The following is a 72,089-nucleotide window of genomic DNA, read 5'->3' on the forward strand; positions in this document are numbered from 1 at the left end:
CGGTCATAGTGTGTCAAACTGCGTTACCATTATAGCATGTATTAAAAAGTTAAACATTTTAAATTAAAATGTACATATAAAAACACATTTGAGCATCTTTAGAATGCACACCATGTGGTGTCGTGGTGTCATCCACATGGCTAGTAATGGCTGCCAAAAGGATATTTTGTCAAACCTGTTACTGTCAAACCTGTTACTATTAACCCTTTCCCCGCCATGACCCATGTTTATTGTGTGTCCAAACCAGAATAATTTATACAATACATGATTATAAATGTTATTTATATTAAGAATAGCATGTTTTGTCCCTAAATATAGTGTCACTTCATTACTTATTTAATACAAGTTGGTGTTGGTAACGCGATTGACAAAGCACATGTCCATGTTGATTATTTTAGGGAAATAAAAAATAAATAAAAATAGCCTGAGATGGCACCACATATTTTTCTTACAGGTAAGGGTCTACTTAAACAAAATTAGTCCTTAAACACAATAAAAATAATACTTTGAAAATCTGATTTTCAGAGAGGGAAATGGCAGGTTTTCGTAGAATGACCCTGAACATGATTTTTCTTAAAGTATATACTGTATAAAGGCTACCTCCTAAAGACTGTCAAAAGCATTTTCATTGCGAGCATTCTGACATCATCATTAAGCTCAAAGCATCTCTGTGCCTATATTACAGTTTTTCTCAGTTGCTTTGGTGCTTTTCTCAGATCAGAATGAAAATTCTCATAACTATTAGTTCAACCTCTGCAACATTTAGTCATTTGAGCACATCATAGTAGCAATTTCTCCTTCCTCTGAACAAATTGCAAATGCTTTTGGACATGTATCAGTTGCTTTCATACAATTCTCTGCTGTTTTATAACATTGTCATTTGCTTATGTCATGTCAGTCAAAATTAACTATACTTATGGATGCTGAATAGTCGTTCCCAATAAAACTAATAGTCTTCATTTCATTGCTTGAGTCATTACATACACAATTGTTGAACTAGTTATCAAATTCTGTCAAGGAAATTTTATACCTTTTCTTTATCATAGATACTTTCCTCGCTGCATTGCAAGGGATAATATCCGTTGTGATGTAGATGAAAATATGTGGCCAGACAGACAGGAACGTCTGGATGTGCCAGAATGATTTACCTGTATATGTTCAGTTACAACATGTCCTGTTATATTGTTCACATTTGTGCACAGCTCTACCAAAAGGGTGATTTTTTATGTTTGTTCTAAATAAGTGACTGAAGTGTATTTTTCTTTTGCACAATGCTGTAGAATTGCAAAGAGCATATACAGTACAGTAAAAATGTGAAACATACGTATTCAGTGTCTTGTACTCACTTACTCCCCTAACTCCAGCAATGTGTAACTTTACTGTAGTTTTCAAATGGCTGTACAAGTAGTGTAAAGTGCTGTCTTGAGCTTTTTCAGGTAGTGTCACCGAGTTCTGACCTTTTTTTTGCATTGGAAAACACTGAGAGAATAAACTGTCATAATGAAAACATGACAAATCCATTTGACTATCTTGTTCATAAACGATGGTGTCAAGACTTCTCATTTTGATGACACTGGCAGTTTCATTGACATGAATACTTGCTTTTGAGGAATAGACTATCCATTTTGAGCAAGTGACGTACTTTTGCAGGTTATCCACTAGGTTTTGCAGTTTGCACTAATTGTTTTGAGAAATGCACTAACTGCTGTGCAAATGTTAATAGTGATGTGAGAAAAGCACCAAAGCGACTGAGAAAAACTGTAATGAAGCTGGTATAGCATAGCTGCAGACTATAGATGGTACCAGAATTCAACCTTTAGAGAAAGATCTGTAGGAAAAATGTGTCGCTCTTCTCTTCACACATACAGTACTTCTTCCAGATTTATCCATATTTATGTGGACATGTTTTTTTTATAATGGATCCTGCCCCAAAGCCTCTCCACAGTGACCTAAGTGTTCTACCAGACAGTGTTTTAGTCAGACATCTCACAGTAGAACCATAACAAAGAGCATAACTGAGGGAGTGGAGACGGAGAATCATTGCTTTGTAGTTCAACAGTGCAAAATAAATGTTTCATTGGCTGCGTTTAAACATCTTGCCTGCAGTCGTAGGACCTTTGATCATCCCTGATTGCCTCTTTCTGTCTGTCCTCAGCTCCGCCCTGCAAGCTTAATAATAAAGACTCACTCCACTCCGCAAGTTGCATTCGAAGGCAGGGTGCGTAGTGAGTGTGTGTCAAATGTCAGTGGGCACAGTGGGTTTTCTGTATGTGTGTGTTCGGGTGGAGGGCATGCTCTGTCATCTTTGACCAGCTGGAGCGAAGAGAGGAGTGTTTCAGCATTGTGGTGTGAAGTGACCCATGTCATGCACACATACACATCCACAATCCGTCACGCTGCACAGTTCCCGTATGAACTATACCCACCAAAAACAAGCAGCAAGCAGACCCACAAAGTAAATACAGAGACTGATGAGGTGTATCATTTGGAACAGAAAGCATATTAAACCAAATCATCCAAACCACTGGGTCTCACACACTTTTGGCATTTTGGCAATTCAACCAAATTCCACAGCTGAAGGCACAAGTCAATGTTTATTTTGAACTAGAACTAGCACATTCTGTGTACTTTGCCTAGATTCTTTGACACTGGGTGAGAATGTTGTCACTTAATCCTGTTCCGGTGAGAGCGAATTTTTGTTGTATATATTTTGTTTTGGGTAAAAATCCCAAGGGCATGAACAACTGGCAAGCCAACAGTGAAAAGCGCATGTAGCTGTTTGTGTTCGGTCAGTCAGTGCAGCATTATTATACAACTTTGAGCTAAAGATAATAATTGGCATCTAGGTAAAGTGCTTCAGACAACAAACAGACTACCAACTAGATGGAGAGGAGTCATGAATAAGATAATAGTGGGAAAAACACAGCATAGGTAAATAACTGTCATACATATAGATACTATACCCATAATCACAGTTCAGATGAGCGTCATTGGATCATGTTTGAAGGGTTTCTTTCCTGACGATATGTCGTTTGAAATGATTTAATGTGACAGGAGATTTTGCAGCCAGAGCCCACAGCTATTCCTGAGAACTGATGCTGGCAAGCCACAGAGAGGAAAGTGGATTTGGACGACATGCAATGAGAATATGACCAGGAAGTGGAAGAAGGACAGGGAAAGAGGGTTTTTAGTGGAGAAAGTGAGCATGGAGAGGAGCTTGAGAAGAAAGATGAAAAAAAGAATGTCAATGGAATTCTTTAGAGGGATTACTGCTATCTTTTATACAGGGTTTTGGGCTTTTACCCAAGGTTCAGCACACATACACACACACAGACACACGCACACTCTTAAATAAGCCCAACATGAGCATGCACGCGCATAATAATCACATCACATCTGATGCTCTGTTCATGACTTCTGGCTACATGGCTGCCCGAGTGTGTGTGTGTGTGTGTGTGTGTGTGTGTGTGTGTGTGTGTGTGTGTGTGTGTGTGTGTGTGTGTGTGTGTGTGTGTGTGTGTGTGTGTGTGTGCAGGGCAGGGCAGGGCAGGGCAGTGCAGTATAGTGTCTGCTGCTAGATAAAGCAGGATAATCCTAAAGGAATGGAACATCTTCCCTCTTTCATCCTTCCACCCCTCTGTCTTACATTAAATATAAGGACAATGTAATGCTTCTCAAGTCTACTAAGAGGGAAGCGAGAAAATGTAGAAAAAAAGACCAAGGAGATTAAGGGTAACAGAGATAAAGGGATTATGAATGAAGCAAGGAAAAAAGGAAAAAAGGCTATACTTCCAAATCATATCTTGTCTCTCATTTAGTTTTTCTTCCTTGTCCACATATGTATCAAGATGTGAAAGGTTTGCTTTAGGATAAGAAATACTGTAAAAGAATACAAATGGTCACCACATTAACATACTACACAAGTTATACACTATACAAAATACACTACTGTACTATGTATCCTTATACAGAACCTGAAGAAAAAAGCTATTTCTACATGCATATATTCAAAGAACTACAAAATAATAGAATGAAGCATGCTGTAAGTTCAGGCAGGACACTGAAGTCATGCTTGCTGTCGCTGATTAGCATCCGATGTTTCATTCATTCGCCACACTTCCTGGTTCATTCAGAGCAGCTGTGGCTATTAACATTTAATCGTATGCATGCAGGTATACAAGCGCAGCCATTATAACCTGACACCACTGACAGGGTCACGTCAGCGCCATTTACTGCTTCACGGCAGCTGCCTCCCAGACCGCCTACTTATCTTGTATTCTTCGTGTTATTGATGAGACTAAGATTCAATTGTAATGCACATTGAGGTGGATTAGTTCTCTGAGTTGAATCCTTGTTGCAGCTCGACAAGTTCCCTCAGAGAACCAAGGAGAACCATTTGTATGCCAAATGAATGAATCAATGTCTTGATGTAAGTGTCTCTGACTGAAAATACATGATATATAGGGTGTACAGTAGTATTGAATATAAAAATGAGATTTTGAAAGAGCTGTATACATGTTATTTATTATGTTCCGTTGGTTTTCTGATAGGCTTTGACATGCTATGATGGTTTGCTGCTTGTTTTAGTCTAAGACTGGGATGAATTCCTTGTATTTGAGTTTTATTTTGTCAAAACGCTTGGTGTGTATGTATTTTATCATTGCAGTTTAGCAGGAGATGTTGCTCTGTCTTTACCTTGTGCTGTTGGCAGAACTGACACAGTCTGTTTATTTGGGTTGCTAGGTTTGTCTGTGTGCATCAATGTCAACACCCACAGTGTTTACCTCAGTTTCTGGTCGCCCAGATAGCATGCCACTTGGTATGCTCTGATCCTTTTGAATAGCACTAAAGTTTAACTTTTTGCAGTTGAAGTTGATGATAGATGATAGTTGTGCTGAGGCTATTACTACTCTCTCTACTGCTCGCTCTCCCATTCCCTACTAAAAAGTTGCAATAACATGTGTCTCCAGTTAGGCTTCTGCACAGACTTTACAATGGGAGAGAAACAGCTAAACACTGAACTGAAAAGCAGCGAAAACCAGAAACCTCAATAAAATACACACACGAGCGCTCATACAAACACGAGCACGCAAAGACACATACACATAAAAACAGTGTGCACATTCACGAGTACGAACACTAGCGTACGGTGTTGAGGACCCACTAAACGTACACAAAGGTCTTAACAAGACTGATGTGTTGGCAGTGCAAAGGGAACACCACAAACAGGAAATGTTCCTGGATTTCCCACGGATCCCCATGTCTCTTCATGTGGTGGTTAACCGGTAGCTCAGGCCTGACCACAAACATGCAAATAGACAGAGAGAAGTTGTTTTGTTGGAGGTACACAGGATCTGGAGCAGACGTGTGCTGACGATTATTTTTTAGTGCAGGAAACAAAATGCAAGAAAATGATTCTTTGTCCTAAGCTAAGCTAAGCTAAGCGACTGGTGGCTGTAGCTTGATATTTACAGATATGACAATATATTATATAAAAGCTAACTGACTCTTATCTCTGAGTAGTCAACCTGAGTACTACATTGTAATACATAGATATATTTCTTGGTTATGGTGAGTGTGCACTGTCTGCACACATTCACTATGGGTGGCAAGTCACGTTTGGACCATTAGCCTTATCCGTGTGTTTGTGCCAAATCTAAGATGTGACCCAAAGAGATTAATTCAACCTAATACATCAGAGTAATCTTCACCAGATTTTGCTCTTGTTTTTATGAGATCATCAAAGCTCTGCGTCCACTGACTCACAGTCTCCTGTCCCTCTGATAAAGAGCACACTTCCCTCCAATCTGTTCACCAAGAATGACCTTTGAGAAAGCAGCAGAAAAACTCCCCGTGGCGAAAGCATGTTTGGATCTCACTAATGCCTTTGATCGGAAGGTCCACTGCGACGTACAAGCAGCAGATTCTCGGCCAGATCGTCTAAAGCCCTGTGATTACTTTTACTGCAGACTTAGGAAAGGGTTTCTTTCAAAAATGTTTTCATGGCATTCATGACATTCTGCATTGCTCTTGTCCTCAGAAGCGGGTTTCACAAAGATTAGAAACCTCAACGGAAAAATGAACCCCGGTATATGAGGTTGATGTAGCTTTTTTTTAGACTAGAAACAGAAAGAAGAAGAGAAATGGGACAGGAAAGGAAATATGATAAACATAAATAAATATTAAGAGCTTCCTACTGATTAAATAAACATTGAAGACACATGAAACATCCATCAAAAAGTGAGCGGTGGAGACTGCCAGCTGTGCAGTGAGTTTAAGCTGATTCCCTCCTGTTGTCTGAAAGAAAACCAAGGGATCATCAATCCTCCTGACACACACACACACACACACACACACTTACGTCGAAGTCCCATGATGGTAAAATCATTTCAAAATGTGAGGGCTTGTCCCTGTCTAAATCCATGTTGCTATGCCAACCGCCAAGGAGAGAGTGTGTAAAAAAAACACTGGACTTTGGTGGAGGGTTACGTAACTCACATCAGTAGGACCGGCTTTCTTTAGGCACCATGAAAGGATCAGCTGATAAGATCAGATCTCCTGTTCCGTGTGTGATCAACTCAAAGTGCCACAGATCTGATAATCATTTGGCTCCTTGAATTGGAATCTAAACCACTTTGTGCCTGTTTAGATATGGCCATGGACCGATAACATCTGTGCTGCTGAAGTTCTACAATGGACACGAGGTACGCTGCTGTGGACGGGAAGTGAAATAATTAATGGATAGGCAGAATAAAAGAAAACTACGGAGAGTAGAAAATAGAACATAGTCAAGTGAAAACTAAACAATTAGTTGTAATGAGTAAAGTGTTTCATTACGGGAAGCACTTCAATAAAATACTTCACTGAAAATGGGATCTTTGAGACCAGATGTGATCAGACTTTACTTTATGGTGTGAAAATTGTTAACAGAATTTAATTTGCTTTATTGTATAATATTTTAATGCACAATACATGCTTTCTGGCTGTTGAACTTTGTCCCAGTAAACTTAAAGAACTCCAAAGTGTTTTGCTACAAGTTGTTGTTTAGCCTTGAAGAAGAAACTGCCTAATAAGATTTTGGCACATACAGAGGTATGACGCATTCATGTGCACAATAGTTGAGGAGAAAAGACTCCCTAAATTTCCCATATCCTGTTATCTGCCTAATTAAAAATGTTTCTGCTTTCGCCAGCAAAACGGGCTGGACACACAAACCGAGTGTATACGCCTACACATTTCTCGGACATATAATCTCTGTACACTGTTCATTTCTTTGTATTCAATCATGTAAGCCCACTTGTGATACATGTTGTTTGACCCTTGTATGCTGTTTGCAAGTAAATTTCACCTGCTTTCAAGAAGGCCTGATTCAGTTTCAATTATTCAAATACTTGGGTAAATAATTCTAGTAACAAATGGTCCTTCGAGTTGCCGGATCCAACATCCTCTTCTCTGGACAAGAAGAGCCTGCACGTGAAGACGGGGGAGTCTGGGACTCTCCACAGAAGACCTCCAGCCCGTTGCTACAGGGAGAGGCCGTCAGCAGACTCTACTTGGACGGAGAGGGGGTGACGGAATCCAGAGCCTGAGCGAATCGAGGCTTTCTTGAAATCAGGTGAATATTAACAGCTGATTTTGTTTTATATTTGTGCTTACATAGAGACGAGTAAGGTAACTACTGGCTTACATAGAGACGAGTAAGGTAACTACTGGCTTACATAGAGTGGTTTGAACAGGGTTCAAGTCCCTGTTCGGGCCCCACGTTGGGGTGCCAACCTGTAGTGTTTGGGAAGATGCACTAGACACAAACCTATCTCAACCTGTAGTGTTTGGGAAGATGCACTAGAGACAAACCTATCTCAACCTGTAGTGTTTGAGGAAATACACTCACAACAAATAAAGTCTCAAAGATGGCCATTAGTGTGGGATTCGGCGCATTCCCTTTTATTCAGATGTTGATGTCTGAAAAAACCACGTCTAGCAGTTATCTTTTGTTTCATGACACTAGGAAGTTAGAATAAAACTGAGAGTTTAACTTATGAAAACAATTGGTTGCGGTTGAAAAAACTACTGTTAGACATCATACGAGTGTTTATGAAGTTTCACTGTTTAGGAAGGACAAAAAGCTGTGATTAGTGTTAAAGGGGGGTCACTAAGAAAAAAAAAACTTTTCACATGATGTTTGCTAGGTGTTTAGTAAGTAAGTAAGTATATAAGTAAAGCTTATTCATTTAGTCTTACTACTAACAGTTTAGGAAGCATCAAATAGAGGGTTCTAGTTTTAAATTGGTGAATTTTGTTAATCAATTGGAGGGAAAAGGGGTGTTCGTTCACCCTGGTTAAATTGATTACTGGGTAATTTGATATTAGATTTTACATTTTAAAAATTAAATTACTTGTAAAAATGCCTATCAGAGAAAATGAATGTACTGCAAAGTCTTATCAAGACAAAGGGTTATAAAATGCTTGTCTCCTAAAGATGACCGGAGTTCTGACTAAATTGCTAAACGCTTTAAAGTTTAGAGCTAAATATCTTGCCAATCCAAGCCCCATAGTCAACCTTAAAGATTAAAGGTGCAGTCAATCATTTAAAGTCCCAGCATAAACTTAAAAAAAGCGTTCTTTTGTGTTCTTTTTATGAAAATGTTCACTAAAAAGAATTATTCAATGCTTTTGATTTGAACTACAAGTTAAAAGGGATTTGTGTGCTGAACAATGTGATCATAATGTGTTATGTGATAGATGAAATGCATATTTGAAAAGAGAGAAGGAGAGAGCACATGTAAAAAATGTGTGTGGGAGACGCAGTCTCTGTGAGGTGAAAAATGGGAGTATCTGAAGGAAAATGTGTGTGTGTGATTCAGTCCCATTCAGAAAAGGGAGGGCCTGCCTGCCTGTGTGTGCTTGAATGCTGCCCAAACACAGACAAAAAATGTGAACTGAAGAATGAAATCAAACCTATCCTAAAATGTTGTTGTGCGTTAATTGTGACATCTAGAGCAAGCAAAATGGATAGGATGATATTTTAGAAACAACCCTGGCAGAATGATGAGCATTTCTTTTGAGAACATGTTACTGCTCAAATTCATTCTGTTTCAGATGCAAGGAGAAGACGAAGCTGACCATGCTTCAATAAGGACACATTGGACACTGAGGAACAATCTGAATAGGTTATGGTAATGCCTAACCATTCCCCCAGTGACTGTGATATGAAGGACACTTTGCGTCAGAATGCCACAAAAGGACTTGTTGACCATCAAGACGATCTTGGTTCCTGTTCCCTGGCTTCTGCAAAAGACTGTCCTCTCTGAAACTGTACATAGACGATGTTGCACCAGTACACAAACTTGCATTTTCACAACTGTGATGTTGATGTACTTGATATTATTCTGCTTGACTGAAATATATTTACTCATATGCTTTGCCCTTTTGCTTTGAAGTGTTGCAAAAAGTTGCATTAAATATTATAAAAAGGGTGGAATGTTAACAGAATTTAATTTGCTTTATTGTATAATATTTTAATGCACAATACATGCTTTCTGGCTGTTGAACTTTGTCCCAGTAAACTTAAAGAACTCCAAAGTGTTTTGCTACAAGTTGTTGTTTAGCCTTGAAGAAGAAACTGCCTAATAAGATTTTGGCACATACAGAGGTATGACGCATTCATGTGCACAATAGTTGAGGAGAAAAGACTCCCTAAATTTCCCATATCCTGTTATCTGCCTAATTAAAAATGTTTCTGCTTTCGCCAGCAAAACGGGCTGGACACACAAACCGAGTGTATACGCCTACACATTTCTCGGACATATAATCTCTGTACACTGTTCATTTCTTTGTATTCAATCATGTAAGCCCACTTGTGATACATGTTGTTTGACCCTTGTATGCTGTTTGCAAGTAAATTTCACCTGCTTTCAAGAAGGCCTGATTCAGTTTCAATTATTCAAATACTTGGGTAAATAATTCTAGTAACAAAAATAGTGTTGGCACTGTTTGCATTATTGCTTGAGTATTCACAGTATGTATAATCACACCTCACCTACTTACGTACTCCGCTCTTGTTCAGTATGAATGAATCCAGTGTTTTGGGCTGTATATGTCCATACAGCCATATACCGTTATTGCTGATTGCTGATCCCCAGGTACCAATAGACCATGCCTTGGCCTCGAAACACACACACACACACACATACACACACACACACACACACAACCACAAACACACATTATACTGTATAAGCTAATATACAAACATGAAGGGAAAGTATTAATCAAGCACTCGCCAAAATCAAGAAACACACACATATACACACACACTCACACACACACTCTCTCACACACACATACATACACACACACACACACACACACACAGCCATACAGGTATTACTGTAAATATCCCCTCTGGCCTCTGGGTGACCACCTACAGAATACTAATTAGGGACACACGGAAACACTTTCACACAGAAAGAGCCGGGTAATATAAAGACACACACACACATTTGTAAATTCCGGGCAAGCACATACAAATGTACATATGCAAACACTTTTGTCTACAAAGAGACTCGTCACACATATTAATCTTTCTGCACACAAAATATGCACATTCCAACACACACTCAACTCTCCTGCTCAATCCAGTCTGCTTGCTTTCTCCTGGTGTGGCCTGTCTGGGTGTAAAAAAAAGGGAAAAAAGAAAACTTAGATATAGCTTCATCGTTTTGCGACTCACAATGAATGATATTGGACACACCTGGTGCCATGTTGTTGGTGAATAAGTTATACACACACATTTGTATGTATTTTTAACTCCACCTTGTTCTGGAGAGACGCCTAAGCTGCGGGGAGAGACGGAGCCAAGTATGTAATTCAAGTTAACACCCAGGCCCGCTGCAACACACATACATGCACGGGTGAGTCCACCAACTGATGCCAAATCCGAATTGAATTAATATTTCTTCTTCTTGCTCTGCCTCTCTGCTGCTTTTTAATTAGTGAAAGAGGTGAAAGGTTCCATGCAGTTTATGTGGAGTGGAAATAATTGTGGAAAAAACATCCCATGAGGGACTACAGTCTAAATCCAAAGTCTGATCCAAGACACACTTCCTTATCACACTGGACTAATGGCCAGAGCAAACTGGACAATTTATTTGTAGTTGTCAGTAACGCTCTCAACGTGATATGGGTAAACTTCGATACTATCTAAATAGCGTAAAATTAAATCGGTGGATCGTTCAATTTTCTGGAGGCCAGATTGTACAGTAACAACCCATGGTGCATGTCAACAACATACACTACGATAAACAGATAGAGGTCCAATCAGTTCGATGATAGTCGGATTGATTGACAGGTGAGGGATTCAGACATGATGGTGAGTCAGACAGAAAAACAAGAAGAGTTTTATTATTATTCTCTTTTTCTTGTCTTATTGGTGAAAAAAAAACATTACATTCCGTAGGTTATATTATGTATGATTTTTGTGTCTGAGCCTCTTGCTTTTTATTTGGTTCAACTTCAACTACATTTCTTGTTATAAGAAATCTTTGTTTGTTTGCTGCATTTGAAAAGCTAACACTAGAAAAATTAAAAATAAATATATTATACCACTAAAATTGAATAAAACCAATAATACGGATGGTTCCACAACATTAAATAAAGAATGAAGAAGGTAAAATTAATGTTGCATTAAAGATGATTGAATGAATTGCATCAAAAGTATTTCTGTAGTTCTGTTGGTACACTGATAAATTAAGCAAAATGTCCATTATGGCGAAAGCTAGTAGGACCAAAACTGAGCTACCTTCAAGATTTGGGTTGCAATTGTAAGAACCAGAAGTTGTGTTTGGCTGGGAGAAATTATGAAAAATATTCCCGCAATATGTAAGTGCAGGTCGCAAGGCATGATAAGAGGCATCAGCAGACTTGTTTTTGATAGCCTTTCTAGTGTGTCTACTTGAAAAGAAGGTAAATGGTTAAGAGGAATGATTCACCTTAAACATTTGACATTAAAAAAATCTCTATAGCAAAGGTTAAAATGTCCTAGTTTGTTAAATCTGCCACTTTTTAAATGTATTTTCTCTCATACAAAATGTACTTTCAATAACCGATTTCCAATGAAATGTGTCTATTGAACAATGTATTTTAAATGTAAAACAACAGTCATCAAACCTTGATCTACAGTCAGTGGCGTCTTGTTGATACCACTGTAATATCTTGCACAGACAGTAGTTGAAAGCTGACAGTAAACATGCTAGTGAACATGTCAGAGACCGTGCTAGCTCAGATCTCCCCATGTTGCTTGTCTGACGATCGCATAGAACGTTGTACAAATTCTAATTCCTAAATTGCACTTTAATTTCCTCTCAATTAGAGTTTTCTCTGTGCCTGAACGACCGGATGGTGGAGGAAGCCATCCAGAGGAAAGTTGATGTAGAATAAAGCAGGCCAAGGTTGTAGTCAAAGTGATTCCATAAATCATAAGTCAAAGAGTTGCCATGAGAATAAATATAAAGCTGGTTGTTCTGCAGTGCCAGAGAAGCAGTGCAACATGAGGCTTTTTCTTACATTTCACAAGGTATTCTGATGAGATTGTATGCAAGTATAGAGGCATCTTATCTATTTGAAATAACTTTATTTAAACCCATGATAGTTATGTTTACAGCCATAGATCTTTGATCTTTGACATTCCGAGTTGTGATCGCTTTTATAATTCAATTTTGTGGCGCTGACAACATTTAATGGAGGAGGCGAAGAAGCCTGTATACATACTATGACACTGAGTGCTATCATTTTGATCTATATAAGTAGTGTGTGTGTGTGTGTGTGTGTGTGTGTGTGTGTGTGTGTGTGTGTGTGTGTGTGTGTGTGTGTGTGTGTGTGTGTGTGTGTGTGTGTGTGTGTGTGTGTGTTTGTGTCTGTGTGTGTTTGTGTGTCTGTGTGTCTGTGCACATGTTTGTATGTGTGCGTGTTATGTCTCTTGGAGCTAAAATATTTCAGCTACAGATTGCAACTTGGGTTAACAGTGATTCTTGAGAAGCAGGACAAAAGACCGTCTTCCAATATTAACTGCTGTTATGTTTAAAAGTAAAAACATTTAAAATTGTATATGTTATTAGGGATTAAGAATAGAATGTCTGGAGCACAATTATCCCCTAAAATGTAATATTATCATTATTATGTCAAATATATGACCCTTGTTATCTTGTCACAACCTCCAAAACAGTGTGTCCAAAGAGAAGGGTTCAATCATTCATAGAATAAAACCTATTAAAAATGTACTTTAATGATTAAAAATAGCTTTTTTCATCAAAAGCAACACTAAATAATCACTCATATCAATAACAACAGTTTTTCTACAACACATTCATGTTTTATAAGGTTTCTAAATGGTGGGACACTTTTTGTCACCACCGTAACATAATCCATTACAATTTAATAAAATCAGGCAAAATAAGGGGCCGCTGTCACTATGAAGGACCTCTTGTCAAAGTATACCTCTGCAGAGTACATTAGAGTCAGACAGGCTCTGAAAAGTGTTGTAGTTTTAGAATATTTTACATTCCAAATCTTGAAAGTCCTGCTTCACAACTATGATATGTCAACACCGACTAACAATTTCTGAAGAAGTTATTTGAAATGGTTCGATCATTTTATTTTCCTGAAGCAGTTCATACTAGCACCTATCATCAACAGAAAAACCAAATGGCTACTAGATAAACTTCATTAGTTTTGTATAAGAAACGTTAAATATGTCAACACCGTCAGATGACAACTCCGTCATATTTCCTGTCTGGCGGTGGTGACAGGGCAATGACGGAGTTGACATTCAATGTGAAGGCATTATATTTGGGTGGTATTCAAGTTATTATAAGTATATTAAATATAGAAATAGGGTTTAGTTTTACTTGTACTGTATTTATGGAAACTCTCACAATCTTTTTTTGTCATGGATGTTTCTTTAAAAAGTACAGGATGATATACAAAATGAGGCGATTTGGTCTGAGTCTTTTAGAGCAAGTCTGATTGAAAGACTGTAATGTGAATCTTGAATTAACGCTTAACCAATAATATGCTGTTATAAAATCACTGTTGTTGATTATTGATGGCTAAAATGACTACATCTGTGGTTTTTTCACCACCGTCAGATATGTCAAATCCATAAGATATACTTGTCAACCCCGTCAGATATGTCAACTCCGTCAGATTTATATTATTTTGATAATATTGCATCATGATATTTCTTAGTTGTTGAGGAATGGCTGGTCATATGTGAAATTCTAACCCGTCACCTAACATGAGAATGTGTTTTGAAATTTTAAAAAAATCTTGATTGTTTATTTTTAAGTAAAAATTCTATTACACAGTTCAACTGAAGAACATAAGGAAAAATCGATATAAAAATGTATATTTATATACATTTTGAACATATTTTTTGTGGCCTCTGTCAGTCTTGGTGAATATTTGTGATCACTATACATCTCATGAGTCTAGCATAAATTGAGGGAAAATGAACTTGTGTTTTTGGAGTCTGACGGTGTTGACACAAAATAAGGAATGGCAAGGTAAGCCCATTTTGACAAAAAGGACAAAAGCTGGGAGGTTGTGTAAAAGCTTAGCTCAGTAGCTTAGTATATGTTGGATACATACATGTAATTTGATTTGCCTAAACATAGGGTTTGTATTTTTTTCAACATTGTCCCACTTCTCAAGAATCACTGTTACAATTCTGTAAAGCTGAAGAAGAAACTCATATGGTCATTCTAAACAGGCCACCATTGATTCGTGCAAGAGACTAAATCCTCCCTGCAGAGACTGTTGTTGGTCTAAGTGTTTCTCCAGCCAGCACATTATCAACCCACCGAATGCAGGGTTATACGCAAAAAGAGACAAAAACAGTTTTCTGTCTGAGATATAAAATACCAGAGTTACACCATGCTCTTTGGCTTAAGGAAGGGGCACATTCCCAGACTCATGGCTATTCCATTGCTGAATGACTGTATGCAGGCATACAAATAGAGATTATGTAAAAACGTTCTTTTTCGTAAATTTGTGGGGCCGAGACTGACATAGGCACGGACACTTAAACATACTGTCATACACATCAGAATATCCGAGCAGGGACAGACAACACAGGTAGAAGCGTAGTTGGGGATTTATTGGGAACAGAGGTAGTAGTTTGTACTTTGAGGGCCACTTTGAGGGTCACCAATGTCAGAGCTAAAACTAAATCACACCCACAAATGCACACTACAAACACACTTTCTTGCTAACACACACCTGGATGTTTGACAGTCATGGCCTTGTCTCGGCCGGCCTTGACACACCTGCACTGTATCTGTCTCTGGGAAAGAGACTATGTTCTGGGAAAAAGTGGGGAATCAATCAGGTTCGGCGGCATGGATCTGTGTGTGTGTGTGTGTGTGTGTGTGTGTGTGTGTGTGTGTGTGTGTGTGTGTGTGTGTGTGTGTGTGTGTGTGTGTGTGTGTGTGTGTGTGTGTGTGTGTGTGTGTGTGTGTCTGAGAGAGCGAGAGAGAGAGAGGGTGGTACATGTGTTATTAAATTATTGTAAGTTATTTATTTTTGGGTATTGTTTAATCGCTTTGGCGATGTTTACTCTTGATTTCATCCCCTTGAATTGAATTGAATTGAATCGAGAGAGAGAGAGGGAAAAACATACAAAAAAACAAAGGAGAGATGGATCAAGATAAACAGAGCCAGCAAAAGTTGTTTGAAGTGAATTTAATGTTTGTGAATCTGTTAAAGGTTTGGTTGGGGGGGAAATTACCTCTGCTGTGCGACGGTGAAACAATCCGCCTTCCTCTGAGAAAGAATCAGACAAATGGATTTGTTGACAGGCAGACAACAGATATCTAATTCCATCAGACGGTTTATACAGCACAGATGTAAGCCACTCTCCGAATTGAACAAAAATAAGCATTTAGCTCTATCCGATACTCAGAGACATGAGGAAAAGACCAACATTCCTTCCCAAGCAAAAACCTGCACTATAGGACAGATGCACAGTCCAAAGCTGAAAATATTGGTTCTGTGAAAGTGTCTGGTGAAAGAGAGAGGAGGGGGGGAAAGTGAAGGAGGGAGAGGGCAGGCAATAAAGCAAGCCAGACAGAAGGAAAGAACAGAGGAGGAAGAAGAAGAAGAGGGAAAGGAGTGCTGTAGGAGACTGCAAGATGGGGAGATGTAAAAATTGCCATTCTGCTCGCGTGCTGTGGCAGTCGTAACAGGGGGGAGGTGAAGAAGGCTGAGGGGTTAACATCAAAGGAGAGCGGGGGGAGGGAATATGAGTCTGACCTCTGCACGAGAGGACAAAGGGGTTTGACCTCTGACATCTGTAAAGATACAGTTAATCTGAACCATCTTTAATAAACACACACACACAAACACAACACACAGGGACACACACTTGCATACAGAGTCAGTGGAAACACCCCGAGAAAGTCATTATCTGCCATTTCCAGTTTACAGACTGTTTTCCATTCTGTTCTGCATGGCTTGCTCTGTATCTTTATCGCTTTCCTCGGTCTCATTCAGACACAAACATACATCCCACCAAGCCTTTACCGTAAATAAAATAATAAAAAAGCTAGCCAACATCTTCACCGTGAAACACAGATAAGCATGCACGGGTGTGTTTTGAATACGATTGAAACATTGCAGAGGTTTTTCGAATGACTCCGTCCCTGCGGTAATACACATGGCCTCATCTGGGGATGTCACAGAGTGGAGCTATACATCGGAGACAAGTGTCACCTTCTCTCTAATTGAGAAAGTGCAGATTCACACCGCCTGTTCAGGTTATTAGTATTCTTGTGCTGAGTGTGTGCACCGGTAGGAGGTCATATCAGCCGAGCCATCGAAACTCAAGAGCAGAATACAAAATTGCTCCTAACAGCGTCAACAACTCTGTGCTCACCAACAGCGGCCGAAGCTTCTGGGGGAAACAGACAAAACATTTTAATCATTTCCTGCAGCCACCAACAAAAAGATATTAAAGTCGGAGAGGTTTACTGACATGGTGGTTGCTGACTTTCGGATATGCCAGACATGCAAAATGATACCATGAAACACTTGCGTGTACCATTGGTTTAACCAAATGATGTCCATACATTTTTTTAACCACCTCATTTGAAAACATCAGGAGAAGGTCAAGCAAACAAAGAAAAATAATGTGAATGTTGTATCAGTAAAGGTTCCTCAGCTAAAGAAGATTAGATTGCAAGGATGGTACACATTTAACGCATTAATACCTGTTTCCTTAAATTTGTTTAAGCTTGTTCCATTGAAGTCTTATGATGTTTGCACAGTATTAAATATCCAAATCAACTGTGTGTGTTGTTAACGATGCACACACCACTTTGAAATGTAAAGATTCCATAAATGCATCACGGTAAACACATTGTTTGCACCTGCTGTCGTAGCAGTGGGGTTAGGATTGAAAAAGTAAGGTCGGTTCTTTTAGACCAACTCAGCCATCTCTATACACAGCCACCTAATCATTTTAAAAGCGCATTTCCTGCACCTTGCTTTACACTTTGTGATGTTCTGCATGTGAAAAAAATGGCATAAATAGGTGTGTTTACCTCATGTTGAGGCAAAGGCTTTTGCAGTCAGGACCAGACAGTAAATGGTGTGAACACTGTCAGGTTTACTTAGAGCTTCTTGTACAAGCAGCTGGGGGCTATTTGGTCAGTTCTTCTGGGTAGACTGTGCACCATCACAAGGTCAAACAATAGGAATCCTGTTCAGTTATAATCAGCTTATCTGAGAACACATCCAGAGTGCAGAGAATATTGAGAGAAGTTCTGTACGTGCACGCACGCACGCACACACGCACACACGCATACAAACACACACACGCACACACACACACACACACACACACTTGCACACATACATACCCAGGCAGTTATCTGTATCTATCCCTCCCAGCTGTGATCCGGCTAACCTGAGTTACATCACAGTTCAGATAGACACCTGGGTGTACTTTACATAACACACACACTCACACACACACACACATATGCACAAACATGCATGCGCCATACACAACAATGTCGAGGCCCGGGCGCAGGTCTGGTGCAGGAGAGATAAAATTAGGAATACACAAGTCTCAGTGGACTGTGGCTGCGCATCTGTGAAGTGAATCAGCACACAGACAGTACAGTACCTGGCTAGCTGGTTAAGTGATTCTGTTTGTCTCATCTGTCTCTACATGACCAGACTGGGTAAGCAAAGCCATTTGTCTTAAAAAAAACTAAAACTAAAAGAAAACCTTGTAAAAGCACAAAGAGCAGAGCAGAACCATATTCTGGATGGGTAATGGGTAAGAGGTGAAGAAAAAAACCCAAAAGTATCAATGTAATATTATGAAAAACAAATTACAGTGTCATAATCTCTGAAGTATATGTAATTCATCCATACCATCAGATAATGCATTACCTCGGTGTAACCTATCCCGCTTAATAAAATATCGTATTTGTGTGAGGTAGCGTCTGATGGCATTGTACAGTCAGACAGCAATTGCCGCAAACTAACAAGCATTTCTTTGTAACACACACATCGCGGTGTGGGCACAAGGCTTACAGGTGCAGCTATATCTAACTGTGGAAGAGAGGAAGAGAAAAACAACAGTAACAACCCTGCAGACACAGATTTGATGTCTGGACAAGCTTGTAGCAGCAACCAACTGACTACGATTTACATAACACTGCTTCAGTTCAGTGTGGCTACAGTACTTTGCAGTGGAGGAACAAATGAGATCCAAGGTAGAATTCTAATACAGTACAAGAAATATGTAAGAACATCAACCTGCATGGTGGCAGTATTGGTGTAGTCTTTCCTTTCAAAATAATGTGTCAGGAGTGTACTAAAAAACAAGACACAACATATCATGTTACGAAAGACATAACAGGCCAACCTGTCCAACCGTGACCCTAACACCACCAGTGTTGCTGAGAAGACAAAGAAGAACTTGCATGATATAGCCTACAAAGCTCTTAAGCGGATGGGGGAAAAAATGCTTGAACAGCGAATAGAGCTAGTCACATATCCTATGGCTGAGGCAGCGAAACATGGCTGCATAAATTAAAATGAGCAACAACATGGACAATAACAATGAGATCTATTTTCTTCTTGTTTGGTTGTTGCATTAATTCACTGTAGCTCAGCTCATTTCTATGTAGCAAACGTGCTGAAAGAATTCCTAAATGAGTATACCAAGATGCTGCCGTTCTTAACCAAACACAAGCATCCAGACAAACTAACATCACAGCGTTCTTCAGAGTGACACAGGAGGTTACAGTGCAATACCAATGAGGTTGTCTTTAAGGCGATTTCAGGAGCGGCATGGTGACTCAAAGCAGCAGCTTGATATCATGGGTGGACTTCAAATGGCTGAAAGTAAATAGGAACGATTTTAGAGAGAGAGAGCGGCTGCATGGTGTGAGATGATCCTATTTTATCTTCACAGAATCACAGACGGTTCGCACCCTGCCAATGGGCCTAGTGTGTGTGTGTGTGTGTGTGTGTGTGTGTGTGTGTGTGTGTGTGTGTGTGTGTGTGTGTGTGTGTGTGTGTGTTAAGAGACTTTCTGCAGAGAGGAAAGTCAATGCTAAAGAAGCCAAACTTCCTTCCTGTCTGAGCGATATTGCAGGCCAACAATAACACACACACATCCACAGACACACACATGCTCTCGCGCTCTCTTTTTATCTGCTATCGCACCCTCTCTCTGTACTCTGAGGGCGGCACACTTAGATCAGACAGGGACTGCACATGTGAATGGTAATACACACACACACACACCACACACACACACACACACACACACACACACAATGCTGGCTAGCAGTGGGACTGCCTGGGGGTGTTACGCACATTCTCCTCCCTCTCTCCTTAGGAAAAGACAATAAATATTTAGCATCTCAGCAGGGACTCTGTTAACATGGACGTTTGTGCTAATGTCCTAACAATCAACCATCTGCGCAGTTTGTCCTAGAACGGAACAAAAAATATGTATACATGTGATTCTCCTGACCATGATAAACTTTAGGTTTTAAAATTTGATGGCTATGGGCAGTGGTAGCCATTCCATTAATTCCCTCTTTTCCTATTTATACCGGCAGATGTGACTGTTTTCAAAAGGCAAGTGTAACTTGAGCTATTCTGTAACAACTACATAAATGCAGAGGAACTCGTGGCTCATCAAAATGCACAACAGGCCTAAAATGTGGTTATGTTCCTATATGTAAAGGGTACACAGCTTTGTAAAGAAACAGCTCATAGATGAGAATAATTATGTTCCCTCCTCTGCGATCCCATTATTATTATGATCTTAAATAAATAAATAAAAATCAGCACATTATGCTTTTTTAGAAAATACAACTATCACCGTGGGGCATTCTTCCTATGTATCAGGAACAATGCTGACCTCAGCTGGACCAACTGCGTAACTGCTGTAGTTTATTCTCCTTCATGAAAAGCATCGGAGAAGGCTGAATTATGTAGCAATTCTCCTACAGAGAGGACTCTGATGGAGCATACAATACCAGAGAGAGAGTGAGACAGACCTTTTGATACAGACAGAAATATGAAAGGGGACAAGACAGATGGCAGAGTGATCCACAATGGCAATGGAAGGGTGAGAGAGAGACAGATGTTCAGACAACAGACAACAGTAAAGCAAGTGAGACGGACAAGCAATAAGCAGACTATTGCATCCAACGCTTAATTAATCAAAGAGCGAGAAAGATAAAACTGCAGAGCTCTCGGCTGTGTGAAAGACAGTCAAAGGCTTGTAACGTCACACACACACACAAACACAGAGACACACACAAAGCCAGACAGGTGCAAAAACAGCCATGACAAAGGGACCTTGTATCACCTCTTTTCACAGCTTTTCAAGTGAGGAGAAGAAGGCACAAAGCAGAGATGGAGCAAAATGCGGAAATGGGAGGAGATGAGCTAGAGATAGATGTATGGATGTTTGGATAAGGGGAGAGAAATGTGTGTGAGAGAGAGAGAGAGAGAGAGAGAGAGAGAGAGAGAGAGAGAGAGAGAGGAGGTGGGGGGCAGATTATTATGCCCCCCACCCCACTGGGGGCAGAAAAGAGAAACCAAAAAAAAGTATAGTGAATTAGTGCAGTGGAGAGGAGTGGATCGCAGCGCAAGGCAGATGAGAAAGGGAGGAGGAAGAGAGGACCGGAGAAGCTGTGTGACCTCACATGCTCGGCTGCAATAATGCTTTGAAGATCATTCCAAGGTTGTTAGATAAGAGGGAACCCATCCAGAGACAAAGGAGGTGAGGAGGGGGGGGGGGGGGTTGGTGGTGACTAAGGAATTGGGGGAAAGACTGGGATAGTAGTGAGGGGACCGATAGGAGAAGAGCAAATAGGGTGAGGAATAGAGATGAGATATTTAAAAGCAAAAAAACAGAGAGGATGAGAGAGAGGCAAAAGGAGCCATGAAGAGATAAGAGGAGTATAGTGTAGTGAGAAAGAGAGAGAGGGTGTGATGAAGGCCATGGAGAAAATGATTCACTGATTCAAGTTGCTATGAGGCATGCAGTAGTTTGTGTGCATGTGTGTGTGTGTGTGTGTGTGTGTGTGTGTGTGTGTGTGTGTGTGTGTGTGTGTGTGTGTGTGTGCGTGTGCGTGTGTGTGTGTGCCTAGACACATGAATTTAATGGGAATGAGACAAGCATGCACGAAAAAGGGCACAGTGTGTATGTGACAGCAGGCAAGCAAATATGGGAGAGGGAACGTTCAAGCATGCTTTTTTCACGGTGTGTGTGTGCGTGCGTGCGTGCCTGTGTGCGCGTCTTGGCAGGAGTGATTAAGTACAATGAGCCTGCCAGCCAGTAAACAACCGAGGCAGGCTGTGTTCCATTCCTTAATGAGCTCCCCTTATCTCCTCTCTCCTTCCATGCATCCTTTATTTAGTCTCCTTTACATTCTCTCGTTCACTCAGCCTACTCCACGCCCCATTATCATTCATCAGGATCCCTTCACTTCTACTCCTCTTTCAATGTTTCCATGCTCAACTAATTCTTCCTCTTTTTTCAGGCTTCATCTCCCTCCCTCCTTCCCTCCCTCCCTACCCATTAAGCTGGAGGAGTTGACATTGTCACGGTCTTTCACGCTCTACGCTTGCAACACAAGCAGGGCTAATTAGTTCAAATCAGAACTCACAAATGATCTCGTTAATGTGACCAAAGACAGATGGTGTGTTTGATCACATTCCGTATCGGAATCACATTACTGTACGCGTCCGTATTGTTTATTTATTTGTCTCTTTAGCAACCCTTTTCACTGTGGCTCTAGGAACGGCAATGTCATTCTGTTGGTTCACCATTTTGGATGGCTTGCCATGAAAATTTTGTGGACATTTGTGGACATTTATGGTCCCCTACAGGATGAAAGGTAATAACTTTAGTGACCCCCTGACTTTTTATCTAGCCATTTATCTGCCACTGTGTCAACATTTTTATGTATCCAATACTTTTTGTCTTACGACCACGTATACCTGCTGCAATACTAACGATGTGCCCAACACGCCTCAGGTGTAGCCATACTTGCTAACACACACTTGCTAACACACTAAAGTATCAGTGTGAACATGGTTAACCTTGTACCTGTCTAAATTTACAACGTCAGCAATGTTTCAATGTTAGCAATCAACTCAAAACATCACTGTGCCCTAAATACAGCCTCACAGAGCCACTCACATGGTGGTAGACTCTTAAACAATGCCTATGTTCAGTCATTGTTCAACCAAGCGGGGTAAAGCAGCCCATTCAGATGTTGTCGTGACTCATGCTCTTTGTCTTTGAAGCTGATGCCACCACCACTTTAAGTGACATGTAGGCTTCAGCGCAGGACACATTTAAGCATAAAAAATAAATAAGCTCACTGATCACGTTTACAGCGTATCTCATGAAGGACAGTGAACCTTTTCTTTGGATAAAACAGCAGACAATCACTTAAAAAATACTATATTAACAGGTATTCAACTGGCTAACACTCAAACAATGCGGGTTTCAGATGTATAAGTGATCAAACGCAGCTACATCTTTCCTTGAAATATTTTTTTTTCAAATATATGAAATGTTTGTAAGATTTCTGTAAAAAGGTTCCACTCCCCAGTCCCCACCTTTTTACACATATCTTGGTAAGCACACATTATATCTGGGCCGCACTTAGCAGATAGACCCCTCCACCTTTGCCATTTGAGGGATAAAAATAAGCTTCTGAAATAACCCTTAATCGAGTTGTCACCATTGTGTGACCTTCCAATCGATAAAAGGTACGTCCACCATGTAGGCAGCCATTCCTGCCATATTGATGTGTCAATGTCGTGGCCAACTTACACTGGCTTCTCAGGTCCCACCCTACATATGATGACGGCAAACCAAATAACACCTGGGCATGACTTGAACTCGTGCTTTCTAATCTGTTGCCTGCCGTAAATCAAATTAACTGTAGTTATATCTAGTTAATAGGATTAGAGCGGGGACACAATGTAGGAGACATCAATCTGCTCTGGAAGTCAGCCATGGATTTGGTTCTTTCGCATCTCACAGGGTCTCCGTGGCCAGCTGGCAAGGGTTGCTGCTCCGTGATGATTTACAGTAATGTCTCCCTATTTTGCTGCAGTAGTGACTTCAGTAATTGTGCAAAAAAAATGCACTATGGAGCAAAGTTAAAGATGAATCCATATAGAATTATTTTTGCATCGCTTTCATGAAATTTGTAGGAATACTTTGACATTTTGCGGGATAAGCTTATTATAGTTTCTTGCTCTGAGTTAGAAAGGAAGATCAATACAACTCACATGTCTGCAAGCTACAGACAGTCGCAGATTATCTTAGTGCTGCTTAGTTAGAGGCAGTGGGAACAGGTAGCCCTGCTGTTAAAAGATTAAAAAGGTCCTCAAGCCAAGTACCACACATTTTCATGTCTGTGTAAATAAGATATAACACCTTTACTTTTAGCTTTAAAAGTGCAGGCGGGTGGATTTTGTTCAATTCAGACTGAGCTGGGCTAGCTACTTTGCCCCTGCTTCTTGGCTTTATGCTAAGCTAAGCAAACCGTCCATTAGGCCTCACAATTTGTTTGAGGGTCAGTATGAATTTGACCACTTTGTTCAAAATCTAACTTTGATTCAATAACCAAAACCACATTACTAAGCTCAACCCGATGGAAGAACAAAGGAGATCATTGCCTGTTAGGAGTATTTCTACCCATAATTCAAATGTGTAACGTGCTTCATTTCACATATTCTGTAGTAAAGAATCACTTTATATCCCAAAAACAAAGAATGCAATCAGCAATGCCTCCTACATCCCCTCTATATTTCTATGAACACCACACAAAATGTTCTGAATTAAGACATACAAGACATTTAAAATCCTCATAAATTGTAAAATACTGATATTTTTATTTTTCAAAAATGCAGCAGAAATGTTTTATGCTTGACACAATCCAGCCATCCGCTGAGTCAATAAACCCATGTGAAAAAAATATTCAGTCAATCAAACAACCGTTAAATGTTACTTTTTATATTATCATTTCGTAAAAGTTCTCTGCTTGCCATCCACAAATTTTTCGTTTTTCATGTAGTCTGTTTGACAGTGAACTAAAATCTCTCATGAAGAAGTTACTTAGGATGAGAGGAGATTAAATAGGCCTCACTGTGACAAAGCTGCATGAAGTCGCACAAATGAGGCTGGGGGATGGGAGTTGGGTGGGGGGGGGGGGCAGACAAGGTTAGAAAAGGAGCAGGAGAAGACGATAAAACAGGGGAGTTACACATCAGGGTCAGGGCCTTTGGTGAGGTTACTGGTTAGGATCAAGGTATGGTAATTAGGGATTGGTTGTTTAGTTGGCATTTTTTTCTTATTTTTTTTATCTTTACAGCAGCCACCAAATAGGCTTTAGAGTTAGAATGTCATTGTGAGAATATGTTGAAATAGATTATTATTATTTTTTTACAAATGCTGGGGATCTGATGACATACAGCTGTAACGACTGCTACCCTCAAGCACTCCATGTGAAGTCAGCAGGAAAAACCTGCAACTTCATTCTGAAATAAAGTCATTCATTATTCCCACAAGATGCTGCTTGGAGTTTTCATAATTAATTTAGTCTCTTCTAAAGCACGCCTTGCTGACAAATTTGTCAAAATATTGCTCCCATGTGAGGATAGTAAGGCTTAGAAAAAACGGTACGTCTGGAGGTGTGTTTGCCATCAACGTCAAGTCTCTCAAGCTATCACACAAAGCCGCAGCGATCATCCCTGCTCAGCTCCACCCAGGCTCCACTTAATTAATCACATTTTGGCTCCAAACATTTGACAACATTGGTGGCAGGTAGTAAATCAAAACCCCAGGATTTTAAAATGTGAGTGTCGGAATCCGGATGTTTTTCTACAGACACACCGGCGACACTGGTGAGAGATTTGAAGCTTCAGCAATTCCTAGTTTTTAGAGAAACGGGGAGATGAAATCTTACAATAAATACAACTTGGCCAAATTCATTTGATAGGGGCCTTTAAGAGGGACAATATTTCAGTCATCATTAGGTAGTTCAAGCTTAAATAAATGGGTTATTAGGGATTACAGGGATGGCCTTTAAGAAGAATCTAAGAAACAAAGGACGGGGGAGGAGAGTGGGAAGGGGTTATGGTTACAAAGGGTTAAGGGACATGGTTGTTGGCTGGTGTTCAATCATCAAACCAATATTGCATTATCTACACAGTACTAGCTCACCATCCGATGATCAAACAAATAGACAGAGGAGGGTGTGAAAAATGACCTAGACCTCAACTACTAAACAAGTTTTTAGATGTTTTACATAGTTATGAATTATTGAAATGACTGTGCATAGCAAATATAGCCTTTAAATAAAGGTACTGTGTACATACTACAGTGGGCGAGATGGAAAGACAACCAGCCTTGCTTTAGGACATCTATACAATAATATAGTAATATCTGAAATGAAAGCAATAATGTGGTTAAATAAGTCATGGTTTAATGCAAGAGCAAGTAAATGCTATAAATCATAATATATCATCTGTATCTTTCCATTCTATTTACAGGAGTTTAACACGTAGCTGGTTAAAGTGATTCCTCAGTTATTCTGACAACACTTCAGAGGCCCTTTCTTCTTCTGAAGCCAATTTACTGTTCCCAACACACTATCCATTCCTGTGTTTTCCATATCTCACCTCCACTTTGTAGCTCACACAGCTGTTAAACCTCTCGCAATAAAACCTTAATCTCTTTCCCACATTCTGACTAACTTTCCCTTCCAGCTAATATTGTTATCTTTTCTCATGTTTTTCAATCCCCTCTCCCTCCCTCCCTCCCTCCCTCCCTCTCTTTCTGTTTTTACATCCATGTCTTGCTGAAATTTGTTATTTTCTCCTCAGCTCAGTTTGATCCTTGGCAGATAGGGCCTTTGATCTTTTTAAATGAAAAAGAAAAATGCTACATTCACATTACACAGGTTGTTCAAGTTGACATCAGCAGTCTGTGTGTGGTGCTTCTTAGCTCGATTTCTGCATCTGCTCAGTCCCCAGCACTGCTTCACTGGTGCAGCATAGATAGGTACAGTGGGAGGTGTAAACTGATCCGTGACTGACCCTTGTTTTTGCTGCAGCACATCCTCCTCTTCCTCCACAGGTGTAGAAAAAGCAGAAGATTTTATGTCCAAAGCCGGTTTTTGAGACATTTGATGGATGTCTTGGCTCGTCTTGTTCCAGGTTACGAGCGAATGATGCATATAACTGCATCTCCTGGGATCCGGTTTGTCTTCAGTTCCCCCGACATGCAACACACAGCTGTCTGCCTTTTCATCCTGTCACTGAAAATGTCACTCTGTCACTCGATCTGTAACAATCCTGCAGGGTAATTAGTAGAGGTATTTAAGTCTTTTGTGGTGTCTATGGATGTGTGCGTGTGTGTGTGTGTGTGTGTGTGTGTGTGTGTGTGTGTGTGTGTGTGTGTGTGTGTGTGTGTGTGTGTGTGTGTGTGTGTGTGTGTGTGTGTGTGTGTGTGTGTGTGTGGGTGTCTGTGAGTGTTAGTATGTGTGTGTGTGTGTGTGTGTGTGTGTGTGTGTGTGTGTGTGTGTGTGTGTGTGTGTGTGTGTGTGTGTGTGTGTGTGTGTGTGTGTGTGTGTGCATTTGTGTGTCAGTGTCTTTGTGTGCATGTGTGTGTGTCTGTCGTAATTATGTCCCTGTGTGTGTGCGAGTATGCTGCGGTTATACACGTGTGGTGGAGTGTGTGTGCGTGGAAATGTGTGTGTGTGGCAAGTGTGTATTACTATAGGGGCTATGGTGTGTGTATCCCTGGTGCGGATGGCCCATCCTCAAGCCCACCACCGATGCGGGCGTCATAGGGGTCATGGGCGTGCCCGGGGTAACAGGGTGAGACCCGGGCGTGACTGGCAGCGATCCCGGGGTCAGCGAGGTCATGAGGGGGACGTCGTCAGGGGAACGGCGCAGGGTGAGGGTGTAGTCTGGCGGGCAGGTGAGGCGCACCGTGTCCAGGGTGCTGTAGATGTCCTGGGTGTCCATGCCGTCCAGGGCGTCCAGCGTGTCCAGCGTGTGATGGTGGTGAGCGTTGTTCCTCTCATCCGCCGACGCCGCGTCACACTCCAGCTGCTTCACCTATAAACGTTTCGAAATGAGGAAGAGGAAGAAAGAGACAGAAAGCTGAAAACCAGGCTCAGAATAAAATCCTTCAATTTAGATTTCTTTAGACCTTTTTCAAGAATCTACCTTATTTTTTTTAATTGATAAATTCATCCTCACTATTTTCTTGTTTTGTGATCAACTTTCTTTTTTTCTTTTTTTCACACCCCTTCCAACTGGAGGGTCAATGCACAATAACAATCTCAGATTTACCTTCGGTACATTATTGAAAACAACATGATCTTAAAGGCAGGCAATAATCAGTTAATACAAATCAGTTGATATAGTCCCCCGGCACCCTCTCACCCCCGATGGCAACTAGACAGTAATAAACAAAAGGACAGAAAAAATAATAATTAAAATATTTAAAATATTTTGTCACTAATTTCTAACGTAAAATGTTTAACGGTAGTGAAAAATGACCATTGCAACTTTTTTAAACCCAAGAGGGCCTGTTCAGATTGCATATTTTGTCCAACAAAGCATCCAAACACCAAAGATGTTCCTTTCCAGACAAAAAGAAACCAAGAGAAAAGCAGCAAACAATTGCAAAATAAGTAACAATTGTTGAAACTGGAACCAGAGAATGGTTGACTAGGACACTAAACAGGGACTTAAACAATATATCTATTAAAGAAGGAATATTGCAGATTTCTTTTCTGGCACTTGACCAATAGATTAATTAATTAACCTTTGCAGCTCTAATCACATCCTATGTAATAAGTGTAATGATGAATGGTCTAACGCAAAATCACATGCTTTTTTGATTTCAATATATATCACTATGTATAAAATGAATGCGTATTCAAGTATAACAATCTTAGGTTTATCGCAGAAGCAAATTCATCAGACCAAACACTTCGTGTGTAGCCTATTGCAGAAGCTTCTAGCTCATTCTGTTAGCATTTAAGTAGCTTTTATCAGAACCTCAGTGAAATGATTATATAATCACAATATGAAATATGCTGTAAAGTCTAACGGGCAAAAACTAGCAGACACCTAATCTGTGTTGTTAATATCATTGATCAATCAAGGGAAATGAACAACAAACATACCTCTGTGCGCCTTAATCCTTCTTTAAACCATTTTTAAGTCTACTATTTTATTCTACTAAATTATTCAAATTGTTTACTAAGAGTTTTCAATGCTAGGGGTAAGTTTACCCAGCTCAGATTTGTTTTAGTGCCAGCATCTGGAAGTCAAACATGTGTTCTAGCCAGAAACAAGCCAGAGCTACAAACTAAAGACAGAGTTCAAAGCAAATTCACACTATATCACGGCTGTTTTTAATCATCAGCTAACTAAACTATGACTTGGAGGCAGACACATCTGGCTGTAGATGTTTTGCCTGATTTATTTAACAATATGGTCGACTTTGGGAAATAATTGCTGTTTTAGTTGTTGTTTTATGTTTTTGTGTACCACTACCTTGTGTTAATTTGTATGTATGACAAAATACACAAACACACTGCTGCCTGTGTTTGCCAGGACACTCTTGAAAAACAGCCCCACGGGGACAATAAAGTTTTCTACTACTACTACTAGATTTCAAATCTCAATTAGGTATTTCTCCTGGTTAAATAAAGGTTTAAACTTTTTTTTGACTAGTAACAATATATTATTTTATAACATCTTCTGCTAGGCTACAATTTCTTTCCAAGTCAGAATTATATTTCACACAAGAATACAATTACTGAATATGCTAATTCAAATAGCCATGCTTGATTTTTGATTCCTATATAAAATAGAGTGAAAATACCCCGTGAAAAGAAATGACACTTTAAATGAATATAACACAATTACAAAAGCAGCTGCGATGTTGAGCTACATAACCGCAGTCCGATGGCCAATTAACGGGATGTGTCAGCTGCACACACGCAATCTGACATTTAGCACTCACTTTGTGATTTCACAGCAACTAATGGAGCTCAAAAGAGGCCAAATCGTCAGTGGCTGAATTGGAGGCAATTGGAAGCAATTCAGGCATTTGGACACAGCTCACGCATACACATGCATCAAAATACAATCACAGCGACACACACAGACACACGCACACACTCGCATACTGATAATGTCTGCTGATGACAGGCTGTGTTTTGAAGAAGTGCTCTACTGCGTGCCCCTCCAAGGGCAAGAAATGGGGTCCATTCCGACAGACACACACACAACCTCTATTGGATTGATGCTACTTAAACTTATTATAAAATGTGCAATGATAAACAATAAGGATGATTATTTTCAATATCACTGGGCATGACACAGAAGCACACAGACAAACAATATACACTTGCTTCAGTTAAAGGTGCTCCGAGGAACTTTCAGGTTGTGTAAATTCGGACAAAAGCAGTAGTGTTTTTACCAGCCGTTGTTCGTGGGTGAGCGTACCCATGACCAAGGCATTAAGAAAAACTATATAGAAACAGCAGTCTTTGCACCGATGGTCTCCTTTGCTGTACTTGTAATTTATGATCATCAGAGGAAAAAATACGACAAATGCATATATGTTTCAAATATATTTAAAAGTTCCTCATAGCACCTTTGAGATAAACCCCTCCAATGCAAAAAACATGCACAAGATAAATCAATATGACTCACCTGTAATGACATAAGTCCCTCCCCTTGCAGGTGGGCAGCGACGTCAGCTGGCGTGATGTCACGTCTGGGTGGAGGGAGGGGACGCGGGCGGCGGTGCTCCAGACGCCTCTTGTCCTTTTTGTAGAGCAAGGCGGCAAAGGCCAGGATGTTCAGGAACAACAGCGATGCTCCCACCGCAATGGTGACCGATAGCTCTGTGGAGTAGTCCTCGGGAGGGACGCGGACCCCGTTTTCCCCCCCTCCTCCTCCATCTTGGCCAATAGCAGACTCCGGTGGCTGTGGAGTGCCCGCCTGTGACCCCGGGTGACGCGTGCTGCTGGGCGGCCATCCCTTGGCCAGACGTTTGGTGTAGGAGTAGGGGGTGTCGTCCTGTGGGGAGGGACTGTGCGTGAAGGAGGATACCGATTGGAGGAGCTCGTTGACGTGATGCAAGTGAGGCACCAGCTGGAGCCAGAAGGAGATCTTGGTGGCGCGGTAGTGGTCTCGCACACGCGGCTTCAGGCCAATGTGGAGGTACAGCTGCTCTTTCGGGGTGTACTTGGACCAGGCCACCTCTTCGAAGCGGTTGGGTTTAGTGTGGATGAACTTGGTATCTTGAGGAACTGGCTGGTTCGGGTCACTGGAAAGAGTGAAACACTATAAGTTATTCATTAACATCGAGATGGGCTGTGTGTGGTTATGTAAGTTTTTTTTTTAAATATATAATTCATAGATAACTAAATGATTAATCCTTCGTGTTAGGCAAGACATTGCTTCTCATTCCTTTCTGTAGGCTACCTGTTGTTCTGCAAATAGCTGTTATCGTATACAAAAATAACAAAGAAATATCAACAGTAGTGAAGTATCTGTCCGCAGCTCTGAGCATGAGCACTCCGTGATCAACAAAGGAACAAATAAACCCCAAAAAAATTCAAGAGAGTACAGCGCTTCCAACTACATATTTAGATCCAAAGGTCATATTTAAAGAATCAAGGATTCTATTGCAACGATTCAGTGTTCTACCATGTGTGACGCATGCATTCATTTGGAAGTATAAAAAACAATATTTCATGCAGCTCGGTTTTGTCAAATGTCAGAGGCTCCTAACAGAGCTGCTGCTGTTTCTCAAACGCTAGCCAACAGTTTCACCAGCGCCGGCACACATTCATCAAATCAATATCAGAGAAACATAAGACAATCTAGTGGCAAAGAAAATATTTGTACAAAGCAAAACAACTTTTCTTTTCCAGTAAACACAGCTCAAGGGCAATTCGGTTGCAGATCATCGATTTTTGTCCTCTTTATATGCCTCCTTCAAAACATTTCAGGTAATGCACACACTCCTGTAGTGTGAACAGTGAGTAGATAAATGCCCCTCCAGCAAACATAAAACTGTTTCTTCATTAGAGATGACTGTGTAAGGTGAGAATCTCCTGAAAAAGCTCTTCTCTGACACACACGGACAAGCACCTATTTGTTGATTTACCCACCTATTTGTCTCAAAATGACTTCAAAGAAACGGCGGCGCATCTTCACACACTCGCCAATTACACGCTGTGTGCTCACCTGTCAATCAACCCTCGCCAACAGCGCAAAAGGCAGCTGGCGTAAAGATATACCGGCACACACACACACGGAAAAGCACGCAGAAGCTGAGCATTTAATACACCCACGCAGAGGGTTACAAAATATACATCAGGGAGCATCATACCCTCCCTGTTAAATTGAGCTTTCGCAGACTTCCATCACCACCACCTGAGGCACTCTCAGTCGAATGAAAGCTATCTTCTGAGAAAGTTCCCCACTGATAATTGAGGCGCACACTGAATTCCTCTCATCCTATCCTTGGTGATTTTGCTTTGCAGCTTGCTGTGGTGGTAATGACAACACAGACGAGAGTCTAGAAAGCTGCTAACTTAATGCATTGTGATTGCCTTAATGCATTAGCGTTTAAAAGGTGGAGATTCTGGAAAACGCTAGTTATCAAAATCACTTTTTGTCAAAATGTGCTATTATCTGCTCACAATCTGCTACCTGTTTGTAATGTGTGTTCGCTGGAGAAAAATCCAGTGATAATACACAGCCTCCGTAAACGGACATGTTGCTAGCCACGGTGGGCCCATGCCAGTTTACAGAGCTAAGGATGTGTATTAACACTAGTAGTTAATAAACATAGGCAACGGATCGTAAAGAGATATCCACTGATTTTGACAAAAAAATAATCAATACGAGCTCTCCTGAATCACTGACTCCACCAAGACACTGTTTTTTAAAATGTGGCAACGGATATATGTGCGAGCAGTGCTCTAATTCTGTATGTTTAGAGTTAGCCAGGCTCTGAGGTGATTTAGATCAAGGTCTAGACTGCAGATGTCTCCGTAAATCTGGAAAGGTCTCAGTGGAGTGAGTCTCGATTAGATTAATTACTGGTAATTACTCTCTTTGAGCACTGCAAAAAGGACGTCTGTCCTAAACAATTACTTTCATCTTGTATGGCATGTCTTCGAGTGTGGACGGACAAAAGGTATTCTTGATTCTCTTGACTGTTTTTTTAAGTTTCAGTGTAGATGCTTTCTACAGCAAATGTAGTTTTCACTTGCTACTAGCAGATCATTTATCTTTCAATGTAATGAATTGGATCTCTAAAACCCTTTTACGCTACCGGCAGATCATTTAAATTTTTGATTAAACAAATTGAAAAGGCTCTCTATCTCATTGCACCAGTGTTGAACATAAATGGCTGAAGGGGGACGCAGAGACGAGAACAGAAGAGAAGGAAAATCCTTCATTTTTCTTTTAGGACATTACCTTGGCTTTCCTCAAGGACTTCTTTTTCAAGAGGAGAGGTTCTTTAAATATGTCTGCCAAGGTCCAGGGAAGAAAAGCCTTGTCAAGGATTTTACATGACAGAGAACCTGTGTACACCCTGTGCTGAAATTAGACTGCAGTGCTGCCTGCATGATTGTACTAGAGTATGTCTTCTTGTCAGAGACCTTTCTAGGGAAAAACACATTATATTGCCTGTGAGCTCATTATTTTTTGTTGCTGTAAAACTCCAGTGTCTTCCTGAAATGCATCATTAAATCCCTGCTCCACTCAGTTCAAACGTCCATTTTAAATGAAACCTAATGTTTCTGAAAAACTTTATTTTTTCTTTGCTGTTGAACAGCTGTTACTTGTCTCAATAGATGAATCCAGGCTGAACTGTCTCCTGCATTCATTTTCTACAAATTAGGCCCCCCCTGCTTTTTTTTCCCACATTGTATTGAGCAGATGCAAAATAGCTACACGTGGGAATACATTAGCTTAATATTCCAAAACATGTCATCTTCTGCCTGTTGTGTGTATTTGATTTGATTGACTTACTGTGTCAACCTTGCCAGGTAAACTACACGCCACGCCTGTGTTCATTTGTACCATCAACCAGTCCAACAAATGAAACATAATGAAAACGCATCGTAAAACTTTAAATTGGACAGGCACTGTTATTTGTCTGGATGACACCACAGACTTGAGTCCCGGCAGTCTAAGTTTCGATCACGGAGGTGGTTTGTTCCTGTAAAATCAACAGTGAGCTGTCCACAGTTACAGCAACAACAATGTGCTGTGTTGCCAAAAAACCTTGTCTCAGATGAAAGGATGAAGAAAAGCTGCTCTGTGTTTTCCTTTACACTTTGAATAGTGATTGAGTGGCCTGGCTTTTCATGGGGCTATCTTGGGACGTTTTCTACATGTGGGTGGGGAGAGTAGCTATTAATGGCAGCCATTTGAAATGGATTTCTGTGTCTAAAAAGGCAGAGATAAACAGAACTGAACTGAATCGTGCCGTGGCTGTGCTTTGTTTCTTTCTCGTTTTCTTGATTTTCTCTCTGTCGTATATTCAGGCAAAAGGGAGGAAAGGAAACTCCTCTCAGTGGGATTTTCCAGTGTCTCACATCATTGTACATTCCAATAGCTCACCCAGTCTTGGCAAAGTTGGTCCAGTAAGTCATGACCACAGCGCTCAGCATCACGTCGTTTTTGGAGAAGTTGCAGTTGAACAGATCAGTGGGTCCCACCATGGGCACTCCGAACACATAGGGCACCTACACACACACGCACACACACACGCACACACACACACACACACACACACACACACACACACACACCAGACGCATACACACACACACACACACACACGCATTAGAGCAGCTAACTGAATCATCTCAAGCTCCGAACTCATCCAACTGCAGTGAATCAGAACTCAGGTCACTGCATTCACCTTCAGTTTGACAAGTCATTCACAACCCCGGACTGAAATCCACACCCAGAAATATCAACTACAAACACATTAACACACACACACACACAATCTGCAAATGTAATAAACTATAAGCAGGTATAGCAATAAATAAATATGCAGGTAGATGAGAGCTGTAGAGCTTATTAAACACTTTGAACCAATCAATATCAAGCAGCACTTCAAGGGTAATCAAAAAAAACAAGAGCTTGTGATTCACTGTATACATATTTCTAAATGTTTTACTCTTCAGAGTTAAGTATTCCAGCCATTCACTCTACCTTTTTGGAATGTATTTCTTTACTCGTATTGGATCTTCTTTCACATAAAGCCTTTTGACACCGTCTTACCTCATCACCGTGGGCGGAGTCAGCCCAGGGCGGCGTGGCGTCGCTCTGGCAGTGATGGTAGAAGGAGTAGAAGTAGGTGGGGGATCCATACTGAGCGTGGAGGTCAGCTGTGGCGATCGCTGGCGCCACCCATTGGTGGTCAGTGAATAGCGCCACCAGAGTCTTCCGCCGGGTTTCTGCATTGTCACGATCTGCCCAGTCCGTGTACATGAACCTTTAGTGTATAAATTTAAAAAGTAGCCAGTTGGTTCATCAATCAATCCATTCAGATTAAGTCCAATTCTAAATCTTTGTTTGTTAATAAAGTATGCAAAAATGCATAAAGGTATTACACTTAATTCAGTAAATGGATGCTTATAAGCACACCTCATAATCAAAAGTATGCATTTGCATATAAAAACACCCTGTTGACGAAATAGTTTAAAGTTCACTTTGTCGCCAAGAGCTAGATGAGAGGACTGATACAACTGTCATGTCTGTACACTGAAGCTGCGGCTAGCAGAGGGTTAGTTTGACTTTATCTAAAGACAGGAAACAGGGGAAAAAAAGTCTGGCTCCTGTTTGATTCATCCATTTGCTAAAATTAAAAAATATATATTTATATATGATTCTTTTTTGGCGCGCATCTGGTGGTTGCCTGGCAACCTCCCAGGGATGACAACATCCGAGGATGTCACTACTCCCGGCCAAGAAGCAGTCTAGCACATAACCCCACTTAAAACCACAAATTCTCAATTTTATATTAAGTTTTTATGTTAATTCAAGAAAAAGTACATGACATGCAAAGAAGTCAGCTTTAGAGGCGCAGGTTAGCTCTTTAGTCTTAATGCTATGCTAAGCTAAGCTAACCGTCTCCTGACTGTAGCTTTGTATTCAAAAAGCAGAATAATCATCTAACTCGGCGAGAAAGCGAAATTAGTATATTTAGCCAGCAAAAATTCAAACTTCTCCTCAATAAATTTTTTTAATCACCTTATGCTCTCTCTCAGTGTATCTCGGCCTTCTGGATATCCATACAAACTATCCACAAAGTCTGACACAGCAAAGTCAAAGTCCTCAGCCGTGACACCATCCTCTGAGTCCACAATGCCCTCCACGAACTTCACCCCTTCGCCCTGGTTCACCCCTAGCATAACATCGTAGTTGAGAAACTCTCCCTGCTCCATCAGAATCTGGGGGTCATCCGGTATCACATCGCCGTCGATCACGGGGGCAAAAGCTGTGTGATATTTGGCCGGTGTTATGCTCTGCTCCACAAGTTCACGGTAACTCCGGCCCTGGAGGCAGGCCACCAGTTGTGTGCTGTCGTCGATGCCGCAACCCACCCTCTCACCCAGCTGCCGGGCGTACTTGCTGGGCTGGTAGTTGACGGCCCAACTGGCTAAGGCGCTGCCGCTCTGGATGATGGCTCTGTGGAACAGGTCTGAGATACACATGAATACACGTACGTGAATACAGATATTGGCATATATAAGGCGCCTACGCTGAGACACACACACACACACACACACACACACACACACACACACACATACACATACACATACATTTACATATGCACATGCACTCACACATGCATACCTGAATGCACAACCGTATGCCTGCACACTTGGATGATTAAACAATAAATATGCAAACGTAAACAGATGCAAAACCATCATTCCCACTGCAGGAAAACACAAAAGTCACAGATATGAATTATTCAAAAGGCTGACAGCTTATTGTTAGAGCACCAGATTCAAGTAGGCAAAGGGTTAAAAGTTTTAAGTAATACAGCTCTAAGCTATGTGAGTCACGGGCAGGCTGTTTTATTCAGTGAATTCAAAGGCTTATTCAGGCATTTATACTGGTAAATGAAAGCTGCATCGGTCCAATGGAGACCCTGAAAAATGGAATAACCCTAAAAAGAATCTGAGCTTACACGGCACCCACCCACCTACCAACCCTCACAGGTACCGAAATATCTATCTTCCTAAACATTATGTGTACAAACTTTAAGTGCAAAACACCTTTCCATGGCTGTGTCGCACAACAACTTAAACCCATTCAAACACAAAGGCTAGATTTTAGTCCATGATTTTTCCTTACCCTCCGAGTAGTGAGACAAAGTGAGCAGGCTCACACAGGAGGCTCCGGCCCCGGATCCAAACACAGTGACCCTGTTTGGGTCTCCTCCGAAGGCTGCAATGTTCTCCTTCACCCAGCGCAGAGCCTGGATCTGATCCAGTAGGCCATAGTTCCCTTTCGCTGCCTGGTCGCCTGTACTGAGAAATCCTACAGGCAAACAGAGAAACATGTTGTTGTTGAGTTTTTTTTTTTTGTTTTTTTTGTTTTTTTTACATTATGCTTTAGTTTAAAGATTGTAGAGCAGTGAGCAAACTAAGTCAAGGAGTAATATTTTCCTTCCCACTCTTTGCAAATAGAACCTCTTCATCCTACAGAGTACGAACACACATGAGCACGCAGGGAGGTGATTGATTGGACACCCCCACATCATGTCATTGTGGCCACCGTTAACATCAATTATGCATGAGGCGTGTTTATAAAACATTTAAAGAACGAAAAATGATGTGCCTCCCCAATAATCTCTGGAAAATGGGATCAAATTAGCAGCAGGGTACATCCATATTCATGTAAGTGAGAATCAACTCATGCACACACACACACACACACACACACACACACACACACACATGGACATAAACCTACACAAGCATGGAGTTACAAGCGCAGCTATCCCTTATTCCCTTTACTGCTGACGTTGTTAAGTAAACACAAAGGATCCTAATGGCTCACTCCACCACAGTATATCTCATTACCGCAGAAGCTAATTTCTTCTGAACACAAAGAGCATAATGAGCAAGAAAGGCGACACTGTTATAATAATACATTCCGTCACATACTATGTGTGTGTTTTTTTCTCATGTAAAATTGACTTTTAGGAAATTAGCCTATAGCAATTGGATTTTAATAACAGGTTCCGGATGAATTCAAATAAAGTGTATGATGTGCTTCAAAAGAGAGATTTGGTTCAATGTCTTCAATGACATGCACAGTAGTACATTTCTTTATATGGATGACATGCATATATGGACTCACCTCATGCATCATCTTTTTGGTGACAATGATTACGAAGAAGAAGAAGAAGAAGAAGAAGAGGAGGAATAAAAGGACGACACTGCTACTGGTGATGATGGATGATGGTGGTGGCGGTGGTGTGAACATGGAGATGGAGATGAAGACAAAAAAAAATGCATGTCGGAATGGCACATTCATGCAACTGATTATGTGCAACTGTCCGCTGTTTCTTTACTATCAATTGCTCATGTCGTGTTGCTCCAAATGTATTAGACCATATACTGTATATGTAAATGTAATATTGTTTCTCTGTTGAATAGTCCTGATTGTCTTGAATAGGCTGCTAAAACGTTAGAGGACACAATAAGTGCATTTAATAATGTATGAGGAAGGAGCAGAAAAGTGCCTTAAGAATTCTTCCTTTACTTTTGCTTTCTCATAGCAAGGACATTTCGATCGGTAAATACTTTTCCCTTTTTTTTGTAAATCAGTCACTTTTGAAACATAAATCCACAAAGTCAAGTACATTTAAGTGATAACAGCACCTTGCAGACAGGTACAATCATTTCTAATGTTGCTGAATAGGCTAGTTCAAGCACCTCATTATAAAACATACTGTATGCGTTTTGCTAACCGGTCGGCACATTTTAATTAATTTCTTACTATGAATTATTTAAATAACGTGCAAATCCTAATGAGATTGAAGGAGTATGGATATGCAGCTTGTGCGTTGAACTTAATCAATATGTTGCCGTTCTGTGCTCACACAACCTATTCAATACTCTTGCCCTCAATGTAGTACAGAACATCATGCGTGCAATGTACAGTATGTTTTTAACCCGTGGCGCTGTTGAGGCTTTGTTAATTTTTATAATCACAGCCACAAAGAGCCTAAATGCTCGGATTCTAAAATATTCCATTTGTTTAGCCTGTGAGCTTTGCGTGGCAGTCTCCAATGAGAAAATCCACAGGGAATCAGATTTTCCCTGTTCAGAGAACAATGAGTCAGAGAGTCATGGAGGTAAAAAGGATCAGATCTGATTTGAAGCAATAGTGGAAAAACTTTGTGCTTCAGGGGGTTTATTTCCAATTGGGACAACCATACTGAGCATGCTGCTTTCACTCAAAAAAACAAAAGGGCACCGTGGGTACAAACAACTCACATTTTATTGCTCAGTGAAGGATGTAAAAACCAGATGGTGAATATAATGTAAAAGCGAAGACACTATCAAATACACTATGGAAATTTCTTGTTAAAATAAATATTATTTACACAGTAGGCCTTGCATTGTTTAGCACTGCATAGCTCTTTACCAATAAATACCTGTCCCCCAATAAAAGCCTGACAACCCAAGAACAATAAAAGGGATTTAAAATAACACTGCTTGAGGTTTCATATGAAAACAGTACTCTAGTTTTTAATGGTGTGATTTACACTTTTGCAGGTAGAGCTACTATGAATCAATCAATACCCGGCTATAGCTTAAGAGTGGGATCTCCGTTTATCCATTGCTGCGGTATTTCCCAGATCAACTGATTGACCATGGTAGACTTAACCAGCACCCCTTCATACCATACCACCTCCTCTTGGCTTCTTCTGACAGGGATTCTTCTAACCATTCATCTACGCATTTATTTTAGAGAAAAAAAATCTTTTTCCAGATTTATATCCGTTCATCGCCCTCTAGCCTTGCCCCCCAACAAAAAGAACATACTATACAGTATGGGCCAGATCCACAAAAATCTTCCCTGTTTTAGCATCTTATCCACAAAGAAATTTGCACTAAGTATATGCTGACTGCTTTTCGACAAGCTTTTTGGACGTGTTACTGTAATTGCGCCACTAAAACGGCCTGTGCAATTGTATATAATATCCAGGGGTATACTGATTCTAACATGGTTTGAGGACACAGGCATTTTGAAAATCAGCTACACCCATATTGAAAGCAAATACACTCATATAACCCTGACATACTGTTAGATTGGAGCAAATTGCATGGATATACAAGATAAATGAACTTACCCAGCACTCCTAGGCGATAGTTGAGGGTTATGACAATGACATTGCCGTAGCTTGCCAGCACACTGCCATCCATCATGTTACCCGTGCCTTCTGTGTACGAGCCCCCGTGGACGTAGACCATCACCGGCCGCTGACCCCCCTCCTCATGGATGTCTGGGAAAAAGATAGATAGATAGATAGATAGATAGATAGATAGATAGATAGATAGATAGATAGATAGATAGATAGATAGATAGATAGATAGATAGATAGATAGATAGATAGATAGATAGATAGATAGATAGATAGATAGATAGATAGATAGATAGATAGATAGATAGATAGATAGATAGATAGATAGATAGATAGATAGATAGATAGAAATTAGTGTTCATGATGACATCATGACGCATCATGTAGCAATTGATACTTATAGATACTACTTTTTGGTGGATGAATTTATGCACAGATTTGCCCACAACCCATCTGCCTCTGTACTGTCAGCTGTTTGAGTAAATGTCCGCATTGACTGTGTGTGTGTGTGTGTGTGTGTGTGTGTGTGTGTGTGTGTGTGTGTGTGTGTGTGTGTGTGTGTGCATGTGTTTGTGCGTGTGTGTGTGTGTGTGTGTGTGTGTGCGTGCCTGTATGTGCGTGTCTGTGTGTGTGTGTGTGAGAGAGAGAGAGAGTTTGGCTTCCTGTCCACCTGCCTATTCCAATGTATCTCAGCCTTTAATCAAATCTGTGGATTAATACATAAAAAGCAGAAACATGCTGCTGCTCCCTCAGCGGGTAGATATAAATTGAGGCAGTAGGATTGCGTTCCATTGTTTGTGTGTGAGTGTAAGTGTGTGTGTGTCAGTGTGTTTAGGGTCACTTTCATGTGTAGGAACCAATATGTATGCATGAGGGAGTCTGTGTCCTTCCCACTTTCTTCCTCAAGTTAAGGCGTAAACCCAATGGTGACTGATGCAGGTGTCTGCATTTTAAGTGTTAGTTCAACCAGCTGCATGTAATAGGGTCCTGGTTCTTAAAAAGAGAAAAACTTTATGTATTTATTTAACAAGGATAATGTCTGTGCCCTGACAGGACACCTTCATGTTTTAATCATTTAGCCACAACCACAGCCAAGTTGCACTCAAAATTACGCCAAGTACCTCCCTGGTTAGCCAGTGCCACTTTGTTGCCACAGTGTTTTAACCTCTTGCCAAAATTAACCTTTTTAAACATAGAAGGTGGAGTCCGCAATTCTGGAGGATGCTTGTTGCCAAATTACATTTGGTCAAAATCAGTGAAAAGCTCCTCACAATCCGCTACCTGTCCGTACTGAGTGTGCACTGGAAAAAAAACTGGTGTTAATACACAGCCTAGGTTCTGGAAACTGGTATGTAAACAAATGGCATGTTAACAAAGGGGGCAACATGCCTATTTACAAAGGCTAGGCTGTGTATTGACACTGGATTTCTTTTTCAGTGCACACACAGCATGGACAGGTAGCAGATTGTGAGGAAATACTCACAGATTTTGACAAAAATTATTTTGACAACAAGCATTTCACCAGAATTGCTGACATCCACCTTTAAATTCTAATTCTAGCCCCTGCATGCCCGTTTGATCCCCCATTACCCCTGATAGAGTCTGTGTGTGCACCGTTGGGTTCACTCACCATCCTCAGTGGGCACGTAGATATTGAGGTAGAGACAATCCTCGCTCTGGTGGGTGAGGTACGTCGCCGCTATATCCAGGTTTGTTGTGAGCCAGGAGGGCATCATATCTCCCAGCATGCTCCTCTCATCCAGCGACTGCGGACACACGGGGGCAAACTGGGTCACGTTTCGTATTCCCGGCCAGGGAAGAGGAGGCTCGGGCGGCTGGAAGCGCCGGTCGCCCGTTGGAGGCCTTGCATAAGGTACACCCAGGTACTGGAGCACGGGCCCCAGGAGGTCGGACGGCAGCGGGGTCAGGATGCCACGGATGCGGCCCTGAGCCGTAGAGATGACCGGCACAGTCTGCTGCGCCCACACGGAACCCGGGTAGAGAGAGAGCGAGAGCAGCAGGGATAGAAACCCCGACGGGGAGGAAAAGGACAGAGTTCTCCTGGTCCTCAGCTCTGACATGATGGTGCGTTTAAGGGAAGCTGGGAGATGAGGGAAGGGAGGGACTGGGGATGGGGATGGGCGAGGCTTGTTGATGTGTCGACCCTTCAAAGGTATCCAACCTTTACACAGAGCTGCTGCTCAGCCCGGCCCATAACACACAAACACAACACGCAATCCCAACTCTTACACACAACCTTTTCCTCTTGTGTGTGCGTGTGTATGTGTGTGTGTGTATGTGTGCGTGTTTTGTGTGCGTGTGTTTTTGGTCCTGCGTGTGAGTCAGTGATTCAGTGCCTATAGTGTGCTGTGAGTCAGTCAGTGAGTCCCTTGAATATGTGTGTGTGTGTGTGTGTGTGTGTGTGTGTGTGTGTGTGTGTGTGTGTGTGTGTGTGTGTGTGTGTGTGTGTGTGTGTGTGTGTGTGTGTGTGTGTGTGTGTGTGTGTGTGTGTGTGTGTGTGTGTGTGAAGTGTTTAAGCGAGTGTGTATGTCCTGGACTGGCGATTTGACCGTATTTGCTTGTATGTGTGTGTGTGTTCTTGTATGTGTGTGTATTTGTGTGTGTGCGCGTGCGTGTGTATATGGGTGTGCATGTGTGTGTGTGAGTCTCTTGTTATGTAAACAGTAGCATCACTGTTCCTCTGTCACTCTCTCCTTCCGGTCACCCCCATAACAAGCCCAAACTGCCTCCTGGAAAAGAAAAGGAGGGGCGGAGAGATGGAAAGAGATGCGGGGAAGGATTGAATTAGTCTTCATTAGAATAATCACAGTGTAAAAATACATAGAATGTCACACAATAGATCCCCCACCTCACAAACACACAGCAGGGCCACACATCACATCAGAAAAAATTGGCTGTGCCACCTTGCTGCTGTTCACGTTAAAAATAGATATGGGAGCAATAGATAGGGCGAACGAGATGTTGTCCGCTCAGCTTAACTCTGCCTGTGCCTGACTGTCAGGGCTGCTGTGTCACACAGAAAAGGATTGTGTGTATACGTGTGTGTGTGTGTGTGTGTGTGTGTGTGTGTGTGTGTGTGTGTGTGTGTGTGTGTGTGTGTGTGTGTGTGTGTGTGTGTGTGTGTGTGTGTGTGTGTGTGTGTGTGTGTGTACCCGGTATGAGCTGCAGACATATGTCACATCCTCACTACACACTGTTTCACAGATCACAGGACCCGGTGAAGGGGGTGGGGAGGGGTTGGTGGGGGGTGGGATGGAGAGTCACGTCACACGCTTAATTAAACCCTAGATACACCGCTGGGCTCCTGACCTGCATGTAGCATAAGGTAGGGGAGCCTGTGACACACGCACACGCACTTTGTTCTCTATCGCACTCCCACAGATGCCCGCACATACCCCTTCTCTTTATATCTCAGGAAGAGAGAGAGAGCGAGAGAGCAAGAAAGAAACGCAGCTTTTTTCTCATCCAAAGATGCGCGCACACACTTTCTTGATCTCTTTAGTAGGCTACATGCTCACACTCTCTTTCTCTCCCTCTCCCTCTCCCTCGATCTCTCTCTCTCTCTCAAACACACACACACACACACACACACACACACACACACACACACACACACACACACACACACACACACAGCTGCTCCCCAGCCGACACTGCTATCTCTCTCTAAGGGCCTGAGGGCAGAATATTAAAAAACACACACGCGCGCGATCACAGAGAGAGCAACATTAATTTCCGTGTTATCACACGCACGCATCCACACACAGCAAATATATTAAGAGTGTAAAATTGATCAGCAGTCCCACTATCGCTCCTCCCATGTTAGATTGTATTGGTGTCGGCTGTCCAAGGTGCTAGTTAACATTCCAGTGGTGATCACACACGCTGATGAATAACGCTCCATTTATCAAGGCAAACCCGCCTGCCAAACCTCCCCTTCTATATTTGTATAGGCTATAGAGAAAGAGCGGATAAAAGCTGCGATGCATTCTTATTTAAATCCCCAAGAAGGGAAAAGGAGAGATAGAAAAAAAGAATAACTAAATGCAAGTGTAGGTGGAGGGAAAATGCTTGCTTGTGCGTTAAATTACCCAGTCTACATCTCTATCGCCGGTGAAGCTGACTACGGCAAAACACACACACACACACACACACACACACACACACACACACACACACACACACACACACGCATAAAAAAGCCCCAACCTGCATCCTCGCTGCAGTAAAAGAAAAAAAAATCTCCAAATGACAGAATGCAGGTTATAACGTACCCATCCGGGATGAGCGGTGTGAAATCCGACGGACCATGTTCCCGTTCCCGGCCAACACCGCAATATTCGCCTCGTGTTTTCGCTGCTGCAGCTTATCCGACGTGCCCAGGATGGGATATTGGGAGATATTCCTCTGCCGCCGCCGCTGCTGCTGCTGCTGCTGATGCTCTGCTGCTACTGGTGGTGGAGGCGGCGACCGCACGGGTGAGAACAACCCCTCAAAAAAAGAAACGAGAGAAGGATAAAAAACAAGAAAAAAGAAACAAGCCTCAAGCCTTCGGTCCGGTAAAGGTGAGTTGAGGCGCGAAGGGTGAAAAGATGAAAAACAATTGACGTTTTGAATGTTGTAGAAAAATCAAGTGTTTCTCCAAGGTATACGAGGCCCAGGACGTTAAAATAATCAATCTTCCTCTCTCCCTTTCCTCCTTTCTTACTCCTCCCTCCCCCATCTCTCTCTCCCTCCCTGTGCCTCTTTCTCTCCCCTTCTCTCCCTAGATGCGATTGGACAGTGTGGCAGGCAGCAGCTACTGATCCAATGATACGCACCTATAGCTTGGGGGGAATGGAGGAAAGAGGAGAGGACCGACCTGTGCAGGGAAACACTCTTAACTCTCACACACACACACTCACTCTCACAAGTGCAAACCATTACCACACATTGGTGCATTAACACAAATGGTGTTTACACACACACACACACACACACACACACACACACACACACACACACACACACACCTGTAGAAGGGCCCATACACATAATAGAAAATAAAAATAAAACTGCAAGACATTGGTAAATGAAACACCTGGGGGAAAAAAAAGTCAATGCATGCTCAGACAGACCTGAAGCAAACCCATGCCTAGACACACCTGCACACACACACACACACACACACACACACACACACACACACACACACACACACACACACACACACACACACACACACACATATGCTGAAGTGCACAGTGACCTCTTCAGGACCAGAATAGGAAATTCTGTTCCATGTCTATTCAGCTCTGCCTGCAAGGAGCTCTCTCCCTCAGGCATTGCCTGTGTGTGTGTGTGTGTGTGTGTGTGTGTGTGTGTGTGTGTGTGTGTGTGTGTGTGTGTGTGTGTGTGTGTGTGTGTGTGTGTGTGTGTGTGTGTGTGTGCGTGCGTGTGTGTGTGTGTGTGTGGGGGTGTGTGTGTGTGCGTGTGTGTGGGTTCGCACATGCAGGTGTGTGTGAGTGAGTATGGTAATGCAGTGGGTCTGCAGTCGCTACTAACTGTGTTTGGGAACACTCCTCACGTCAGCACAGCCTGCCGCAGCAGCATTCAGAACTTTCTATTCCTCTCCCCTCCAATCTTCCATCCATCTCTTTGTCTGCCTGTGTGCCTCTCTGTCTGCCCGCGTGCTTGTCTGCCTGCTTATTCCCTTTGTGTTGCCCTCTACTCATGTCTCCTGAGTCCTCCCTCTCTCTCCCCCTTTAAGGCAGGTTGTCCCAGTATCTTTTTTAATAAGGCAAAGAGGAGGTGACAGCTGATTTAGAAGGATGACAGTGACTTATAGCCTAAGCTTTACAAAGTCCTAGCGCTCCCATAACACCGAAAGCCCTGTCGATCATTCTTTTGAACCCCACCAAAAAAAAAAAGCCTAGTATGAGTATCTGAGGCTGTACACTGGGGTCATATCCGATTAAAAGGTTAGTCTTAGCTAAAGTTCAGGTCTGTGAAACCCAAACAGAAGAAAATATTGATCAAATCTGAGGAATATAAGCTGTGAAAGTAAGGGCGTATAAATAAGCACCAGATATCTTTATTGTTAAGAAAGATAAATGGGTCACACTGGTTTTGAGACAACTAGCCCAGAAAGCATGCTTGATTCTCTGCCATGCAATTTGTGGAAAATATTACCCAGCTGAAGTTAACACAGTGATTTGAGAGAGTTGCTGCGAGGTCGAACTCGGATGAAAGATTATACCAAAAGGTCTATTATCTCGGTAAAGGACCAAAACAGACCTCTGATTAAATTGATTCAGGGGGGAATAAACAAGGTTGCTCAGTGTGGTCTGAGTATAATACCTTTTAAAGAGAGTTTATTTCCTGTTTTCCTGCAGTGTTTACTAATGTGAGCAGCTGACCCAAGCTGTTTACTATGCTGTCAGTTTTAGACAGAGGCTGAATTTGGATCTGGACGTTGGGGCTTTAGGGGACATTGTGTCCCCGTTGTGTGCCATCCTTAGTTTTTCACTGTCCTTTTTCTGACCATCTCTGAAGAAAGAAAAAAAATCAAGAGCAGCAGGCAGCGGACATCCTTTGACAAATGACAGTTATGAACAATTTGCAAAAATAAATGGAATCCGTTGCAAAAAGAACATACACACCTTCATACATATTGAGGTCTGTTTGGATTCAATGATAGCCTTTATATCAAGATAATGTAGCAAGGGACACGACAGAAAAGTAGATATCTGATTGACCTAATTATCACATATAAGGTAAGAAGCCAGTGAATGTGCAAATGTGCATTTGTTATTTTTACAGTAACCTTGAGGTAATTATTATGATCATGACAACAGCGGCCCCTAGCCTTATCAAAGTAGTCATTTGAACCCAAACCATGTTCTTTCCCCATGAATTAACAAGATAGGTGTTGTGCCTATATAAGCTTAACCAACATCAAAGCTTTGTATTTGAAACGGTTTTATGCAATTCTTTTCCTCCTGCATGTAGGGGCATCTAATCAGAAAACACTGGAGCACACTGACCAATGGCTTCTTTTGTTTTTCTAATGTGGGTTACTTACGCAATGAGGGATTTATTCACCTCAACACTACTGCAATGGTCATATCCATGTAGCTGTCAGCAGTCTTGATGCCTACTGTCCTCCATTGACATGCTAAGGCACATAAGGAAGAGTTTATCTTCCCCTTTTCCAGACGTGCCACACCAATGCACAGGCATCAGGGTCATTGAATGTGTGCTTCCAACCAATGTTTTCAGCCCTATTTACTGATGTATTTTCCATAGCATTGTTTCTACTGGAACACTGTACCCAGTCTTTGCGACTGAGGCTCCTGTCATCCATATCCAAATAATGAAGTTTTTTAAAGCTTTTCCTTTTGTCAACTTGACCTGCTTAGCAACATGTCACAGAGCATAATAGAAAGTTAATTACTTGATTGTATTATCCAGTATACCTGTATGGCTGCAATCTGCAATAGTTACAGCTCTCAGCTTGTATATTGAGGAGTTTTTTTTCTCTCTTATTAAATCCGAATATAAAATGGACTTTGTAGAATTGAGAAGATTGGTATTTTAAACGGTTGAAGAACTTCAAATATTGTTATCTTACAAGCATGAACTTAGCTTCCTATGTAATTTTCCTTTCACCAAAATGAAAAAAAAAATCAATTGGTTCAGTATTCCCTGGTGGTCTTAAGGCCTATCTCAAAACCAGATTGTGACCATGCATTATGCATGTTAAAACCCTCTTAATGGAATGTATTATTGTATTTTGATAGGGCAAACAAGATGTTTGTTGTATTTATATTGTACAATAGGTGGGGAAAGTAGTGAAAGAGCAAAATGCACAATGCACAACCCACTGGCAAGGGGATGCGTGAACACTGGTAATAATCATCCCAGGCTCACTGAATGCTTGGAATTGAAGTTCTCTATCTCTTATTTAAAATGTTTACATTGTTAACATGAACTATAACTAACTACTATTATTGTTTGCTGGGACTGCATACAGGTCAACCTGTTGATTCTGAAAATAGTTTTGGTTTTTATGAATGATTTAAGATGCCAGATACTGTCAACAATATTTTCCAAACCAAACACGCTGTTCAGTGGAATAATCTTCGTTTTAGGAGATACAAACACCACAGGCAGTCTACTGCAAAACAAATTGGGCCTATATGTCGATTACAGTCCCATCAATAAATTATACGTTTTAACACCATGTATAATACCACTGTGGATTCACATGGACACACACTCCTGGGGAGGGCACCACTTTAATCTTTCGAGGAGACACTTGGCTGCAACATAAAATCATTTTGATGAAGACAATTGAATCACTGCCAGTATCTATCAGTCCTAACTAACTCAGATGTACATTTGACAGATACCTCGGCTTATCCTCAGTATAGCAGCTTGGAGCTCAGTGTTGAGGTAAAGAATTGGAAGCACATAGTGAGAATAATACGGCACTTACAGTTTAATCCTCAGGTACCAAGCATGCTTCTGATGTCAGGAAGTAAATACAACAACAAATAGAACAAAGGACATTTCCATTCAACAGGCGATTTTTACTTAATATAAGTAAATCCAAGAAATACTATAATAGGTCTCCCTAACGGCTCCCTTCCATTGTACACTGTGCCCTAATTGTACATCTGTTTTTCATTATTTTTTCAGCGGCAGTATAACGCCATTTGCTAAATTTTCTGCATTCCACTGTTGCACAATTTTGACGAGGTTCTGTTGGGATTACAGCACTAAAATCATCCACTGGTTTTTATGACTTTGTTTAACAGATTTTTAAAATACCTCAAACCAAACAGCAGCCATGAAGCCAGTATATGAGTGGCTCAGTAGAAAATGACCCCAATGCCACAGAAAATCACTGAATATTATGACTCTAGGTATAGGGCTGTTAGGTGTGTGACTTAAAGTTTCTTACATCGATATACTATAGTAAGGCATCATGTTCATTTCCATTCAACAGGCGATCTTTACTTAATATAAGTACAAATCAAAGAATTACTATTATAGCTCTCACTAACGGCTACCAACCATTGTACACTGTGCCCTAATTCTACACCAGAATGGCATCTGAGTGACCCAAGTGCGCCCCTGGTTCAGCTGAAGTGCACCCCAAAATCCCCTCTGGTCAGCCCAGTTGCCCTTCAAAAAAAATGAACCCTTATCCCGCACAGTGGAGATGTGGTGGATTTTGCCCCATAGGATTCAGTGAGACTGAGCTTGTCTGTTTATGCAATGTTATGCAATATTGCCTTCTTTTTCTTTCTTTTTTCAATCCAAGTCCTGTCCTTATTTCAGTGTTTACCACTCCAGACCAGACCACCTTCTTTTAGTCTCCTGCTCCTTTATTGTGCTTTTTGTCTAAACCGTTTCATTTCTTCTGTGAAACCACAGACACACATTTGAAACACATAAATACCCACATTTCATTTTTTCTTTACCAGCCGGTCCAGGTTAAGGGATTTTTAGGGAACATTACAGAATGCGTCTATTTGTCCATTCATCCATTCTATTAAATTAAAGTCACTTCTTCTCTCCTCCGCTTAGTCCAGATTAGTCCACCATTAATTCGTCTCCCATCCCTCCAGCTTTTCTGTCTCCCCTCCAACACATTTGCTCTGCTCGTCTATTGAATTATCTCTCCGTCTCTCAGCGGCCCCACTCCCTTTCAGTTCACCCGTCCTTCCCACAGCTCTCACTCTCCCTTAAAATATTCATTGATGTCTTAAACAGTTTTTCTGTCTCTCCGACACACACAACCTATCTTTAACTGTTTCTTTGCTCCACGCGACCCTCTCATGCACAAGATAACATCACACTAACAATTAATTTAAATGAATTCAAATATGTCGACATAATTCGTCATTTAATTGGAACTCATTATTCAAAAAATGCTTTCTAGTTTGATGCTTTACTATAACATATCATATGTAAGAAACTTTAAGTCACACACCTAACAGCCCTATACCTAGAGTCATAATATTCAGTGATGTTTGTGGCAATGGGGTCATTTTCTACAGATACACTCATATACTGGCTTCATGGCTGCTGTTTGGTTTGAGGTATTTTAAAATCTGTTAAACAAAGTCATAAAAACCAGTGGATGATTTTAGTGCTGTAATCCCAACAGAATCTCATCAAAATTGGGCAACAGTGGAAAGCAGAAAAATGTAGCAAATGGTGTTATAGGCCTATTGCGTCTGAAAAAATAATGAAAAACAGATAGCTGGCTGAGCTTAAGAATACACAAGTTACAAAATATATTTTGTTCCCGTCATTCAATTAAGCTGTTTCTTATCTCATAAATGGTGATACATCATGTTGAACTGGTTTTCAAAGTAAGTGTCTTATTACTTTTATTGAAAGTCACTGTGAAACCCTGCTCCTATTGCAATCTACAGAAACAAAACACACACACACACACACACACACACACACACACACACACATTCCCAGATGAACTTAATTTACACATGAAGACATCATCATTAAAGCAGTTGTCTCTTAATCAGACAACAGAATTGTAATAAAAACAAGGGCTCCACCACTGGTATCTGAATTTCCTGCGTACACTTATGACAAGAGATCTCATTTAGGTCGTAAATGTTCCAATTAAATTTCAGTCAACCTGCATAATGCTGTCTGCAGAGCCTCTCGATCTCGCTCTTCCTGCCCGTCTCCCTGTTAGCTGGTGTAGCCCTGCTTTCAGCAATGTATTTTTATCCCTCCCATCGTATTATATGGCTGGGCAGTCGAATCAAGTCAGGTTTATTTATAAAGCGCTTGTCACAAAGTGCTCTGTCACAAAGACCTTTGGTTCAAAGAAAACAAAGGGGACCCAAACAGATATTAGGAAAAAGGACAAGACCAAGAACACTCAGAGATACTCCATCGTTTTTCGCGTGTCTTCGGTTGCCATGCCAGACTTAACACAGAAATTAATTTAGAAAGTGTCTTACTTCTTAATGGGCTTTTACAGTCTGGACCAAAGTGTGACACATTGTATTCAATTATAAAATGGTTGGACGAACACAGAGTATTGTGAGTGGATATGATTGAACAGTGCTGGATTATAATAAAACATTTTAAAGCTATAGCATCAGACAGGCCACATGCACGTCACCAGTGTAATCACGTGCAGAATAGGCACACAAAAGGCACACAAAAGAATTAGCGGATACTAACCAATAATGCATCAGATAAGACATTTAAGGTTCTGTCAACTGGGTAATGTGATGGGATGTTATGGATTATGAAATCTCCAGCATAGTAAATCTGTTTAAAGGTACAATACCATTAAATCAGCCTTAATTGTTATTGAGATGTAGGTAATGAAGGTTAGAACAAAGAGGTCAGTTTAAATTTGCTCTTAAGTAATGGGCTCTTCAGCATTTATTTAGATTGGCTAAAGACTCTGCCTCATCAGCTGTAATCCGTCAGCCGTGTTTGCCATTTGTCACTGGACAACACAAGCATATACTGAGTGGTGTACAGTATGTTGGCATAATACAGAGTATTCAACAATCAACCTTATTTTATTTCATATAGGCTAAAACATACAGTATTTAACACACAAATGTATACCTCAGCCACACGTTTTTAAATGTTTTTTCCCAGTAACAGAGGCCTTGATTTTACTTGAGTCCATCTCCCAAATGTCTCCCTATACACTTAGCCACACGTTTGTATTGCATGTGTTTGCCAGGGGTTATCTCTAATTCTGTGCGCAGTGCAGTCCGACTCAGTGGTGTTAGTCTAGTAGCGTTTGACAGAGGTGCAAGCAGCACTGGCTGACACACATAATGGCATTGTTAGAGCACACAGCACTGGTCCTTAATGGTATTTCTCACGGCAGCAGAGCAGCGTGGGGAGGGGGAGGGGAGGACAGAGATTGGCAAGTAAAAGACAGATGTCAGTTGGAGATGGAGGGGCGCATGAGATTTAGATGAGGAGGAAATGAGGGCAGAGGGAGGCTGGGAGGAAAACGCATTTTGGAGGACAAACGTCAGGAAACAAACAAGGGAAGGGTGGGAAAAGGAAAAATGGATGCAGGTGAGAAACAAAGGAGAACAAGAGGTGTGGATGGGAGGGGGGGGTGACAGAGAAATGATAAAAGCACTTAAATACCTACTTCACCGGTGGGAATATGAAGGTGTATTGAACTCTGAGATCCTATGTAGTATAAATGTGCAAACATTTTTGAAATCGGTTCATCCTAGCCTGAGAAAAGGCAGAAAGAGTGTGTTATGGTCTCACTGTCTAACCCTACATTTTACTAGTGTGACATCACACTAGTAAAAATTAAGGATTAGGATTAACATGAAAGCTGGGCCAAGGGAAGACTGAGGAAAGACTGAGGGAAGAAAAACCTCATTCATTATATTATAATAGCGATTTTATAATGATAGAACGCCAGTTCCGTATGGGTGTTTTCCTTATACAGAGTAAGTATTCACAAGGTTTTATCAGTATTTTTAATACTAATGTTAACATGCATAGGCTGTTATCAAAGTTGGTATAACACATGCAGGTAAATTCAGGTATTGATTGATTAAGTGATTCGCTGTGAGGATATTGACGTGTCTGGGTGTGCTATAAAAAAATAGGAAAAGGAAATAAGCAACTTCATACCTCACAACCAGATTGCATTACCATACGGTTTTACTTCATTCATTGAATGTCTGAAGAAATCAGAGATGTGTGCAGCAGTGATTTGGAGGTCAGGATCCAGGCTTTCATCAGAAGAAGTTCCAAAATCATGTCCCCTCAATCAATGTATTGTTTGAATAACTGACTGAACGGACTGACTGATTGATTGATGGCTAAAATTGGGAGGCAGCAGGTGTGTGGAAAAAACGAATACATTGCATTTGTCAGATTAATTTTTATTTACAGCTCAAATGAGGCCTTTTCCTGAAACACAGCACCCTTCCCTTGGGTTGTCAATTGCATGAGTAATGTGTAATAAAACTACAGGGGTTTAGTAATGCTTTGTTTTTGTTATATTTCTACCCACATAACCTTGTGATAGTAGCCTAGTTTTGCTTTTGTCCATGAAAATCCATTGTGCATGAAATTGATGTCCACCTCAAGTATGTCAGCTCTAAATGGGCTTCCTGCTGTCATCTCACATCGAATAGAAAGAGCATCTCTCGTAGCTCACGGACCGTAACTTCTTCATTTCAAAATATGTACTGTATATGTGTATCCACTATCCACGAATGTGTGTGAGGAGCAGCCCCATTTCATCCACCAAGAACACTGGATTGAAGCAGTTGACGCAAGGCGAGGGGGTTGTGTTCATGAGTGTGTTACATGTGTCTCCCCCTGTATCTGTGTCAGGCGATTTATCTCGAAGGTACCTCTGAGCTACAAACAGCCACTGATCCGGCCCCTGAATTGATACGGCAGCTGTTCAATCAAGAGACCTACAGGCAGTTCCAAGCGACGAAGCCTCCTGGAGAGCCAAAGAAATCCTTGTGCTTAACTCGGAGATCTCTTCATACTCTCTGCTATGTCACCTTTATATTGTGACTGTGCATGAGTCTGTTGTTGTTGTTGTTCAATTCCCTGCGTAGAAAAAGCGCGTCAACTCCAATTTGTCAAAACTCCAGTTATGTTTACTTAATCAGTGTTCCAAAAGAATAACTGTCATGCCTTTCTTGTTGAAAGAAAGACTTCCCATTAGTGTGCCCCTTTAGTTAAGTGTTTCGGTGTGAACATCATAGACTCTAACATTCATGCACCGAGTATTCCATCAATGCATGAGAAGATCTAATCGATAACTGATTGATATCTTTGATCACATTGAGCATTTTTTCTTGCTTTGCAAGGTTATGCAACATGTTTTGTTGCGATTACTTCACGTCCAGGACCTTTTGGGGAAGCGTGTGTGTGTGTGTGTGTGTGTGTGTGTGTGTGTGTGTGCACGCGCGTGTGTGTGTGTGCACGCGCGTGTGTGTGTGTGTGTGTGTGTGTGATTGCTTGTGTGTGTGCCTATGTGTTGTTCACTCTGAGCAGAGAGGACCGCTGTAGTAAATGAGCCTGGCGGGGCCCTTTTTGTCCAGCAGTTGATCATCGCCGAAGTGACCATGAGCTCGGCCTCAATCACAACCTCTGATGTTTCTACAGCAACCCGAATACACACACACACACACACACACACACACACACACACACACACACACACACACACACACACACACACACACACACACATTTATCCAGCAGTGCAGACGCAAATGCACATTCCAGCTTACACACAAAAACAGATGGAGACCTGATTCCACAGGAGCCAGATTTAAAACATGCAATGTATGTAGCACTTAAGGAACGTAATGGCTGTTTGCATGTTGCATGTTCTGCTCCTCTGCAGACGTGGGTGAAGTGTAGTTTTTAGAATGATCGCATACTTACAGAGAAACAACATGTATAGCCAGTTTTTAAGATGCTGCAATGCTACAATTCAACACATATACACAGACAAACCATTTCACTGTCATATCCCTTTTACGTTTTACATGGTGTGTAAAATGTTTGCTGCAATTTACTTTCACAATCTTATTTTTAGACATGATCCATCACATGCATCAACTAGAGCAAAAAAAAAAAGGATTTCCACCATGTCTATCTAATTGAGCCGCTTATCTGGCCATTACCTTGTTTCCCTCATAAATGGAGTCACATACCCAGATGAACTACGACCTGTGTGCCAGTAGTGCTTGATGACAATTTTCCAGAAATCCTCTTTTCACAGGCTGATAAGCTTAACTGGAAATCTGTCATCTTCCTTCCACACATGGGTTATTATAATGGAAATTAAAGTTTTTTTTAGCAGATGAAATGGCTCTAATTCAAAGATTAATAAACTGTTAACAGCTGTCTTATGAAACATTCTGTGTGGGAGAAGAGCCGCTGAAACTGTCTGCTATAGGAGGAGATCCTGTAGGTCACAAACAGGGGAGAGCAGAGGAGTCTCTCAGGTTGTATGAACTCACAAATACATTTATGTCAATTAAAGCTTTCAAAAACTCACAAAAAATGACTAAGATGGCATGATGATATAGGGGAGAACGGGGTAATTTGTCACATGGGTTGGATGTCACATTCGTTATATCTCGCCACCAGAGCGCGCTAGCTCTGAAATGTTGATATAAAAAAGGTCCAGAATTGGGATCAGAGGTCACATACATAGACTTCCTTGGAGTTCGACTGCTGCATTTCAGGTGAGAGGATGTTTTGTGTTTTTCATGTCAAATTCCAAATATTTTGCTTCTCAGTATTTTTCTTCTAGGCTTTTACACAATGGGTTTATAACAAAACACTTGTTACCCTCAGAAAGTGTGAAGGGTAAACTATAGTTTAGATTGTGGTTAGCAAGCTAATTAGTTGTCAGATGGTTGTTGGCCTTGATGCTAGCAAGAAATTCAAGTTGGGGTTGGTCGTCAAATTTTTTGGGGGGTTGGTTGTCACATGTTATCTCAAGGCTGCAGCCAGAAAAGGAACCCAATAACGAAAGAAATTGTCAAGCTGTATCCTCACTGACACCCCAGAGAAGGAAATAATAGAGCAGGAAAAGGCAGCTAGCAAGCAAAAGAAAAAAGGGCAACAAAATCAAAACAACCCAGTGCATCCCAAACTAGACCAGCTGCCAAGGCTACAGAACGTTATGTAGGCCTATTTGTCAACTTGACAATGCAATTAAACATTCAAATTTGGTCCTGCCTCCTTGCCTTCTTTTTAAGATTTTTCCCATTAAGATAACATTGTGACAAACAACCCCATAGTGTGTGACAACCGACCCCTTGATGGGGTTGGTTGTCACAATGTGTCAGAGTGTCTTTGATGGTAAATTACTTCTTCATTACAATAAGTTGGAAAAAAAGAGAGACACACATTTCTAGCCAACACCTTAAGCTTCAATTTAATGTAGGAATGGCTATTGACAGATGTTTTGGTGATGAGCAATTCTCACTAGAGTAAAAAGTGTGCCTACTTACCCCGTTCTCCCCTAGGTGATCAAAATAACAGTTTTTCTTCTACCGATTATTTTTCCACTTAATCTGTGAATGAAGGAACCTTTCATCCTTTATCGGGGAATTTGTTTCCTGTCTTTCAACACTGTCCTCACCAGGAAATGTACAGCACCAACCATTTGTTCAAACACCAATGCGAATAATGACTGTCCTCATGGAATACAAAGTGTATGGATTTTACAGACTAATACCATCAAATGGGTTTCTTTATTTTATCCCATTGAACTGATCTTTCTCCAACCTAACTATGTAGGCTAGTTTAAGTTACCTTTAATTAATAAACTTTGCTAATGGGATACCGGATCAGAAAACTCTCATGTGGGTTTTAGGCAAACAATCAATTTTTTCATGTTTGTATGTATGAGGACTTGTTGATTTTACAGAGAGTAAAAGAAGACACTTGATATCAAATTAATAGATAGGTCAGTAGTGGGCTTAGTCCAGATAAGGTGGACACATTGGTTGTAAAACGGCACTCTAGGAAATGCAGGATATCATGGACAATGAAAAAAGTCAACAAGACAGGTCATAAATGTAGATGAATGAACACCACCGACTGATGGAGCACATCACATCAGCACATCAGTGCAAGATTATGGGACAAAGAACCGTAAATTAAACTCCAAGTGGCACTGCCATTGAAGTGTCTCATACTTGTGGTAACCTAGCAACCCCTGAGGTGGAAACATGATAAGCAGTGAATTCAGGGTGAGAATCTGAGGAATGAGAGACAGACAATTATTAACTGTGTTTATAATAATTGTCCTCTTGTTATTTATGTTTGTGTTGTTTTTACATGACAATGTATTTAATAGTGTAATGTCTATAATAATATTGTAGCCTATCATTCACATTCATGCCAGATAAAGCATATTTTCAAATAAATTGAACTGAGCACTGTCATCACACAAATCCTCAATTATGTAGGCCTATGTATGCACAGAGGCTCACATGTGTGCTCACTTGAGAAAGAAAGATGAAAAGATGCAGAAGAGGTCAGGATAAATGAAATGTAGGAAATAGTTCCAGATGGCTCTGTATATGCCCAACACTCAAGGGGTAACAAAGGTTGATAACAGTCTTGAAAAAAAGCACTCTTTCCAGTGATACAGGTAAATTAAAATCCTGGAACTAAATGCCTTTACTTGTGGAAACAACTGCTGACTAAAATGTAGTCCCATATCAGCAGGACTGCCCTTCACACATCCACGCATCCATATTCTAAATAAGGTGAATTAAGATATAGGCCTACTTTGGCTACAGGGAAGCCTATGGTTTTATTCAACTGTATAAAACATGAATGCGATCAAATATGATCAGAGTTACCATGAATTACCAACACTCCAAGTCCAAGTTTGCACCCTGTGAAATGACAGCATTGACTCCATCAAACCCAGTTACAGTCAAATCCCATGTGTTCGCTGGCTGCCTCCTTCGTGACGCATACTAATGCATCCACTCTGCCAAGTGACCGCTAAAAGGGGAAACACAGAGATAAGACTAACCGCGAGTTTGCATCTAGAAAAAAATAAATATGTGTGGGTGTTGCTGCAGAACAAGCATTGAAGGGTGGCAAACACTGGGAGACAACAGGAGACAAGCGAACAGACAGCCCCTGTGCATCATCAAAGTCAAACATGTCCCGCGGGAAAACAGGAAAAATAACCAAAACAATGACACATCAGACTTCCTGTCTTCTCTTTCTGTACTACAGCACGATGTTCCACAGCACAAAAAGTAACCAAATGAAAAGGGATTACGGGGTTGTGGAAAAAGACATGGGAGCCGCTCTTTGCGGTAGACTGTGGCCTAAACAATAGGCCTACACATTTTGTACTGTGAGATGTGTGGCTCCATGATAGTTGATACACTATACACACAATACATGCTAAAAGAGTAATACATGTATATTCCAACTCATTAAATGTTAGTCCAGTGTTTCAGAAGCATTGAGCTAGTCACCCTATAAAAAAGGATGTAATATCCACCCTACCAATGCAATTAAAATGAGGGGCATAATGTCATAAATTGCCTGAATTGTATTTCTAAGGTTGATGTGTGAGTCGAGGCCATTTAGTGAACTCTACAACTGCCTCATTCGCTCAATGATGTTGCAGATCTAATCTATTTTGCATGGGAGCCATAATTAATGCATGCTGCAGTGGGCAAAAACACACATTCTTGGCCGTCTTGCTATGTCAGGGAACAGTGAGTTAACTTTAAAAGAGCTGTCATGTGTAAAAATGTGCACTGGTACAGTGAGAGGTAAAAGTCTTGGGACAGCAGCAGAGTGAAAATGTTTGTTGCCACCGGTGAAAGTGAGTCAGCGTTTAACACCTTGCATGCATACATGAAATGTGCTAAGTGCACGTCCATTGAGACTGGGGATGGAGAAGAGACTTTCTGCATTTCTTTGCCAACAACCGTATTTAATATGTAAGATACTCCACAAGAAGAAAATGTATGCAGCCAAGCTCGGATTAAAGGGCAATGCAAGTAGTCAGCATGTGAAGCCCGTCACTGTGGGTTCATTAGGTGGGTTCAGGTCTGGCTCATTACCGTGGTCATCTCATTCCCCACTGTCTACCTCATCTTCCTTATTTCTCCCTCAAGTGTGATACCTAATAAAACCCAGGCACAGAGAAATAACCCTCAGCTCTCCCTACAGCCATCTTCCCTGTGACTCTTTATGACTTCATTAATGCTATTTCAAAGAAACTTTGTGAATATGAAGGTGCTGCTCAATACACTGACCAACCTTTTTTTCTTCTACCCCAAACAGTGAGAAAGATACGTTATCCCCTGTGACTAAATGAAAAACAACAAATCACACCCGGTGTAATAAAAAAATAATAAAGATGCATTTTACCATCACTGTGAGGGGTGCCAGAAGGACTCGGTTTATAATTAAAGATCACACTAGTTTGACCAGGAATAGAACGCCCGGTAAGCCATGGAGACCACTCAACTTACTGATGTAAGTACTTCACAGCCCTGTGGCAAGTATGAATACTTGATCAGCCGGTTGCAGATTTCAATATTTGATTAGCCTGTTGCAAATGGGTAAGACCTGGATATTTTTACCCCTGTGTGCCATTTACCCTTAGCTTGTTCAATATATTTGTAGCAGCCTGTAGGCTTACCATGCTTCACTTACAATCCCTGGTAAGCTCAAGAACTATAGGAATCTGTCATTCTATCAACTCTAATTAATAGTACTGTTCATAAAAGGCTCTTGGGAATTTTGTTCTTTTTTTGAGTCAGCAGCCAAACTGAATATTTTACCAGCTCTAATATATTCAAGTCATTGGAAGGAAACACATTTGGCAACTGTCAAAGCACCGACATGTGATGGCAGCTACTCATAGTATGTTATCTTTGCTGCTGCCTGAAGCACATGCATGCTCACACACACACACACACACACACACACACACACACACACACACTCACACAAAAACAAACAAACAATTGCAGACACTACTGTCTATACCGTGATGCTTTTGTTGTACGTCAACTTGGGCAATGGACTAGATCTTGCTCTGGTGGAAAGTGGCAAACACACGCACACTGCTGCACCTGCTCCACTCTACCCTTGTTTGTATCCTGACCTTATATCGTTTTGTCACTGTGACACACACTTGTTATTCTCACTGTCAGCCCTAACATAGGCGATAGACTGGAACGGCCATGACTCTTTAATACACACATCTTAGACGTGGGGGGCCGGGGGCACAGGAGTGGGTGCTGGACTACCATAGATGTGACACACACAACCAAACACATAACCTATATATAGCCCTTACACACATACTGTATAATTGCTTGATAAGCATGTGGCTGCTGTGACAACAAGAGGCACACTTATTTATTTTATTTTTTATTTTTTCCTTTTTTTATTTACGTGATGCAGGACAAGACAGGTGAAAGACAAAATATTAGGTGAGGGACATGACAATGTCAGTGTTCACATTTAAGACAGAGAACGGACGAGACAAAAACAAGCAGGAGGTCATTGCATATTTTTACATTGTTGTTGACAGGCTGTATGTGTGTGTGTGTGTGTGTGTGTGTGTGTGTGTGTGTGTGTGTGTGTGTGTGTGTGTGTGTGTGTGTGTGTGTGTGTGTGTGTGTGTGTGTGTGTGTGTGTGTGTGTGTGTGTGTGTGTGTGTGTGTGTTGGGGTTGGATGGAGGTACTTGGTGAGTTTGATTTAAGAAACTTGAAATCTAGGTAGTAGTTGCTACAGAAAGGTAATGACAGAAAGTAATGTTAGTTTCTGTGTGTTACGTGCAGATCTGTTCTCTGTTTGCAGTGCTCCTGGAGCAGTGTTGATAAATTATAAAAATCGATATGATATTATGAATATATTAAGTAAAACCACATAATTGTGTTACTGATTATCAGAGAGAAAAAAGAATAAAAAATAAATGAAAATGCTGTTTTGGTCCTTCAAACATATGTACTACTTATACCGGAGCATACATACACACGTTCATATAAACATGTGCACACGCATAAACATATATACATAGGGGAGAACGGGGGAATGTGAGCCATCGGATAATGTGAGACACCCCCTGTATCTAGGCAATGGAACACATTTTTGGTCATGTGAGATACATGTTTTCAAGCCCCTCTCATTTCATTTCTCATTTCATGACAGAGAGGACCTCATGGTGATGTTGTGAACATGTTTTTTTCACAAAAATTAATTTTTTGCATGTAAAAGTAAATTTTCTTGCTGTCAACTTAATCGATTGTTGTGCCAAAGCAAATTGATTCAGGTAGAAAAACTTATATCATACATGTTGATGAACTACCAACATATGAAACCATGTGATGATGATAACTGAAGATTAGCCTGATTTGCTGAGAGAGGTAGTTTTTTTCTGAAATTGTGGCAGTGGGGTAAAGTGTCTGTGCCCTCTTTTAATGAATCCATTATATTTGAGGTAGCAAGGAGACTAGTTTCAATAAGACAAAAGACAATATGGGCCGGAGGTGGGGGTTGAATGGTTGAAAGGGTGTCAGCAAGGGCATGGTTTGGCACGTATGTATGTGGGTGACAGGAGAGTGACCTTTAACATCAATAGACTCTAATTAATATGTCTTTATTCAATGAATGATCCCAATAAAACAAATGCAGAAAAATATTAATCAAAGACTCAAAAGATGGAAAATGACAGCTGGGTCTAGTCCTGTGTTCTGAGTCCCAGGCTGTTCTAGGTGGTTCTGATTGTCCTGTGCTCTGACCCCTAGACACTAGCTGGCTCTAAGGGTCCTGTGTTCTGACCCCCAGACTGTGTTTACTCTAACTGGTTATATCTGTCATTTGAATGTTAATTATTGAATATGAATTATATGGTGTATTTGATCAGAGTTACTTTCAAGTGTTTAGAAAATGTTTTTCTTAACTGACATAACCCCATGATTCTGTTACTAGTCCGACATTAGTTTTGGAATATTTGGTTTTCAATCTATCTGTCAGGGTTCTAACTGTTACAACATGTGTTGTTCTGGTAGTTTCAGAGTGGAAAAAGTAACTGGATCAGTTTACCCCCTTGATTTCTCTGGTCTGTCTCAGTTTACCCCACAGCTGGGGTAAACTGAGACACAAGACAACTTTTTTTTAAACAATCATATTTTCACTGCCCTAAATTCTGCTAATGCCCTTTTATAGGAAACATCCTGAATTAATGGGAAATGTGTGAATTTGACTGATAAATCATTTTAGCTCCCTTAGAGGGGAGCAAATGTAAAAAGTGTCTCACATTACCCCGTTCTCCCCTACATATAAACAACAAAAAAATAAAATAAAAAATAAATCAGTACTAATAAGTGAATAATCATCATAATAAAACTATCACACTTATTTTGATAAAAAAATGAATGTATGAAGGTTACCGCAGGTTTTAGGGCTTTAACACCATGTCTCACCTCTGATATCGGATACATACTTTGTTGATCAGAATAGACAAAAGAGGAACTTGCCTTCCCTGCAGCTAAAAGACGCACTCACAAAAATACACACACACACACACAAGTCATATCCTTGACCTTGATCTCTGTGGACTACATTATGGATTTTCCCTCCAATACCGTGACAAACCAAACACACACACACACACACACACACACGCTCACACGCAAACACACTGGTTTGTACACACAGGCCTAACTATGCTCTCATTTTCGAGGAATGGACTGAAACTAACATACACATTCGCACGACTGTCACATACACACAAACATGCGCAAATACTCAAGGAAAGTGGCAAAGAGGACACATGCACACATGCATGCAACTTTGCTGCTGTGTTTGGTCAACTCACATACAAACACACACCCACACACAATCATCTCTGACTCACAGGAACACACACAGCCTCTCTGCACTGAAATGAATCACTTGGAGTCTTACATCTATGCAGCCATGAAGACACACACACACACACACACCCACACACACACACGCACACATAAACACACACACACACACACACACACACACACACACACACACACACACACACACACACACACACAAACATACTGTACAACTGCTGTGCTCTCATCATTCACACCAACACGTGCTACAGTCAGGAAGCATCCGTCTCAGAGTCTGACTTCATAGGGCAACACCACAGTGGCCAGCTTCTCCTTCGCCCTTGTGGCATAGAGTACGATGACCCAAGTCCAGCTAAGATGACTAAAAGCATATTTCTAATACTTGTATTTGTACATTGGACACACATCACGCAGGACACTCAAACGAAGAGAACAAACACAATATTATGACACTTATCAATTTTCTTTTTAGGGGTAGATATGCGAGATTCTAAATTGCAGGTTAAACTAAGTTATGTTGCTAACGCATTATTTCTGGTCCTTTTCTAGAAGAAGTCTTGTTTCAAAATAAAGGGCAGATGGGGATCCTTCTAAAAGAAGAGTGATTTCTGACTGTATGGCATCCTATTTTGGTGTCCAACAATAACCTACTGTATCACAGCATTTAAGCCTTCAAATATGAATCATGGATCAGGAAGAATGTCTTCCTTACATTTTAACATTCTAAGCCAATGTGCAAATCAATACATATTTAAACTTTCAATCTGGAATGGAAAATAAAAGAACATTTTGAATATTCCATTTCTCCTTTTCAGATTGCATGAATATTTGAAATGGGTTAACTTCCCTCATCCATAAATGAGGCTCTAAAGTTGCTTCTTCCCGGTGCCCTCATGAAATATCAATGCACACATGCAACATGTGTGTCTTTGAAACATGTAGACGTACATGTTCACACTCCATTGTTGCAGCAGACTGTCCTGCTTCCATACACTTTTGGTTCGGTACGATTCTGTCCTGTCGAAGACATTGACATGCACAAACTTGAGCTGATGGACACACAGTTTCAGCAATACAGTGTGAACCACCAGTCAAAGTCATGACATGTATTGTACTCCTCTGACCAGTGAATGGACCCTCACAGTCACAGACACAGCTCACTTGGCTCTGTGGGCCATGCTCCAAATCCTCCTCCATAAAATTAGGCATCTTATTTTCTCTTTTGTTCTCAGCTTTTCCCCCTTTTATTCCTTTTCACTCTCGTCAGCTTTTATCTCAAATCCTCTTTCCTCCTTTTCTCTCCGCTGTCTCCGTTGTCTTCGTTAGTCTGCCTCACATTGTGTTGAAACAAGTTCCGCTCTGATCCGGAACTCCAGCACAGGGCTGAATTCATCGGCTTATCCAGTGTGTGTTTGTGTCTGTGTGTGTGTTTGTGTGTATGTGTCTATGTGTGCAGAGTGTGGAGCAATGTTGTGGGAGGAAATTGCATTTTGAAAATGGAAAGCAAGGAGGAGTGAGGGAAAATTTGTGTATGTGACCTCTTTTCCTGGCTGCCTGACAGAGTGGCCAGAGTGCTTGCTCTGGGTGGTCGTTGCAAAGCACTCAGCCATCCATCGACCGGCAGCCATTGATCTGCAAAATCCAATGACTCACTAGCTGCTCAGTATGCAACCCACATACAAATTCATGCAAACGCGGTCGCTGTGTATAAACTAACTATAAGCGCACATGCAGACACTGACAGGAAGGCCTATGACTGAAATTACTGATTAATGTAATTAAAGTCCACAAATTAAATGAGTATAATCGGTGCAGACTATTTCAATGGAGTTACTCTCAGAGTTTGCCGGTAATGCAGATTACTAACCCCTTACACGCGCACACACATAGTAATTAAGAAAACAATATTGGAAGCTGAAAGCGGTATTAAATACTGGCTCTGGATTTCTAATTAAGACATTTGTTGCAGTTGTCTTTTGTTTTGGGGGACTTTACGAAAAGGGGGTTGGGGGGGCGGTTATGTAATTCTTAATTTGTTGAAGTGAGGGTTGTCCTTCTTTGACTTTTTCTCTTGCCTCGGTTTATATTTTATTTCCTTCCCTCGTGAGATTTATTTTATTAAAAAATAAGATTATTACAAAGACCCCTTTCCCACCACAATAAGTTTTGTACTTGAAAAATATTAAATATTTCTAAATTAAAACTTTTCATTTGGTCTCCAAATTTTTCAATCTTGAAGAAATAAAATCTCCCCATTAAAACAAGTCAACTCAATAAATAGGCACCTTCATTATTAAATGTTTTCCCCCTTGTTTCACCTGAAAAGGAAAAGGGTTTGTGGCATAATCCATGAGGTTATGATTGTATTATTTATCTCTTGTGATTTTTAATTAAAACCTCATGATGAAACTGAATGCACAACTCTCATTCTGGAGTCTATTTTCACCTTCTTATACAATTAAGTGAGCAAATATACAGATTAATGCCTTTCTACACAAAGACTGCCCATGGGGCGGTCGCCTTCACTCTACTCTAGTAAATCCGAAAAGAGTTTAATCAGTCAAATGCCTTATACCTTAACTCATCTGCCTCCTTTCCTACTAAAATCTTCTATCACCACTATCAAAATATAAGAGAAACAAAGAGAAAGTGCACCACTTGTAGGATGGGTTTGGAACTTCAGGTGTTTTCTGCGCTAAGACATTTTCAGAAAGTACATTTTAATCATCAATCCATTAGAAAAATTAAGTGGTGCCCACTTGAAAACCTGTATTTATGTTTGTCTATTTTCATCTTTCTCCCATAAAGGCAAACATACAAACTGTCCACACACAAGAACAAAGTGTAGTGGATGTAGGTTGATACATATTTTGGCTTTAAAACGTGCACATAAACAGCCCTGTACATTTACATATGGAGTCAGTGATTCTGGAGAACGCACAAACGGTCCTCACAAACTGGCTGCTACCTGTTGGTACCATGCGTGCGCTGAAAAGAAATCTGGTGTTAATACACAGGCTCTGTAAAAATATGTAAACAAAGGGGCCCCGTAGCTAGCATCATACCCATCTACAGAAGCTAGGCTGTCACTGGACTTCACAGTGTTAATAAATAGTTCACAGTACAGACAGGAAGCAGATTATGAGGCGATATTCAGAGTTTGACCAAAAAGTTATTTTGACAAGCATTCTCCAGACTTGCTTACTCCACCTTTAATACAACATTTACATTTTACAACATCATGTTTCAATAAGCTGTTTATAATATACAGTTCATCTGGCTCCAACAACTTATTTGAAACAACGCTCCACTTTCTTTTTCTTTTTCTAAAGACAGATCCATGAATTTTGGTGGAGATTTCAAATAAGCTGCATCTTATTTTTCTTAACAAGCTGCACTATTCACATTTGACAGAAAATGGAGTAATGACATGTTCATCTTTTGCTTATGGTTTGGAAGATGTAATTCTTTGCAGAATTAATTAATTTAGATCTACCCAAAACAAAACCATAATCTCCTCCTTGCATTTTGCTTCCATTAAAAAAAAAGAGAAAAAAGCACTTGTTTACCAAGAACAGTGTTAGTGATTTCTGGTTCTCTGGATGATGAGAAACCCATCACCTAAGGGTTATTGACAAAATAAATCGCATTATATATCGATAAATCCACTTCACTCCCACAACAGGTGACCCATTTATTTAGTCCAAAACTATCAGCTTTAAATCACTTTGATCAACTGAATATTGATACACAGAAAGTGAAAAAAAAGTACATTAGAAAAGTCAGTTTCCTCAAATAATTTAAAATATGCATGACTATGTTAAAATAAAGAAGCAAGACAAAGGCCCCTGCAAATCCTTTGTATTGTCTAGACTGTAATCCAATCATTTTGATTCCCACCAACACCCTATGTTCTAGAATTCCTAAATATTTTAAAGTCTGAAATGAGCAGTAAAACTGTATGAGCCTGACTTTAGTGAACACAACACAGGACAGGTTTATACAGATCATTTAGGTTTTTAATAATCAACACATTTATGTACAAAGCAAGCAATGTCATACTCAATTGACCAAACAAAAGATAAGAAAAAGGGGGGGGGGTACTAAAATGCATTTTCTTTTTTCTGTCATTAAAAATTGCTAAAGATAATTTCAGGGAATCAGTTGAACAGTTTGACACTTCTGGTAGGGAGTCAGAACAGCCATGGGCATGGGAGACCTACAAAGACGTATGGATCCTGAATGATTTCCCCGTCCAGTGAAAATAAATGAGTCATGGGTAACAAGATTTTTTTTAGAGTCCAAAAAAAAAAAAACTCTCAACCACTTTTTCCCAGAAGCACCAATTTCATCTTTGTTCATTATAATTATCCAGTGGGAGAAAAGCAAATCAGCAAAACCAGTTTACCCAGACACAGGCGACTTACTACCGGCCGGGATAACAGCATTTACAAGTAAAGCAGATATTAAATCAGCAGATTAAATTTAAAGGGCTTGTTGGGATTTTCCTTTTTTTTTGCACATTACTACACATTCTGTTGACCGTAAAAATTATCTCCTGTTTGCCTCCTGAATACAATGTTACAAGGTGTAAAATGAATGTGGTTTTAGTTATTACAAAAAAAAAAAGCATCTTGAGACACAGAACGTGATTGTCTAACACAGAAAAACCTAACAAATGGCACAGTTCAGGAATTATTAAACGTTCTACATTGGACTACATAAACAACAGAAAGCATCTCTAAAAATTGTATTAAAAAAAACTATTTATTTTATTGTGTATTCACTCACACAGTGGAATAAGAATGCTCCTCTAAACAAGTAATAATTACCCTTTATTTACAGCGTGAAGTTGCATTTTCAACCCAAAAAAAATAAACAAAAAAGCATTACATTGATCAAGCTTGAGCTCTGTGGTTCAAGATCCAGTAAATCAGGTCTTAGTTGTGAGCTGAACCTGGGATTGTGGTAAATTCTGTTCTCAACCAGCAATGCTTTTCAGATATTTGCTCCAAAGTGTCTGAAACCCCAGATGACAATTGACAGAAATGTTGCACTTAACAAAATGTAGTGTTCTGGTCTTAAAATGCTATCCAGGCAATTCCCACCAAGAACTAATGGTGTGATTTGTGTGCATCTGAAATTATATCATAGTATATAGATTTCTGCAAAGATAGAGATTGGCGTTAAAACCGTGGGAGATGAAATGTCCATTACAATGTAGAGCAAACATGTTTCCAACTTGGAAAAGAAAATCCCAACAAAGCCCAAATTTAAAAAAACAAGTCAGAGTCCAAGATGGTGCCATTTAAAATACAGGGGAAGAAAATCACACCCAGGGCAGTACTAACTGTATTAGTTATGTTTAGTGAATGGAGGTTATAATCTTTGTTATTTCCAGAGTTCAAACCTTCTTTTTGCAGCTAATATATTGACTTATTGTCTTCCTTGAAAATAATTCGATTTACAATGTGTGGTCACTGTCTCTCGCCCTGGAGACCCCAGCTTGTGAAAACATATCACAAGTGAGGATCTACCAAAACGTTTCCTGCATTACTTGTTTATAAAAACCAGGGACTAGAGATACTGGGGGGAGGAGGGGGTGGTACAGCAGAACAAGGAGGCAGTCTCCACTTAACACAATTGTTTAGGAAAGCAAAAAAGTAAAACATATTAAGAGAAACTAATCTTTTAGAAAAACAACCTGCGCCACTAATTCGTTTGGTTTGTCTCCTCTTCAGTCATTACAACAGTGGCTGCTTAAATGAGCAGCAACACTGAGGTGTTGACGGTGAAAGTCACTATATACACAAACACACACAATTCACACACATACTCACTACACAGTCATACAACCGTGCACACATATCAGTGTGTCCAGTTTCTCAGTGGTATCACAGGTGACCGTCTGCCAGTCTCTCTCTCTCACACACAAACAGAAACAAACTGGGGAGCTGAGTCGGGCAGTGGCTGGCACGGGTGCTCCTATATTGTTACTGTGACGACTACGGTGCTCTTCTTCTTGGTGGTTTATGAGGCTCAGTCAGGTCATCTTGCTGCCAAAGGGAACTGTAGGAAGGGAGGTCCTCCTATAAAGCATTTTTACATGTTCCTTCAGTTCTTCCAGGTGAGTGGCTGTGTGCAGACAGAGGGACAAGAAGGCATCGTTTGTTTGAACAGATTGTCTAATTAGCCCGAATTATTATAAACAAATATATAAAAAAAAGCAGTTGGTGTGTTGACATAGAAAATCATTTGGTTTTCATTATAACTACAACTTGTCAACATATATAGAGGTACAATTCAGTGAGGGTACTTGGAAGGGATAGATGAATAGTGAAAGAACAACAGTTTAGTTCGTTTGTCAAATTTTACAATTTAGCTGATATCTTGGCTAGAACTGGCACAAAAGTCATCCGTCTCAGTAAACGAGTGTTGAGCTTGCTCAACTCTGGCATACAAAGTTTTTAAATATTCTTTATGTTCTTGCAATTACTGTAATGTTGAATGTACGTTAAATATGCAAGACTACAATGGTCTTTAAACAAATTTACTAGGCATAATATAAAATGAACAGCAGGCCAAAGAGTCGATGTGTGTCTTTGAACAGATTAAAATGTATGAGAAAATTAAGTGGGGTGAAAATCCAATCTCAAACAATGACTGGGTTGATTGTGTTTTAACAGTTCACTGATAAATGACTTAATTATAAAATATTAATCATAAATATTAATTATGACAAATATAGAAAAGAGGAATGGATAATCAAAAAAAGGGGTGTGTTAAGTCACAGCAGAAAGCTATAAAAAAGGAAGAACATTTCACATCAATGATTAAAAATTAATAAAATTTCCACAACGAAATGAAGTGTAAGTAATAAAAGGCAGGGACAAAGACTGATAAAGAAATGTAAGAACAAATACTAAAAAAATCCTTTATTACCATGAGGGCTTGGCTGTTTCAACTTTCATCATCCGAGACATGGGGTTTAGCGATGGCCATCTCCTCCTTGCTATTTGCAATCATCTTGCACTTCTACAAAAAAAAGAAAGAAAAAAAGTCAATAACTTTGAGTTGGCACAGATTTGTACATATAACACCTTGGAAAAACACAACCACATTACTCACTATGCAACATTCTTTTACTGGACATGGTTTCTATTAAACATGCACACCTATTGTACAATCACCGCCCCCATTTACCTCAGTAAGCTCCTTGATGGTGTGTATGTTAGCTTGCTGCGTGACCTTCCTCTTTGCTACATTAATGTTGTCCAGGTTAAGGGTTGGTTGTGGGGGGGCGAGGCTCGGGGGAGGCTTGTTGGTGATGGTAGGAAGTGGGGCAAGGGGAGGCATGGACGTCAGGGCACCCATGTTGGTCAGGGCAGCTGTCATGGTGGCTGCTGTCATACTTGCCATTGCAGCACTCATTGTCATGTTTGACATATTGGGCATCCCCATTGGACCCATGTTGGGCATCCCCATTTGACCCATGTTGGGCATATTGGGCATGTTTGGCATCCCCATGCCCATGCCCATGCCCATTGGAAGAGGTAAAGGTAGAGGTAGGGAGAGAGGGGAAGGAGATGGAGTTGGTAGAGGGAGCTGGAGGATGGCTTTTGGTCGAAGGCTCTCAGGAATGGGTACGCCTGCCTTAGCGCACATGGCAGCAGCATTAGCTTTGGCTATCTCCAGCAACTGGTCCTTATCTGAGGAAAGAGAGGGCAGGTGAGAAATTGGACATTAGGGCAACAGGGGTGGAAAGAGAGGAAAATGAAGAACACTTCAAGCAGTGTAATAAAGTGTATTAACAAAATCATCAATCAAACCTTGAGTGTTCATAAATGTAACAAATATAAGTATTGCTTAAACGCAATAGTCATTTGTTACTATCAAAATGTTGTACCCAGTTCGGTGAGCCGTGGTGGAGACTTGCTGGTGCTGCGGCGTGCCCGGGACCCTGAGCGGCGCTGTTTGCGCAGAATGAGAACGGGAGAGTGGCTCGGTTCCCTTTTCCACCGGTCACGTCTGTCAAATGAGCGACTGCGAAACACGGGGCGCCTCCCTCTGCCCCTCGACCTAGACCTGCGTCTGCGATCGACAGAGCGAGACCTTGAACGCCTGCTTCTGTCTCCGGACCTTTTCCTGCGGCCTGTGGAGCGGCTCTTGGATCTCCTGCCTCTGTCTATGGACTTGGACCTCCTCCTCCCCCCGCGCATGTTGGGTGAACGGGATCGCCTCTTGCGGGCCGGAGAGCGGGACTTGGAGCGGCGGATTCTGGTCCGTGACTTGGAGTGAGATCTCTTGCGCCGCACGGGGGAGCGCGACCTCCGCCGTCGGACAGGACTCCGAGATTTAGACCGCCGCTTCTTCTTTTCTGACGGAGAGACGGATTTTCTTTTTCTCACTGGAGACTTGGACCTGAGGAAAGGTGAATGATAGGACTAATGGATAGTTGTACACAATAACAACACTGCAAAATACTGACTTTGTAAATACAGCTAATAATTCAGCATAAAGGGAGCATTGGGTTTGCCAAATAGATGCCATTCAAGTTTAGGTCTCATGGGGTCTTTAAAATGTGCTACCTATTAAGACTTTACAGTAATTAAAATCAAAACACTGATTCTTGATGTAGAACAAACAGATACACACAAACACAACAAACCTAGATGGCTTTCTTCGGGATGTCGATTTGGACTTTGATCTTCGAGGTGATGAAGTTGAGCGTGAAAGTTTCCTTCGAGGCTTAGGTGAGCGTGACACGGACAGCTGCTTCTTCTTCACTCCTGGAGATGCTGAACCTGAGGAGCTTCTCCGACATAAAGTCGCTGCTTTGATTGGGGAGGAAGTATCCTCTTCTTCCTCTGAGCCTTCTGAACCATCTGGGCCAGTGCCAGGCTCCACGGAACCAGACCTAGACCCGGAAACGTCTTGTTCATTCAATGAGCTGGCACGCTCACTCTCTTCCTCGTCATTGTCGGGAGCAACTGTCTCAGGCGGCAACTCATCTGAGGAGCTTCCAGCCTGGGGGACTGAGGCAGCTGCTAAGGACACAGGTTTCCAACCACCTGCATGGTACATGTTAAATAACAATGCATTAACTTCACATTGAAATGATGATGAGTGAGAGACATATAATAGTTTCAGTATTGCACTTGTGTCAATTTACAAAATAAATTGATGTGCCAGACAAATAACCTTTGCTAGTTTCTAGAAAATAGAAAGTTGAGCTTCAATTTATTTATTTTTAAATGGAAGGCTGAGAATCTTGGAAACTGAGCAAATACATCAATTCAAGAACAAAATTCATGAAAGCTTTTATAGTTTAGACACAATAATGGAAAAGGCCTGACCTGTTGTAACTGGAAGTCCTCCAATATCTCCTGCCGTCTGCTCTGGCTTAGGAGGGAGAAGCTTTTTCTCCTTAACAGGAGAGGACGACGTGGATCTGGCTGGGGAGGAGCTGTCAGAGTGCCCATCACTAGACACAGATCTGGACCTAGACTTAGATCTGTTCAAGCCTGCAGAGACAGATTTAGACTTTGACCTTCGAGGAGATTTGGACTTCCTCTTGCAAGGTGAGTTTGACCTTGAGCGATGCCTTCGAGACAACGAGCGGGATTTG

The 72,089-nt window shown here is 41.0% G+C and overlaps 2 protein-coding genes across 2 annotated transcripts in view; both read right to left on the bottom strand.

Annotated features, from left to right (window-relative positions):
• Positions 1 to 27,276: 27,276 nt before the first annotated feature.
• Positions 27,277 to 40,151, bottom strand: LOC307258938 (neuroligin-4, X-linked-like; the record flags this gene model as incomplete). Its single annotated transcript, XM_080038624.1, has 7 exons — positions 40,016 to 40,151; positions 37,003 to 37,188; positions 35,887 to 36,337; positions 34,915 to 35,128; positions 34,243 to 34,367; positions 30,304 to 30,922; positions 27,277 to 27,684 (listed from the first exon to the last, which is right to left on the bottom strand). The coding sequence occupies exons 1-7, from the start codon at positions 40,134 to 40,136 to the stop codon at positions 27,277 to 27,279; spliced, it is 2,124 nt and encodes a 707-aa protein (XP_079894750.1). The 5' UTR covers positions 40,137 to 40,151.
• A 26,323-nt stretch (positions 40,152 to 66,474) lies between these two features.
• Positions 66,475 to 72,089, bottom strand: part of sona (SON DNA and RNA binding protein a) — a 12,117-nt gene continuing 6,502 nt past the window's right edge. Inside the window, exons 5-10 of the mRNA XM_080037568.1 lie at positions 71,818 to 72,089; positions 71,130 to 71,532; positions 70,368 to 70,882; positions 69,665 to 70,170; positions 69,404 to 69,496; positions 66,475 to 68,596 (exon numbers count right to left, since the gene is read on the bottom strand). The exon at positions 71,818 to 72,089 is cut by the window's right edge and continues 1,510 nt beyond it. Coding sequence (XP_079893694.1) covers positions 69,422 to 69,496; positions 69,665 to 70,170; positions 70,368 to 70,882; positions 71,130 to 71,532; positions 71,818 to 72,089 — 1,771 coding nt within the window. The 3' untranslated portion in view covers positions 66,475 to 68,596; positions 69,404 to 69,421. The remainder of the gene's footprint in view (positions 68,597 to 69,403; positions 69,497 to 69,664; positions 70,171 to 70,367; positions 70,883 to 71,129; positions 71,533 to 71,817) is intronic.

The sequence above is a fragment of the Ammodytes marinus genome (assembly GCF_949987685.1).
Source record: "Ammodytes marinus genome assembly, chromosome: 12".
Lineage (NCBI taxonomy): Eukaryota > Metazoa > Chordata > Actinopteri > Uranoscopiformes > Ammodytidae > Ammodytes > Ammodytes marinus.